The sequence below is a fragment of the Muscardinus avellanarius genome, assembly GCF_963383645.1.
Source record: "Muscardinus avellanarius genome assembly, chromosome: 6".
Taxonomy (NCBI): domain Eukaryota; kingdom Metazoa; phylum Chordata; class Mammalia; order Rodentia; family Gliridae; genus Muscardinus; species Muscardinus avellanarius.
The window spans coordinates 104,010,659-104,082,747 of NC_137791.1; the positions used below are offsets into that span (position 1 = coordinate 104,010,659).

General features: G+C 43.6%; 1 protein-coding gene across 1 annotated transcript; it reads left to right on the top strand.

The window, feature by feature from the left end:
- Positions 1–11,811: 11,811 nt before the first annotated feature.
- BEND4 (BEN domain containing 4) lies at positions 11,812–42,297 on the top strand (the record flags this gene model as incomplete). The annotated part of the gene is made up of 5 exons (XM_080697777.1): positions 11,812–12,280; positions 20,409–20,975; positions 34,306–34,397; positions 39,017–39,257; positions 42,080–42,297. 5 exons carry the CDS (start codon positions 11,812–11,814, stop codon positions 42,295–42,297), a joined length of 1,587 nt encoding a protein of 528 aa, XP_080553903.1.
- Between the last annotated feature and the right edge of the window lie 29,792 nt (positions 42,298–72,089).

The window sequence follows — 72,089 nt, forward strand, 5'->3', positions numbered from 1 at the left end:
AAAAAAATATATATATATAGGAATACTACTCAGCAATAAAAAGGAACAGGAAATTGATACATACTATAAACGTGGCTGGATCTTGAGAACACTAAATGAAAAATCTCAAAAGATCACATAGTGTATCATCCCACTTACATCTAACTATAGTTCCATAAGGCATATCTGTTACGGTTTGAGAATATGTTATAGTTCGGGGAAACTGTCCCTGGGAACCCCTATTAGGGTTGCGGACACAATTTTCCTCAAACCACAAAAAGATAAAAAGACTGCGGGCTCTTGTCCTGAGCTCAGGATAAATACACATTAGTCCGGACTCTTGCTGAAGATTTAAAGAGGTTTATTAAAAAGATAGAAATACAGGAGCCGGGCGTGGTGGCGCATGCTTGTAATCCCCGCGCTTGGGAGGCGGAGACAGGAGGATCGCGCAGGTTCGAAGCTAGCCACGCTGGCTTAAGAGACCCTGTTTCAAAATATAAAATAGGTCTGGGAGTGTAGCCTGGAGGTAGAAGGGCTTCCAGGAACCCCAGTACCACCAAAAAAAAAGGGAAAAAAAAAGATAGAAATACAGAAGACAGTTACAGCCCCATGCCATTCAAGAGTGGTATGGGGGTGGGGGTGGGGTTCGAACAAATTCACAGATGCAACATGTGGACCAAACTTTTTATAGACATGACCTCCATCCTGTTCACGTAATTCTGACGTAGTAAAGGTCCCTGTAAGGTACCTCCCCTTACCCTGTAAGGTACCTCCCCTTACTTTCCCACCAAGGTGTACTTTCCTTGCCCAGGTCTCTTTTCACAAAGGTCATGGTCAAAGGTCTACCCTCTCCTCTCATCCTAGCTAGATTATCTAATTAATATGTAGATCTGTCTTTAGAAAGAGGAAGTCCTAGCTCCCCTCTCCTATGGACTTGCTAATTACCTTTAGCTAGGTTAATTTACATTGGAATAGTTGCCTGCTTTTTTTGGGCAGAAATCAAGTCCTTTCACCAATTTTTGAAATATAATAACCAGAGCTTTCTCAAATCTTCCTAGGCCATTCCCAATACTGGTACAATCTCCATAAAGAGATAAAGGGTATTTGGGACCTCTGTACTAACTTTGCAACCTCTTTTGACTCTGTTTCAAATAGCTTTAAAAAAATAAGGAAAAGAAAACATTATGTAGAATACTTTTCCCAGTGATCTGCTTCTACTCTTCCATTGTCTTTGAATTGTTTTGTCATTTTTAACATTTAGGTAACTGAGAGCTAGCTGTTGTGCCATGGACAGGAACAAGGAAAGAATTTTCAAAACAAGAAAGTATAGCTGCAGGTTGGTTTACTGGAGTTGAGGCACATTCAAAGAAGCTACGTGTGCAATAGCCCCAAACTAGAAGCATCTCTTAGGAGAGGGATCAGCTGAGAGAGACAGAGTTTGACACAGAACCTTGGCGAGAGAGAGAGAGAAAGACAGAGAAGATGACAGAGAAAGTGGCTGGCAAGAGAGACCAGGCTTTGAAAAGGGTAAGAAAATGGTGACCATGAAGTAGGGGGCTGCTGGGGGGCGGAGGGCTTCTCAACAGGCAGGCAAGTTGTTCTCAAAGGAAGCAGAGGCTGTTGGCCTTGCCTCTCCCTCGCACTGCAAGCTGTGTGTGGCCTGGGCAGTGCTGCCTCCCCAGGGACCCCAGTCTGAGCCGCTGGCAGGGACCCTCCTAGCAGGGAGGATGGAGCTGAGTTGGACAGGGGCAGGGGATGTGTGGCCCCTGGAGTTTTAGATCTAAGGCTTCTGCCCATTTGTTTCTTTCTTATTTCATCTCTCCCCCGTCCACCACCACGTGTCCCCTTTTCCCACACCTAGGCAAGGTGCCACAGGAGACTGGTAAATTGTGCCATCCTCCTGGCCCCCTGTGCCCTTCCCCCCCCTGGAAAACCCATTTACACATCTACTTCAGCGCACCAAGACATGGCACTGAGTTAGCTCAATAAAACCTTTAACACTTGTTCATTCTTATGTCTATATGAGACTCACAATTTTACCTTTCTAAAAATAATCTCTTAGCCGGGCATGGTGGTGCATGCTTATAATACCAGCATTTGGGAGACTGAGACAGGAGGATCACAGTTCGCAGCCAACCTCAGCTACTTAGTAAGGCCCTTTGCAACTCAGTGACACCCTGTTTCAAAATAAATAATAAAATATAGGGCTGGGGGTGCAGCTCAGAGGTAGAATGCCCCTGGGTTCCATCCTCAATATGGCAAAAATAAAATAAAATAAAAATAATCTCTTAAGAATATTAATTATGTCACTCCCAGAGTCTTCCCACTTCCTTTAGAACAAATCCAGATGTCTCCCTGAGTACCCAAGACCCCGCCCAGCATGGGCCCAGCTGCTCTCAGGAGGGCTCTTCTGAAGGTCCTTCTTCCAGCTCCCTGACAACATGGAGCTGCCCCCACCTTGTGGCTCCAGCACCTGCCACCCATCCCCTTGGACCTCTTCTCATGGATGACTTTTTCTCACAAGCCAACCCTCAGTTCAACTGATCCACCTCAGAGAGGTCTTCTCGGTCATTCTATCAAAAGTAATACTTCCAGCCGGGCGTGGTGGCGCAAGCTTGTAATCTCAGCATTTGGGAGGCTGAGACGGGAGGATCGCAGTTCGCGGACAGCCTCAGCTACTAAGTGAGGCCCTCTGCAACTCAGTGAGACCCGGTTTCAAAATAAAAAAAAATTTAATAGGGCAGGGGTGTAGCTCGGAGGTCAAATGCCCTTGGGTTCCATCCCCAGACCCGCAAAAAAAAAAAAAAAAGTAATACTTCCTGTACCAGTATTGGGAACGGCCTAGGAAGATTTGGGAAAGCTCTGATTATTAATATATTTCAAAAGAAAATAATTGATATATTTCAAAATAGTTGTGTCAAAATGGCGCCAGACATGGGTAAAGAAAGGACTTGATTTCTGCCTAAAACAGGCAGCTATTCCAATGTAAATTAACCTAGCTCAAAGTAATTAACCAGTCAATAGGAGAGGAGAACTAGGCTTGTCTCTATCTAAAGACAGATCTCAAGAGAGGAGAACTAGGCCTTTATCTAAAGACAGATGTACATGATGATCTAGGGAGGATGGAGCAGGGTTTGACCTTGCCCTTCATGAAAGACACCTTGCCACACACCTTGCTGGGGGAGGTACCTTACAGGGTTAAGGGGAGGTACCTTACAGGGACGTTCACTACGTCAGAATCACGAGTAAGCAAGATGGAGGTCATGGGTATAAAAGTCCAGTCCACATGCGATCCCTTTTGTGTATTCATTTTGAGTCACCCCTCCATGCCAGTCTGGTATGGAGCTATTTATATTTTCTGTATTTCTATCTTCTACTACTACTACTACTTCTTCTTCTTCTTCTTCTTCTTCTTCTTCTTCTTCTTCTTCTTCTTCTTCTTCTTCTTTTTGTGGTACTGGGGTTCCTGGAAGCCCTTCTACCTCCGGGCTACACTCCCAGACCCATTTTTACATTTTTATTTGGAAACAGGGTCTCCTAAGCCAGCGCATGCGGCTGGCTTCGAACCTGCGCGATCCTCCTGTCTCTGCCTCCCAAGCGCGGGGATTACAAGCGTGCGACACCACGCCCGGCTATTTCTATCTTCTAATAAACTTTTTAAAATCTTCAGCAACTGTCCAAGCTATGCATATTTATTCTTAGCTTAGGACAAGAAACCATGGTTTTTCTTCTGTTTGGGGTCGTTTTGGGTTTTGTTATGGGTCGGGGGTAAGTGTGTCCGGGACCCTAGCAGGGGTCTCCGGGGAATGGCTTCCCCAAACCATACTCTCCCGATCCTTAACACTTCCCAGCCAGGCATGGTGGTGCACGCTTGTAATCCCCACACTTGGGAGGGGGAGACAGGAGGATTGTGCAAGTTCAACTCCGGGGAATGGCTTCCCCAAACCATACTCTCCCGATCCTTAACACTTCCCAGCCAGGCATGGTGGTGCACGCTTGTAATCCCCACACTTGGGAGGGGGAGACAGGAGGATTGTGCAAGTTCAACTCCGGGGAATGGCTTCCCCAAACCATACTCTCCCGATCCTTAACACTTCCCAGCCAGGCATGGTGGTGCACGCTTGTAATCCCCACACTTGGGAGGGGGAGACAGGAGGATTGTGCAAGTTCAAAGCCAGCCTTGCTGGCTTAAGAGACCCTGTTTCCAAATAAAAACCTAAAAAATAGGTCTGGGTGTGTAGCCCAGAAGTAGAAGGGCTTCCACCCCCAATACCACCAAAAAGTAATACTTCCGCTGTACATATATATATATATATATATATATATATATATATGTATATCTTCATATATATAACTTTATTTATATAACTTTATATATAACTTAAAAATATAACTTCAGAATATATATATTCTGAAGTTATATTTTTAAGTTAGTTACTAGTTTATATGTTTATTGTTGGCTCCCCATCCCTCGATTCCATAACAGTAGGGCCTTGGAATCTGGTTAACCATTATAAAATCCCACAGTGCTTAGAAAGGTACCTAGCACATAGTAGACACTCCATATTTGTTAAATAAAAGTCCGGGTGGATGATCTATCTGGAGATATTAAGATTCCCATCACTGGAATTACTTTGTGTGTGTATGTATATTTGGGGGGCTTGAATTAGGGATTAAAACCAGGGGCATTCTAGCTCTGAGCTACACCTCCAGCCCAATTTTATTTCTTATTTGGAAACATGGTCTCATTAGGCTGCTTTGGAGCCTCACTGAGTGGCTGAGGCTGGCTTTGAACCTGTGATCCTCCTGTGTCAGCCTCCCCAGTACTGGGATTACATGTGTGCCACCATACCCGGCCACTGGGCATATTTAAGAATGGTTTGTACCACCACTTGACAGGGCCATTGAAAAGCTGTGGATTATAGACTCCATAAGAATAAAAGATGCTCCCTCCTGGTCCTATGTGTTTAGGGTTTGATGGCCACCACACCCCTTTTACTATGCAAAGGAAAAGCAAAGGAGTATTCCTTAGTCATTTTGCACCGAATGATAGTATGCACACTCCTGTTCCTGATGCAATATCATCTCAGCATTAAAATGTTGAAGCTAATCAGACATTTAATTTCAAAGTGGAAGGTCATTATCTTGTCACAAAATTTTATTCCAATTACTTTTTTTTCTATTATACGAAATGAATTAAAAGTAGCACAAAACATTGGGAGATCAAACAGTCAATCAGAAGCTCATTAAATATCATTGAAATTGGTGCAATAAAAAGCATTTCCCATGGCTGAGTTATTATTTAAAAGCTATATTCTGGATGGCTCAAGGAGTTGACATGCTGCCAATCAAAGAATCGCCCTGGCCATAAATAGTCCCTTGGCTTTTAAAAGTTCACTATCTTTTTCTTTTCTTTTCTTTTGAGATAAGAATAAATATCTAAAGAGATTTAAAGCATGAATTAATTACCATCCTATCAGGCCCTGGGACCCCCACCCCCCAAGAGAAAGAATCAGCAAAGTCACCATCTGATAATTCAGACAGAGCAAAACATTTACCGAGGGCTACCAGGGATTGTATAAGTGCCTCAATACATTACTCTGATACCAAAGAGTTGTGAAGGAACAACTCTGCTTTAAAGGAAATAAGGAAATAATTTACTCTGGGCCAAATAAGAGGAGCCGGTGGGGAACACAGATTCAAGTAATGATAAGTGCCATGGTGGAACTTGAACTTCCATATCCACAGAACATAAAGGTCCAAACTCAACACGTTCACCAGATGCACTGGCAGGGGCTTTAGGCAGGGGCCACGGCAGAGCGGGAAACCCCTCCATAGGTTTCAGATGTTGTAACTGCCTTGGCTTTAAGGTGGAGGTCAGAGGTCAGCTAAGCTTAGAAATACATACAAGAGTTTTACCTAGTAGTTGTAAGGTGTTAGGTCAAATACAGAAGTTGAAAGTAAATGGCAATTAAGGAAACGAAGGTGGCCCAAGATAGTTTTGGCTTTCACACCCTGCAGCATTCCCTCTCCCCACAATCACCATGTTCTACTCAGATCTTTAATATAGAAGTAGCTTCTTCAGCCGGGCATGGTGGCGCACGCTTGTAATCCCCGCGCTTGGGAGGCAGAGACAGGAGGATCGTGCAGGTTGGAAGCCAGCCTCGCTGGCTTAAGAGACCCTGTTTCTAAATAAAAAAGTATAAAATAGGTCTAGGAGTGTAGTCTGGAGGTAGAAGGTTTCCAGGAACCCCAGTACCACCAAAAAAAAAAAAAAAAGTAGCTTCTTCAGAGAACTTAACTCCATACATTTGTTAGTAATGCTGGGGAAGGAACTCAGAGGCATTCTACCTCTGAACTACACCCTCAGCACCCCCCTACCTTTTTTAAATCTGGAAACAAGGTTCAAGATTTAAAAAAAAAAAAACTAAATTTATGAGGGTCTAAGTTGCTGAGGCTGGCCTTAAATCTGCTATTCTCCTGTTTCAGCCTCCCAAGTACCGGGATTACAGGTGTGTGCCACTGTGCCTGCCCTGTACATGTGTATACAATATGCAGTTAAGTCCCATCCCAGGTGAGGAGGAGTGGCCAATTACATTTTTCAAACTGTGTCCAACTCTACGCTTAGAGAAATGTCCATTTTATTTATTTTATTTTATTTTATTTACTTTTTTTTTTTTTTTTTTTTCCTTTTGACGGTACTAGGTATTGAACCCAGGGGCATTCTACCTCCGAGCTACACTCCCAGCCCTACTTTTATTATTTATTTTGAAACAGGGTCTCACTGAGTTGCAAAGGGTAGTAGCTGAGGCTGTCCACGATCCCTGATCCTCCTGTCTCAGCCTTCCAAATGCTGGGATTACAAGCATGCACCACCACGCCTGGCTTCATTTATTTATTTATTTATTTATTTATTTATTTTATTTTATTTTATTTTACTAGAGATTGAACCCAGGGGTGTTCTACCTCTGAACTATACCCCAGCCCTATTTTTTGCCCTTTTATTTTGTACCAGTGTCTCACTAAGTTGCAGAGGGCCTCACTAAGTAGCTGCGGCTGGCCACAAACCTGCAATCCTCCTGTCTCAGCCTCCCAAGTACTGGGATTACAAGCAGGCGCCACCATGCCCAGCTTGCCCACTTTATTTTCTAAAAAGTGATTATTACATACTTCATTTTTTTCTTTATGGTCCCATATCAAGGTAACTGCCTGCATGAGAATCTGATAATCAATTTTAAATTTCTAATGTTTTTCCTCTGGGAACCCCTCTTTTTATTTATTTTATTTTTTATTTTTGGTGGTACTGGGGTTCCTGGAAGCCCTTCTACCTCCGGGCTACACTCCCAGACCTATTTTATATTTTTGAAACAGGGTCTCTTAGGCCAGCGCCGCTGGCTTCGAACCTGCGCGATCCTCCTGTCTCAGCCTCCCAAGCGTGGGGATTACAAGCGTGCGCCACCACGCCTGGCTTGAACCTCTCTTTTAAAAAATTATTTTAATGTTGTTGCTGTTTTTCGGCTCTAAACCACTATCTTAGTTCAGTTGTGTGTGCCATAACTGAGTGCCTGAAATTAGGTCACTATAAAGAATAGTTTATTGGGCTCCTTGCTGGGGAGGCTCTGGAGGCCGGGAAGTCTGAGGTCGAGGGGCCACATCTGGAGAGGGCCTTCCTCTTTGTCCCAATGTACCAACAACCATCACATAGTGAGAGGAGAAAGACACTGAACTCTCAGCCTTACCCTGTTATAACTGGTGTGAACCTTCCGATGAGAGTGGAGCCTTGATTGTCTAACCACCTCCCATTAAGCTTCCCTTCCCAACACCGGGCATTGAGGATTAGCTTTCCAACAAAAGCCATTTTTTTCCCCTTCTTGTTTGCAGTACTAGAAATGGAACCCAGGGACATTCTACCTCCTAGCTACTCCCCAGCCCTACTTTTTATTATTTATTTGGAACCAAGGTCTCACTAAGTTACAGAGTGCCTAAGTAGCTGAGCTGGCCCTGAACCTGTGATCCTCCTGTCTCAGCCTCCCAAGTAGTGGGATTACAAGCCTGGGCCACCATGCCTGGTTTTCAACACAAGCTTTTTGGGAGACACATTCAAACCACAGCATTCAGCCCCTGGATCCCAAAATATATTTCCTTCTCCTGTGCAAACTGCATTCATTTTATTCCAATAGCTCCCCCAAATCTTCATTCCTCCCTACATCAATTCAAAATTCCAAAGTCCAGCCTGTTGTGGTGGTGTAGCGGGGTGTGGTGGCACATGCTTGTAATCCCAGCATTTGGGAGGCTGAGACAAGAGGATCTGGGTTCAATCCTCTTGTCTCAGCCTCCCAAATGCTGGGATTATAAACGTGTGACACCAACCCTCCCGTGTTAGCCTCCCAAATACTGGGATTACAAGCGTGCATCACCATGCCCGGCTTTCCAAGTTCTTTTACAATTGGCCTTAATCCAGCCATGACTTTGGAGCCCTCATGACCTAAACTCCTCCCCTTAGGCCACACCCCCAACATTGTTGCAGTGGGGATTAAGTTTCCAACTCTTGCTTTGGGGGAAGATTACCATAGTAACCACTAATTTGAGCATCTGATTTTACAGAAACTACCACTTTTTGATGTAAAGAATGGCAGGTCCCTTTCGTCGTTAAAATGTAACAACAGAAGCATTCCCCTTAAGTGTTTTCTTTCAAGGTGTTTAAGTGTAAAGATGACATAAATTAAAAACCCCCCAAAACAGAAGCGGAAGGCCCGAGGTATAAAACATAATTTCTTCAATAAAGGGGCTGAAGAATCTCTCCCCTTTAAACTCCAATTTCTTTTCAAAAGGCAGGACTTGCTGGCAAATTATCTGGGAGCATAGTGGGAGGGAAACATTTCAATGCAAAATTCAGCACTGCTCTATGGAAGGGAAAGTGTGGGGAGGCTTGTTATCATTTATTCCTCCAGTATATCATTCAATTTCAGCTGTCTCACATCTTAGAAGCAGCTCCCCCATTTCTCACTTATGTGCCTAAGAAACATCTCTCTGGCATCTCATTCTCCCTTTCTGTCTTTCACCAGCATTTCATTATTTCTTAACTGTCCCTCTCATGCTCATCTCCCTTTTTCCTATGATCCACGTGTCCTCATTTAGCAGTTTTCAGAAGCTAGGGAGAAACGTTGCAAATAATGTTAAATATGATTAATATCTTGAATTCCTTGAAATATGACATGCATGAGTTACAATGAAACCTCTTTTATTTCCCATGAAATGCTTTTGCATAATGAGAAAGAAAATGTCCTCTGTGCCCTAATCAGCCCTGACAGTTCCTGGACTCCCAAATACTTTTATTTATGGCATTATTTATTTCATCTCTAATAAATGGGGGGGGGCAGCACCATCTGAGGAACCAGCAGCAGAGAGGGAGACGATCTAGGGAGGAGGAATACGGAAGCTGAACCAGCAGAGACAGGGATGCTGCTAAGGGCAGTGAGTTCTGGAAAATGAGATGCCAAAGACCTGGACCCCGGAAGCAGGAAACGGTCTCTTCCCCAGGACTAAAAGGAAACTAACTTCAGAGGGCAAAGATAATAAGGGTCATCCCCAAGGAGCACCAGGGAGCACCAAGAACTCTGACCTGGAAGGCTGGGAACTGTTACGGACCGGGAGAATATGGTTTTGGGGAAACTGTTTCTGGGGACCCCTGTTAGGGTCCCGGACACAATTTCCCTCAAACCACAACAAAATCCCCAAAAAACAAAAACCGCGGGTTCTTGTCCTGAGCTAAGGATAAGGATACATAGCTCGGACATTTGCTGAAGATTTAAAGAAGTTTATTAAAAAGATAGAAATACAGAAGATAGTTACAGCCCCATGCCATTCTGGCATGGGGTGGTGGTGGTCCAAACCAATTCACCACCCAAAGAAAGACACGTGGACCAGACTTTTTATATCCATGACCTCCATCTCGTTTGCGTAATTCTGAAGTAGTGAACATCCCTGTAAGGTACCTCCCCCAGCAAGGTGTGTGGCGAGGTGTCTCCTTTCATGAAGGTCTAAGGTCTTTCCTAGCTAGATTGTTATGTAGATCTGTCTTTAGAAAGCTGAAGCCCTAGCTCCCCTCTCCTATTGAGTTGCTAATTACTTTTAGCTAAGTCAATCTAAGTTTCAATAGCTGTTTGCTTCCTGACCAAAGCCAAGCCTTTCTCTCTCCAGGTCTGCCATTTTGACATATTATTTTTGAAATATATCTATTAATAATCAGAGCTTTCTCAAATCTTCCTAAGCCATTCCCATTACTGGAACAGAAACCAAACCTGGGAGCAGGGGTGCTGATGTTGACACTGGTCTAATGGAAGGGTGATTTAAGATAGAGAGGGAAAGATTAGGCTCCAAAATGTGGCGGGAGAGAACAGGTCCCTTCTCTATACTTTAAGACATTTGTGCCAATTGGGGGTCCTCCTCCAAACACTGAGATTGCTTGCTCACCCCCCCTCCTTTCAATACTGGCAATGGAAAGTCAGGACATTCTACCCCCAAGTTATATCTCTAACACTATTTTTTTATTCCTTATTTTGAAACAGGGTCTCACTGAGTTGCAAAGGGCCTCACTAAGTAATAACAGAGGCTGACCACAAACTACGATCCTCCTGTCTCAGCCTCCCAAATGCCCGAATTACAAGCGAGCGCCACCACGCCTGAAGAGATCTTCCCTTATTTGAATAAGGTGTGCTATCCAGAAGTCCTGGCCTGGTGGAGCCAGTTGCAGCAAGTAGTCAACTGGGCAATTGAGGGAAATTTGGTCCTGCAAAACACACACACACACACACACACACACACACACACACACACACACACACACACACACACACGAGAGAACTCCTCATCCCAGAAGGAGGTGTCAGATTCTCCCCATTGCACAGACTACTTGCTCAAAGAAGAATTTGAATTCAAATGACCTGTATGCATTCCTGCAACTCAGTCACACACTCCTAGCTTTGAATTCTGCCTTTCAGTTTCGCAGAGCCTCAGTATTCTCATCTGTAAAATGGAGGGGGAGAGGGGGAGAGAATGATAGCCTTCTCGCGTTACCCAAATGAAATAATGTTAAGTTTCAATATCCTGGGTGCTTTTATGATCCACAGGGGCTCAGAGGCCCCTAGCCGGGTGGGAACAGGACCCCTGGAGCTTTGCAAACACAGCGACTTGGGCCAGGACCCTCCAGGTGTTCATCTCGGAGGGCTCGGGGAGCAAGTTCCGCTGGGACGGCACACGCCCTCCGTCGACCCCGCCCTAACCCCTCCGTCCCTCCCCCTCGGCGCAACTCCGAGAGTTCGAGGTCACGCAGGGGGGCGCCAGGAGCTCCTTTCCGAAGCTCGGCCGGCCCGGCGGCAGCAGACCCCTCGGGTCCCCACCTGGATCCAGCACCAAAGTCTCTTCGTGGCCGGTACCCGGGGCCCCCCCCTCGACCACCTGTCATCGGGCGCTCCCCAGGTCTCGGGCCGCCCCCCCCTCTCCCCCGCCCCTCCCCTCCCCCGCCGTCGGCGCCGGCCGCGCGGGCAGCCCCGCGGCGCCAGGCCCCGCCCCGCCCCCTCGATCATTAGCAGATATTACCCTAAACACTTGCTCTTTACCTCCTCTCTCCCTCCAGGCATTGGCGCGGCGGCCTGTCAATCACGCCGGGCGGCAGCCCCCCGCGCGGGGGCTCGGCGATGCCCGGCTCGGCGGCGGGCGGCGGCGGCTCGGGCTCTCGCAGGCGGGCGGCGGCGGCGGCGGCGGCGGCGCCCCGGGAGCCGGGCGCGGGGCGGGCCGGGGGCGCGCGGCGGGGGACCGGCCCCGCGGCGCCGCATGGAGGGGGCGATGCAGCCGGCGGAGGAGGGGCCCAGCGTGCCCAAAATCTACAAGCAGCGCAGCCCGTACAGCGTCCTCAAGACGTTCCCGGGCAAGCGGCCGGCGCTGGCCAAGCGCTACGAGCGGGCCAGCCTGCTGGAGCTGCCGCCGCCCGCGCGGCCCCCGCCGCCCTTCGCCGCCGCCGCCCTGGGCAGCAGCGGCGGCGGCGGCAGCAGCAGCAGCGGCAGCAGCAGCAGCAGCAGCGAGCCGCCGCCGCCGCCCTTCCCGCCGCAGAGTTCCTTCCCGCCCGCGCCCGGCCGGCCCGGCGCCGCCGCCGCCTCGTCGTCGTCGCCATCCTGCGCGCCCGCCGCGCCCCCGGGCCACCTGCGGACTCCGCCCGCCGCCTGCTCGTCGTCCTCGTTCGCCGCCGCCGGCAGGTGCGGCCCCGGCGCGGGTAGCGACGGCGCGGGCCTGGAGCTCAGCGCAGGTACCAACTCCCGCAACTTTCCTCCCCGGGGCCGGGCGCGGAGGGGACCCCGCGCGCTGCAACTTGGCCGGGCCCGGCGCCGCGGCCCGGCTCGGCGGCGCGCGCCTACAGGTGGCTGCGGGCCGGCGGGGGCTCCCCGGCTCCGCCCGACGGGTGGGCGCCCGGGGCCTGGGCGGACGGGACGGGCGCCCCCCGCCGCCCGCACTCGCCCGCCGCTCCGCCGCCGCGCGCCCTCCCCCGCTTTCCACCTCTCTCTCTTCCTCTCTCCCTCACCCTCTCTCTCCTAGTTTTTCTCCCTCCACTCTTTTCCCCGCTCTTCTTTGATGCGCCCCGCTGCCGTCGCGGGCCGCTCCCGCAGGCTTCCAGCTCTGTTTCTTTCCGTCTGTTTTGCTTTTTCTTTCTTTTTTCCCTTGCTTTTCCCGTGCGCTCGCGCTTCCTTGGGCGGTCCTCCTCCATCCACCCCGAAGTCCCGGCCCTGGCTGCGGGACGCCGGGTGTCTCCGCCGCCGCCCGGAGCGATGGACCAGGGCTGGTCCCCGCAGTGGACTTCAGTGTTGGGGGACTCGCCCCTCTGCCAGGTCCCGGGGTCTCCGCCGGCCACGTCGCGTTCCCCGCCCACTCCGTGGACCGTGCCAGGACTCGGGGTCCTGCCCCTCCTGAGCGACTGGGCTCGGGCCCTGCAGAAATGCTGGCTGCGGAGCACCCTCCCCGGGGCGGAGACTCCTCCGCCTTCCCCGGCCGGGCGGCGGCCTCCTGCGGGAAGGCACGCGCGCTGGCGCCCGGCCCTGGCCCAGGCCTGCACCCCAGGGCGCTCCCGCCTCCCTGAGGATGGCAGGCACGGATGAGAGCTCCTGAGAACTTCAAAGTTCCGGATCTGGCTTTTATGATACTTTAGAACCCCCCCCACCACCACCAGTGAATTTGAGAATCTCTTTTTCCAAAGAAAATACAAGAGCCTTGTCTCTAAATGAGTTGTAGATGCCTGAGCTAAATGTTCTGTTGTTTGTCAATATTTTGACACATGAAGGATTGGTTTTGAGAAAGAAGTCTAATTACAGGTTATAGTGAAGACTTGTTCTGTCACGTCCTCACTGAAGCCGAGATGTCTGACGGTTTTGAGGGGGGGTTCTTATGTGGCCTGTTTGTTTGTAGGGTATTGGGGGTTTTAATTAGTTTTCCCCCAGTTCTTGGCTCAGTCCTTCATCGTGTTTCTATATTTTTAGGCTACTCGCCTTCTTCTATTTGCATCATTTTTCTTGTGTTTTCTCCCTTAATGAGCTTCCTGTTCTGAGTTTGGAGTCTTGTCTTCCTTCATTCCCCCCCTTAATATATTTTCCAGCAGTCTGGGTCTTTTCCCTATTTCCTCTACTTTGCTTACTCCCTTGGATAACCTGGGTTCCACCCTACCCAGGGTTTCCTCCTCCTTTGATTTTTTTCCCCCCTCCCTTTCTCCTTTCAGGCCTTGTGGTCTTTGGATCTTTTACATTCGTTTATAACACTATAAATATACCCCCTCTCGTTTCCGTTTTTATCCTAGTTTAAAATTGCTTCCACCCCACACTTCCTGTATTGTTCACCTTTTCATGCCGCACTGGCGTTCCACCCTTTTTGTGGATGTTCCTGCTCTGAAAGTTCTTCTCATGTGGCTCCCTCTCTCCCATCTCACTTTATTCTAAATATTTGCTTTTAGTGTTTTCTAGTGTTCTGTTCAGTTATTTCATGTCTGTCCCCAGGTAGAAGTCAACATCACTGAATCTGAGGATGTAAAGGGAGCTTTTAATATTTTTTTTTAATTTTTAAACTTTTTTTATTGGAAGGGGCTTGCTTTGTTGCCCTTCAGACTTCCCTGTATGACCTTTTATTCTCAAGGCTGATTTTCTTTCCTATTGTGTTTTTAAATATGAGATCTCAGAAGTAAGGTTGATAAGAGAGATGGATACTTAGTGCTTGTTGGAAAGGTGGGAATTCAGTGGTAGATTTCTTCCATTCAGTGAGGAAAGGGGGAGGGAGGGGAGAAGAGAAAAAAAAAGAGTCATAGGACCGGACATTGTGAATTTTGGTCATAATTTTAATCATTGATGGACAAAGCCATCTCTCAGCAGGCTCAGTGATGTTGAGTAGCCATCAGAGGCCCAGGCACCTGAACAGCTGATTGGCTCTTTGAGGAACTTATGGTTCCACTTTGAACCAATGAGCTCAGGTGCCCACCACTGGCCATTTAAACGCACGGAGTGGGGGTGATCTCTGCCTGTTGCACCCTCACAAAAGCCAGTTTGCAGTGTCTTAGGCCATGGAATAAACTGAAACTGTGATGACGGGAGTGCAGGCTAGAAGGGGCAGAACTGATTGTCCAGGGTAAATGTAGTAAAAAGATGAAAAGGTTGAAGTGAATTTAATTGCCAGTAAGGGCCAAACACCATTGAGAAGAGAAATATGTGATTAAAAATAGCCTTTTTTGTATTCTTATAAAATTGCACAAAGAGTATAATTTTCCTTAAAAGGGGTAATACACCATGGCTTTAAAAGCATATTTTTCCTCTGTGGGAGGCTGAGAGTTAAAACCCACGTAGATCTTGATATGCAGCCTAAATTTGGCATCAGGAAATGGGAAATTGCATCTTTAAGCAGAGTACAATCAAAAATGAATTACAATAAATCCTATATAATTGCATAGGTCATTCTCTTTAATGAGATTTTATTAACCTGACTGTCAAGCTTTTGAGTCAGGCAGATATTTTATCTTCTTCAACTGATAAAAGTGTCAGCTATAAACCACCATATAAATATTCATAAATCTACACATCTGTGGCAGCCTATCAGCATCATTCTTTTGGACATTAAAAGCATTCTAATTACTTTCTGTCTAGCAGAGCTGAAATGCTGCCTGTTATAGTATGTGCTTGGCAGGCATGATTGCTTTTGTTTGCCATCACAAATAGCAGCATCCTATTTTATATACCGATGGTCCAGAAAATATTCAGGGATTGACTGAGCAGGATGAATATTAGGAAGCACCATCTGGTTCTGATAGCACCGAGTATATTAACTCATCTGTTAATTTTTGACACATCATTGATTTATTTATTTAGAAAAATTGCATCCTGCCTTGCTGTGTTGATGTTTGCCATTATAAAAAAAAAAAAATTGGATGGCATTTTTTTTTAAAGACATCATTCATTGATTTAAGACAAGGTTGATGCTTCCCAAGGAGCTTTCATTTTCTAACTTCTATTTTCTGTGCCATGATCCTTTCTTAAGAAGTTAAATTAATGTTTTAAGGAAATCGCCTATTTTGAACTAGTTGGAAATCCTTCTGGCAGATATATGGGTACATGGTAGTAGGTCACTAAAAATATTCTGCTTCTCCATTTTTAATATTAATATATTTCACCCTTCACTGGGCTAAAATCAAAAGGTTACCACTAATCTTGAGTCCTGTGATCTCCTTCACAGAAACAGAATCCTCTTGGGACCTGCCATGATGAGCATATCCCATTCAGCGCTTCCCTTACAATGAAGGAGAGTGAAGTAGGGAGGCTGTTTGATTGCCTACTCCCCATCCCTCCTCTTAGTCACTTATCAGATCTAGGGTGGATTAAACCACTCAAATGCAGAAGAATTTCAAGAAATGAATTTTTTAATTAAAAAAATAATCATGGGTTTAGATTTTGGAATCAGACTAGTCACAATTTGCAGCATGATATTATCTCCCAACAGGCTGCGCAATAAAGCAAAATAAATTAGAGAGAAGTGGTCATTTTGGAGTGCTTTGTGATTGTGATTTATCAACATTTTATGCTGCTTTATTTTAGGAAAGTTAGGGGTAAAGTAGATAGTTTTAAAGCTCGTGTGTAAACTATTGGCTTTTGACTTTGCTGGCGCCCCTTTATGTATGGAACACTATGACTAGGAAGAAGACAGTTTAAAACAATCAAAATAGATGCTCACACTTCGCTCAATTAAGAATCCTGGATCAGTAGTCATTCGGTTGTGTTCAAATGAAAACAAAACTTTTCTCCATTTCTTAGTGATAATGGCATTGCACAGTACTCACATTTCTAATTATATTCTGTCTAGAAAGCTAAAGTATTGCTGACTGCAGTGTGTATTAGGTGGAAAAGGTTGCTATTTTCCCCCACCAAGTGTTAGAGTAATATTTTTATCATATTTCATGTATCAATGTTAACATATAAAATACCATTCAGATATTTCAAGGTGTTGAAATGAGGGAAAAAATCACCTTTAAGGATATATAATTGCTATACACACACACACACACACACACACACACACACACACACATTCTGAGAACAAATTCAGAATGAAGCATTTTTTAAAACTGCAGGCAAGAACTCTTTTATGATCGTGTAACTATTCTCTGATATTCTGAGTACACTTTAATAGATTATCTTTGTAATGTAGTATATTACATAATGATTTTTTCTCAGCATGTTATGAGTTTATCCTTCAATTAAGAAAACAAATCACGCTTGTCCCTAAGTCAGATTTTTCCCCCCTTAAAAATCTATGCTGTAATGTGATTCATCAATATGATTAAAACTACTGAGTGTTTTGTAGGACATTGAACAAATATCATCGAGCAGCTCTTTCTAGGCAGTTCTTTTTCTTTCCTTGCATATTTGTCCCTTTCATCAAGGTTGTGTTAAAGGTGTATAGGCTGCAAATCAATTGGGACTCTGCTGATTAAAATGCAAACAGTAAATACAACTTCAAGTCTAGAATGGGATTATAGGATTAAAATGAATGAAAACTGCTCTTGTGCTAGAATTGAACATTCCCAATCAATACCATCCTTTGATTTTACTAATAAAAGGACAAAACCCAGGAAACACACACACACACACACACACACACACACACACACACATGTATAACATCTTAAACCTCTTCACTTGTGGTTCAACTCTTTGCTTTGTTATTTGGTTTACATTATTATAAAGAAATGGTACCAAAGTGTTTCTGTGATTCAGGACAAAAGTACAAAGCAGGCCTGTATTACCATATATCACATAATTAAATAGTATGAACCAAGCTGTTAGATAAAGCAGTTTCTATTAACCTGCCATGACACATACACCTTCATAATACAAATATACTTCCAGGTTTGACTGGGATTTTCAGCCAACCCATCACCTTCTCTTCCCACTGCATCAACTTCCACTAGCAGGGACTTCATACACACAAACCCGGGGCCCACTCTGTACTTGAGTTCCATGGTCCTCCTGATTGAGTGGATGGCTCAGGGAAGAGGCCAGCATAGGTCCTCAGAGTAGTTAGAATAGGGAATTCTTAGATCTTGGGTACATTGCCATGGGGAGAAAATAGACTGGAGGAGGATCAAGGTCGGGGTTCTACCGCTTAGGTCCAATAGAAGTAAGGCTCCCAGCAGTTTGGAAGTACTGACCCAAGAAGTGAAGGATCCTGTGGACTTTCAGTCAGCCAAAGATGGTCTTGCCACACCCACTACTGCCCCACCCAGCTAATCTAAAGCAGCCATAAACTAAGGTCCTCTTAGCATTTGCAAAGTCCTTATTTTTTGAGGCACTGTGCTAGCCTTCCCACCCCGGTCCAGTCTATAATGCTTTCCTAAATGGAAGAGATCTGGCCTCTGGTCAGTCTTTCTTTTCTGTTTTGTTTGTTTGTTTTGTCTTTGTTTTTTAGTACTGAGGGTTGAACCCAGGAGCATTCTACCTCTGAGCTACACCCCCAGTCCAATTTTTTCTTCTTCTTGGAAACAGGGTCTCACTAAGTCGCACAGGGCCTCACTAAGTTGCTGAGGCTGGCTGCTAGCCTGGGCTCCTCCTGTCTCAGCCTCCCAAGTTCCAAGATTACAGGTGTGTGCCCTCACACCCAGCTCTGGCCTCCAGTTTCTGACTTAGAATTTCTTAGGATTCCTAATGGTAGCATTATACAGATTTTGGGGGTGTTCCCTATGTGTCAGGCACTGTGATGTGGGCTTTCTAAATATCTTCTTACTAAATAGATGAAACAGGACAGTTGGTTCCCTTGTCTCCTCAATACCTGAGTCATTTCATGAAAGAATACTAAGGAAAAAAGAATTCAGAGTTGGGTACTCCACAGAGGTCTTTTTTTTTTTTTTTTTTTTTTTTTTTTTTTGGTGGTACTGGGGTACCCGGAAACCCTTCTACCCTCCAGGCTACACTCCTAGACCTATTTTATATTTTTATTTGGAAACAGGGTCTCTTATGCCAGCACGGCTGGCTTCGAACATGCGTTATCCTCCTGTCTCCACCTCCCAAGCGCGGAGATTACAAGTGTGCGCCACCACGTCCAGTCCACAGAGGTCTTTTGAAATATGATTTTATTGGTTATGCATCCTCCATTATTTTTGTTTTTTTGTTTTTTTGTTTGTTTTTTTTTTTTTTTGGTGGTACTGGGGGTGGAACCCAGAGGCTTTCTACCTCTGGGCAATACTCCCAAACCTATTTTATATTTTTTATTTTTTTATTTTATTTTATTTTATTTTTGGTGGTACTGGGGTTCCTGGAAGCCCTTCTATCTCCGGACTACACTCCCAGACCTATTTTTACATTTTTATTTGGAAACAGGGTCTCCTAAGCCAGCGCGCGCGCGGCTGGCTTCGAACCTGCGCGATCCTCCTGTCTCTGCCTCCCAAGCGCGGGGATTACAAGCGTGCGCCACCACGCCCGGCTTATATTTTTTATTTGGAAACAGGGTCTCACTAAGTTGCTGAGCGCCTCACTAAGTAGCTGAGGCTGGCTTCGAACCTGCGCCATCCTCCTGTCTTAGCCTCCTAAGCGCAAGGATTACAAGCGTGCGCCACCACGCCCGGCACATTCTCCATTTTTTTTTTTAGAGGGCTTCTTACTGTAATTCTTTTGGCTTACAGCCTATAGAAGCCCTCAAACATATCACTGTTTCTAATTCTTAAAGTTTTTTTTTCTCTCCCAGGAAAGGAAAAGAAATAGTCAACATTTTCATTTTCAGAGAGAGCAAGTAACTACTTATATTACAAACAGGTGTTACCAGCACCTAAAATCTCCAGTATTTTGTTTGTTGCCATTTTTCTGGGTAGGGGGGAAAGGAAAGAAATTTAAGGCATCCTCTTACCACTGTGTAAATTCTGAGAAGTGTCCCTGCCCTTCTCTGTGCCTATAATATCTCATTCTAGGTGGTAGCAGGAAAGGAGAGAATCTTACCTTGTGACATTTACATTTAAGGTGAATTTTCAAGAACTGTAGACTAATGTTAAGTAACACTTCCGCATATGAAAAGGTTTTCTTTTAGTTTTCGCAGTGAGTTGATTGGTTTGGGCTTGTTTTTTGCATTCACTACTTGACAATTAATATGCTTAAAATTCATGTATGTGGGCTTCCTGGCACACACACCTTAGCCATTTTGGGAGATTAGCAATCTAATTAAGAAGTTCTGAGAAGAGGCACTACTGATTTTTCAGATGATAATAATCTAGGTCATTCTAAACATTGGCCTTGACAAGAAATCCAAATTAGCTTGTAAATGAAAAGAAAGAATAGTGAACACAGATGCTCGGTGACACATACTATTTTGTTTTGTGCTCATCCTTTGCCTATAGACCCACTCTTTGTTTTACCTTAGATTTCTAGTGAGCTCTTCAAAAAGACTTAGCTTTCTTCTCCGGTTCACATCTGGGAGCTACATACTCTCCACAGGGATTGTATCAGCTGATTAATAGCAAGGGCATGAGGGCACTCCAGAAATAGAAGTAATGATTGCTTTAAGCCCTTCTATCAATGAGGAATTGAGTCTGCAGTGGCTGGCTCCATTCATTAGAGTGAGGATATTAATGGAGCCAAAGGTGTGAATGCAGACCTGTGCAGGCCGGCTAATGCCACAGAGAGGGAAGCCTCTCTGTGGTGCCCAGAGTCTCAGTCCAGGGCTGGGGGTGTGACTCATCATGCCTCTGCCAGTCACCACAGGAGGCTCTGAGTCCTGTTCATGCTGGCTTCACTGCATTATCTAGTTTTATGGCAGAAAGAAATAAATGCATATTTTCAGTGTATTTGAATGTGAAAGTTAAAATTGGGGACTTTGCCTATTCATTGTCTTTGGCTGTCGGTTGCTGATGTGTCTCTATTTCATTTCAGAGAGTCGCATGATCTTGGATGCCTTTGCCCAACAATGCAGTCGAGTGCTTAGCCTCTTAAATTGTGGAGGAAAACTTCTGGACTCCAACCATTCTCAATCCATGATTTCTTGTGTAAAGCAGGAAGGCTCTAGTTACAACGAAAGACAGGAACAATGTCACATCGGGAAAGGGGTCCACAGTCAGACCTCAGACAATGTAGACGTGGAGATGCAATATATGCAAAGGAAACAACAAACTTCTGCCTTTTTGAGAGTTTTCACTGACTCCCTCCAAAATTACCTGCTCTCGGGGAGCTTTCCGACTCCGAACACCTCATCGGTCAGTGAGTATAGCCATCTGGCCGATGTGGATCCTCTCTCAACCTCCCCCGTGCATACACTAGGTGGCTGGACCTCCCCAGCAACATCAGAATCCCATGGTCACCCATCTTCTTCTACCCTGCCCGAGGAGGAAGAGGAGGAGGAAGAGGAAGGCTGCTGCCCTAGATGCCAAGAGCTGGAGCAGGAGGTTATTTCACTACAGCAAGAAAATGAAGAACTCAGAAGGAAGTTAGAGAGCATCCCAGGTATGCTGCCCCACGGCTTGCAGGACAGCTGCATGGAAAAGTTAGAAACACGGGCTTGTACAAGGGGTTCTTAGCCTGCTCAGTACCAAACAAATTTCAGGATGGACCCCAGCCTGTCTTGTCTTTGTTTCAGCTAGAGTGTTCTTGGGTGTACTAAAGACCATAGTGTTCATGAAAGGTGTCTTTATCAGTATAGGAATAATTCCTAGATGTGGTGCCTTGACATTGAAATAGAGCAAGTGCTGCAAGCCTGAGTGTCCTTCAAACAAGTGGACCTCTTCCTTGAACGTGGTTTTTGTGTTTTTAAAGGCTTCATCATTTCTTGAAATTAAAAGGAAACAGCCGGGCGTGGTGGCGCACGCTTGTAATCCCCGCGCTTGGGAGGCAGAGACAGGAGGATCGCGCAGGTTCGAAGCTAGCCCCGCGCGCTGGCTTAGGAGACCCTGTTTCCAAATAAAAATGCAAAAATAGGTCTGGGAGTGTAGCCTGGAGGTAGAAGGGCTTCCAGGAACCCCAGTACCACCAAAAAAAAAAAAAAAAAAAGAAATTAAAAGGAAACGATCTTTTCAGAGGCAGGACTTGAACAAATGGTCTCTTCTGTTCCATTAATTTTTCCTTTGCCTTTCTCGTTAAGTTTCTACAGGCATTTTTAGCATGCAGACTCCCCTGTAAAGTTAATGAGATAAAGTTAATAAGAAATTGTAAACTAATAGGTCAGAGATGAACCAGTAATTAAGCTAGCCCTAAACTATTTGCATCCTGGCTAACTTGAGGTATTTCCTCCCTCTTAAAGACTCAAGATTTTCAGAGCAGAGTCGTGTATTCTGGCAAGACTTTCTCTGGGTTGCTAATTTGTATTTTTCACTATATGGAAAAGTACGGATTTTACTTCTGTCTTTGAATTCAGTACTGTATGTCTGGGACTTAGAAAAGACATTAAAGATCATTAGTTAGAATAGTATCTTTGAACGTTCATAATCTAGCCCATGGATGATAAATTTGGCAGCAAATACCTGCCAATCTATACATTTATTGATATGAACTACTATAGTGATGTATTATGTTCAAAATAAAGCATACATGATCAATTTTAAAGTGTTAAGTCTGATACATGCATATGAATAGAAGTTAGGTTCTTAACACAGTATCTCTGCACTTCTCGATTTGGTAGCCGATGGAGAAATAAGGAAATGTTGAAGAAAGTTCCTATTTGTTTATTAGGTCACGTAGGAGGCAAAATCAGAAACAAATGTTAGAATTGTCAATTCGAAAATTAATCTTCTTTCTACTCTTTCATTTAAAAGAATTCCCCCCAAATAGAGCCAAGATGTGGTTCAGGCTGGTTTGGAATTAGAATAGATGCAGCATTCTTGGGGAGGAGAAGCAACAGGTGCGGCAAGTCCATTCTTTTCTCTCTGCATTTGAGCTCTGGGATTAGATGCAGAGCTGTGTTGTTTCCCCAAGTCAGATAGGTACTGGCTGCAGAAAAGCACTGGATAGAACCTGGAAGAGTGCAGCGGAACCAGAGTGTGCCGCTCATTTCTCCAAGTCAGGGGATGCGGTTGCAGCAGACACACTGGATTTTATCACTCTCATAGCCTGTGAATCATGGTCCACTCAACATGGGTTTTCCTTGGAAGTGTCCTTTCAAAACTTACTTCCATTCCTCTTTGGGAAAGAAAATAATATCCTTGGGATCCAGCTGCAAAAACTGACATCATCCATCCAGAAATATAACCAAAGGAGCCCAGCTTCCAAGGAGCTTAGCAGTTCTTCTTGGTCTTATCCTGGGTAGGCATTTCAGAGTGCAAGGAAAGATGATACACACGTCCAGGGAATTGTTGTTTAATTCCTTATCCTAAATATTTTGCAAGCTCTGTGTCCTTGGTATGTCCTAAGCAAATTTGGGGTTCAGTCCAGCCCCCATTTTCTGAACCAGTATTGGGTCAGGTGCCTGTGTCAGAGGTAACTCATCATTGGCCTGCCACTAAACTCTGCATTTCCTAGAAAGTTGGAAATGCTGTAGTGTCTTGAGCCTTCTTTTTTCTTTCCAGGCTACACTCCCAGACCTATTTTATATTTTATTTGGAAACGGGGTCTCACTAAGTTGCTGAGAGCCTCACCAAGTAGCTGAGGCTGGCTTCGAACCTGCGTGATCCTCCTATCTCAGCCTCCCAAGTACTGGGATTACAAGTGTGCGCCACCACGCCCGGCTCAAATCTTGAGCCTTCTTGATGATCAGACATTGAATGATATTGGTTGAAATTAAGCTATGGTCACATTACTATAAACATCCTAGGCTTCTTGACAGTCCCCTCCTTGAATTTGGACCAGTAGCCATCTCACGAGGCAAACTATGATTGCATTAAATAATGCATATGGACACTCCAAAACATGCATGAAAAACAGTCTCACTAGGTTGTTGAGAGCCTTGCTAAGTTGCCAAGGCTGGCTTTGAAGCTGTCCTTCTCCTGCTTCAGCCTCCCATGTGCTAGGGTTACAAGCGTGAGTCGTCATGCCTGGCTCTGTTGTCCATTTTCATGTCTTTGGAGAAATGTGTATTCAGATCTTTTTCCCCTCCCCTTTTTTTTTTTTCAGTATTGGGGATGGAACCCAGGGGCATTCTAGAATACCTTTGAGCTGCACCCCAACCCTCTTTTTTTTTTCAGTACTGAGGATGAAACATTTCTACCTCCCAGCTACACCCCCAGCCCTATTTTTTTTTTTTTTTTTTTTTTATTCTTTAGTTTGAAACAGGGTCTCACTGAGTTGCAAAGGGCCTCACTAAGTAGCTGAGGCTATCCGCGAGCTGCGATCCTCCTGTCTCAGCCTCTGAAATGCTGGGATTACAAGAGTGCACCATTACACCCGGCTTCACCCATATTTTAATTGGCTTGTTTTTCTACTTTTGGGTTATATGAGTTCTTTATAAGTTTTGAGTACTAAAGGTTTGCAAATATTTTTTGTAATCTGTAGGCTGTTTTATTTCATTTATTTATTTATTTATTTATTTATTTTTATTGTTTTGAAGGTAGTGGGGGTCGAACCTAGGGACTTTTCTTTTCTACCTCCAGGCTATACTCCCAGACCTATTTTATACTTTATTTGGAAACAGGGTCTCACTAAGTTGCTGAGAGCCTCACTAAGTAGCTGAGGCTGGCTTCGAACCTGTGAGATCCTCCTGTCTCAGCCTCCCAGGTGTAGGGATTACAAGCGTGCAGCACCACTCCCAGCTGCTTCATTTTATTGATTGGTTGTTGTTGTTGTATGGAAGCCTTTTAGTTTGACATTGTCCCGTTTGTTTATTTTTACTTCTCTGGACTCAGCTTTTGGTGTGCTATCCAAAAAGTCAGCACCAAGCCAGTATCTAGGAGTCTTTCCCTCTGTTCTGTTTTAGGAGTTTTGTAGTTCCTGATGTTGTATGTATTTCTTTTATGTTTGAGTGAATTTTTGTGAATGATATAAGCTATAAATTCAATTTCATTCTTTTGTATGTAGAAATAGTTTTCCCAGAACACTTTATAGAGGAATATTATTGCTATATCTGTATAAGAAATTTTCATTTCATTTTATCCTCAAAACTCCATGGGCCCACAACAGATACTAAGATCCCATTTTATAGTCAAAGAGATTGAGACCTGGACAGGGGAGACGCATTGCAGACCTTCCGACTGTCTAGCTTGTTGTCCCTCTCCACCCTCCACGTAGAGTTCGTTCTCATTGTCGTGTTGTTTTACAGTCTCTGGCTGAATCAGCATTACTCCTAGGGGAAGCACAGGGCTGGCTTCCTGAGAGCCTCTGCTCAGTGTTCATCAGCTAATCAGTACCTAACCTTGTTGATGTGTGTGTTCGTTCAGAGAGACCTTATTCAACATTTATACTTGGTTAATTAACATTGAACTCCCCGCTGCCTATAGAACCCAACGCACCGTAACACATGCCTGAATGAAGCTTATCGAACACACCTGTTTTCTTCATATGACACATCGTGACCTTCTTGTGCTTAGGAACACTGGACAACTCTTCAGCAGTACCATTGAGAGTGAAATCAGTAACAAAAATAGAACATAGCAGTCAAATAGACCATTGCAAGGACGCGCTTTACGGTGCGATAGCTGTAACATGAAGACAAGAGTCTTGCCTTCTTCCACCCCAGCTGGGACATGTGTGATCACATGACTCAGGTTTCCCCATGCCTTGCACATGTCTGCAAATTGATTTGGAAGTTACAAGTACATATTAGCAAGTAAGCAGAGTTGTAAATACAGAATCTATGAGGATCAACCGTAGTAAGTCAAGAGACTCCGTACTATAGGACTAACCTAGTATTACACTGTCTTGATTCTCAGTAGCCCAGTGTTGACATTTCCTAAGTAAGATTTTAAAATGATAAATCAATAATGTCAGTTTTTAGGCCCAGTGTGGTGGCGCACACTTGTAATCCCAGAATTGGGGAGGCCGAGATCAGAGGATCGCAGTTCGCAAACAGCCTCAGCTACTTAGTGAGGCCCTCCACAACTTAGTGAGACCCTGTTTCAAAATAAAGAATAGAAGATAGGGCAGGGGGTGTAGCTTGGAGATTGAATTCCCCAGGGTTCCATTCCCAGACCCGCAAAAAAAATATATATATATATAATGTCAGTTTTTAGGATGACAGAAATTTGCAAGAACCAAGAGCCCTAAGAGTAGCTACAAGTGTAGACACATGCTATTTGCTAGCTCTGATTTTTGGCAAATTTTTCCAACCATTCTCAACTTGAGTTGCTCTTTCCATACAAGGCTAGCAGTATTAGGGGATTGTTGAAAGTATCGAATTCAACAAGTAGAAGTGAGTGCCCACCAGTTCTTCCAGTGAACACTCAAGACGTGAATTTTTAAGAAAAAGAGAAAGGGCAGCCTGGTGGTGCATGCCTATAATCCCAGTTCTTAGGAGGCTGAGACAGGAGGATCGCTGGTTAAGGCCAGCCTTAGCAGTCTAGTGAGGCTCTCAGCAATTTTGTGAGACCCTGTTTAAAAAAAAAAAGAACTGGGGTATAGCTCAGAGGTAGAAGTCCCTGGGTTCAATCCCCACTAACAACTCTTAAGTAAGGAGAGAAGAATTGTTCTCTGCCTAGCAATACAGAGACCTTGAGTGGTCTTCCTAGATTGTAAGCGGTGTTCTCACCTTGAGCCTCCTTCAGTTCCTTACCCAGGTTAGGAATCTCAGACTCACCAGCCCCTCATTCAGTCTGTCCCTCCGGATTCTACCTCTCACGTACTTGTCAGTTTAGACCCTCCTCCTGCTCCCCACTGCCTTGGTCCAGGCCCATCTTATAACCCAGACAGCTTTAAGGGTTGCTCAGCTCTTCCTAGACTCCATTCTCCTCCTTTAACAGCCCCAGGTCACCCACTGCTGAAGTGCCCCTGAGAGTATCACATAGTCTGTGGATTGGATTCCAGTACCATCAGCGTGGCACACAAGGCCCTGCAGTACCTGGCTCTCCGCCGTCTCTGGAGACTGGATCCTCAGTGTCTACCAGACACCACCTGTTCCAACTCCACCTAATAATGTGTGAATACCTGAGGGGCGAGATACTTGGATGCCTCTGGTCTTCCTTTCCCCTCTACTCCAGGATCATGTGGTCCTCTTCCCCCTTGAGAAACTCCTACACACCTTTCAGTCCTCAGTTCAGGTGGCACTGTCCTCTATAGCAGACCCTAGTTCCCGGGAAAAGTTATTGACTTTTCATAGTACATCATGCATACTTAAAAGTCATTATCAAAAAGTGTATACGCTGTGTCTGTGTTTCCTCGTGTCCTGTTAAGAAGAGAGCCAGGCGTGGTGGCGCACACTTGTAATCCCAGTGCTTGGAAGGCTGAGGCAGGAGGATCGCACAGGTTCGAAGCCAGCCTCAGCTACTTAGTGAGGCTCTCAGCAACTTAGTGAGACCCTGTTTCCAAATAAAGTATAAACATAGGTCTGGGAATATAGCACGGAGGTAGAAAGCCCCTGGGTTCCACCCCCCCACCACAAAAAAAAAAAAGAAGAGAGACGGTCATGAATGGTCCTTGAGTGCAGAGACTAAGCCAGGGTCATTATGTGTCCTCAATTCATAATCAGTTCCTAATGTTATAACAGCTACACATGTCAGTTGAATTAAATGTAAACAGGGAATTATCATTAAAAAATATATATATATATATATATGACCACATAAGCTGGGCACAGTGTCACACACCTGTAATCCCAGTAATTTGGAGACTAAGATAGGAAGATCTCAGGTTTGAGTACAGCTTCAGCAACTTAAGAGACTTTGTTTATAAAAATAAAAGCCGGGCGTGGTGGCGCATGCTTGTAATGCCAGCATTCGGGAGGCTGAGACCGGAGGATCACTGTTCGCAGACAGCCTCAGGTACTTAGTGAGGCCCTCTGCAACTTAGTGAGACCCTGTTTCAAAATAAAGAATAAAAAATAGGGCAGGGGGTGTAGCTCGGAGGTTGAATACCCCTGGGTTCCATCCCCAGACTCGCAAAAAAAAAAAAAAAAAAAAAGAATTAATTAAAGAAAATATACTGAGGTAGTGAATTTGGTTTTTTTGTTTGTATTTTTGCTTTTTGTTTGTTTGTTTGTTTTTGGTACTGGGGATTCAACCCAGGAGCCTTCTACCTCCAAGCTATCCCCCCAGTCCTATATTATACTTGTATTTTGAAATGGTCTCACTGGGTTAATGAGTTTCATCACTTGCTGAGGCTGTCCTTGAACCTGAGATCCTTCTGTCTCGACCTCACAAGCACCAGGGTTCTGCTCAGACCCTGGTTCTTCTTTTGATTTTGATTTTTTTTTTTCAGTACTAGGGATTGAGCCCAGGGGCATTCTACCTCCAAGATATACCCCGAGTCCTATATTTTTTTTATTCCTTATTTTTGAAACAAGGTCTCCCTAAGTCACTGAGGCTGGATGCAAACCTGGGATCCTCCTGTCTCAGCCTCCCAAGTACTGGCATTACAAGTATGCACCACCATGCCTGGTTTTCAAAGAGCCTTGCTTAACAACTGCTCAGCCGGTACAGTAGCCAAGACACCATAGTCAACAGGTAAGTGATGCTCATGTCTTTAATCCTAGTAAGACAGGAGGGTTACAGGTACAAAGCCAGCCGCGGCAATTTAACCTGTTTCTGAACAAAAAATAAAGCCTGATGTGGCAGGTGTGTGCTCCCAGTACGTGAGAGGCTGAGTCCGGAGGGTTGAGGTTCACGGTCAACCTCAGCTACTTCAGGAGGCCCTCTGCATCATAGTGAGACCCTGTTTCAAAATAAAGAATAAAAATCCAGCGAGCTCAAAGGTAGAATGCCCCTGGGTTCCATCCCCAGTACCACACACAAAAATGAATGAATGAATGAATGAATGAATGAGCTGGGGTGTTGTTCAGTAGAATGCCCCCAGGTTTAATCCCTGGGACCACCACCATAAAAAAAGCTAAGTGGATTCTATGATGAATTCATTAGACTCCTTTTCTTTTTCTTTTTCTTTTTTTTTTTTTTTCTTCTCTGTGGTACTTGAGGATTGAACCCATGACCATTCTGCCTCTGAGCTACATCCCCAAGCTCTATTAATTTTGAAGTAGGGCCTTGCTAAGTTGCTGAGGCTGGCCTTGAACTGCGATCCTCTGTCTCAACCTCCCAAAAGTACTGGGATTATAGGGTTGTGCCATCATACGCAGCCGATTACTACTCTTAAAATACTAGTAGCTATAGTAGGCAATACTTAATCAGGTATCTTCTGTTTTATAGGTATTATTACAAGTGAGGTACAGAGGATTAGAGCGGTTAAGTAACTCTCCAAGTACATTAAAAAAAAAAAAAGGAACCTGACAATTACTAATTCCCAAACCTTTTTTCCAATAAGCCATTATATTAGAATGCCTCTATGTGAGTCTAGATTTAACAGCCTTCCCCGACTGATGGAACAACAGTACAGACTTTGGTGGGGACGTCTTCCTTTTTGTTGCTGTTGACAAATGATCTTTCTTTTCCTTTTTCCTCTCAGATATTTTACTCTTTCCAGGGTTATATGATACCATTTTAACTGCTGTTACATAGAAGGAAAAAAAACAACAGACCCAGGTGTCAGAAAAGGGACTGGGTACATTGTGGGTGCCTCTGTACACTGCTTTCCTTTTCATTGACATTTCTGGTTTTGGTTCCTTGCTCACTCTATCATTAGACCCAGTAGATTCTACAGAACAAACAAAATTTGCCTAGCAGATTTGAGGCTGTAGTTTCTCCATCAGCCAGTGTGACTTATTAAATTCATAATTTGTGCAATGAGGCAGTTTTGGGGTGCAGGCGTCTCAGGGCAGTCAGCCCCCCGAGTTGGTGGTCTTCTGAAGCTGGAAGCCCTGACCTGGCTGCGTGGCGCCCGGGCTCTTGCTCTCCATCTGAGAGGGCCGCATACTCAAGAAATTCCACTGCTATTCACAGAACAAGGGGCAGGAGCATGGGAGGTTCCCCAGGATTTCCTATCAGTGGCCCATGGTCCTCTTGGCTAGGTGGCATGGTATAGCTGGTGTCAGTGATGTTTCACCTCCACTTTAATAACACAAATTCATTTATGTTTTATATACATCTTATACCTATCTCTGTTTTCCATATTGACTGTTTGGGGGTTTTTCTTTTTTCTTCTTCACAGGAAACATTTCACATGATTTTATAGCTTCCCAATGTAAATCTAGGCAACTATGCAAAGAGCTCCCAGCCAAGAATAATACTTCACATCCTTAACAACAGGGGCGGGCTGTGGCTCTGTGCTGGAGGGATGCCCGGAGGATGCCCTGGTAGGATCAGGGATGGGAAGACCTCAGGAGAGAGCCTGAAAGAAGGGGCTCACTCGGTGCCCAGCATGATGGCTGTTGCCGGCTCTCATCCTCAGTCTTCCTGGCCTCTAGCCTTGTGCCCAGATATCAGCGTACAGGACCCACCTGCCTTAAACAGAGCCCCCTGTCGCCAATAAATGCACATACAGTGCCATTTTCTTCTAACGTTTACACATCAGCTGGCCTTGGTCAAAGCTTACTTAACACTCTCGCTCAAATGTTGTGTGTGTGAAGAATGGGAGAATTGGCCTCCGAACCCTTCCAAGACAATGTCATCAACACTGAAGGTAATAGGTCCAAGGCAGGGGAGATGATAGTTCTCTCGATGTTTTTTTTTGTTGTTGTTGTTTGTTTTGTTTTTTTGTTTTTTGGTGGTACTGGGGATGGAACCCTTCTACCTCCAGGCTACATTCCCAGACCTATTTTAATATTTTTTATTTGGAAAGAGGTTCTCTTAAGCCAGCGAGGCTGGCTTCTAATCTGCGTGATCCTCCTGTCTTTGCCTCCCAAGCACGGGGATTACAAGCATGTGCCACCATGCCTGGCTCATGCCAATGTTTTCCTTTTTTGGTGGTACTGGGGTTCTTGGAAACCCTTGTATCTCCGGGCTACGCTCCCAGACCTATTTTATACTTTTTTTTGGAAACAGGGTCTCCTAAGCCTGCATGGCTGGCTTTGAACCTGCGCGATCCTCCTGTCTCCGCCTCCCAAGCGCGGGGATTACAAGCATACAAGAGTGCACCACCACGCCCGGCTCCCATGTCGATGTTTTTCAAACAACTCATAAATTATTATGCCTCCTGTTGAAATTTTTACAATATAGGTTAAATATCTCATACCTGAAATGCTGTACAAAAACGGCTTCAGATTGTGGTTTTTTTTTTTTTTTTCAGATTTGAGGATATTTGCATGTATGTAATGAGGTAGATATATATTAGGCATGGGGGACCCAAGTCAAATGGGAAACCCATATATATATATATTTTGTGGGGGCTGGTACTGGGAATTGAACTCAAGGGCATTCTTCCTCTGGTCTGCACCATCAGACCTATTTTATTTTTTATTTTGAGCCCAGGGTCTTGCTAAGTTCCTGATGTTGGTCTCAAACCTATGATCCTCCTGTCTTATCTCCTAAGTACTGAGATTACAAACATGTGCCATCATGCCTGGCCCATTTATATTTCATATGAACCTTATACACATAGCCTGAAAGTAGCATCATACAAGGCTTTTAGTGTGTCTTTTCACTGTGACCCATCATATTGACCCTCAAAAAGTTTCAGGTTTTAGAGCATTTTGATTTTCAAATTAGGGATGTTCAGCCTGTACTGGTTTTATAAGCTTGAAAAATGGTAAAAGAATAATAGATACCATAAACCCATGACCAAAATGTAAGTCATTATTTATTACGAGTACTTTGGCTTATTTCTTTCCTCTTTTCTTTATACATCATTTTTAACACAGTTGAAGTCATACTGAATATTCAGTTTTTAAGTTCCCTTTTAAGCATCTTTGTGCTTCATCAAAAGGATTCTCCTAATACAAATTATTGGAAATTGTGGTTAAGGGGTAAAAGGAAATTCAATCAAATCCTATTTGGTCAGTGAGTATTTATCTATTGAGGGGATACTTGGAATTGAACCCAGGATCATTCTACCTCTTAAGCTATACTCCTAGCCCTATTTTTATTGTTTTTCATTTCAAAATAGGATCTCACTACGTTGCTGAAGCTGGCCTCAAAACTCTAATCTTCCTGTCTCAGCCTCCCAAGTACTGGGATTATAGCTGTGTGCCACCATGGCCCAACTGAGTACTTAGAAATTTTACAGGGTCATACCTCATGCACATCACTTGGCAAGGCAGTGACAAACATCTCATTGCATTTTACCCTGACGTAAACTTTGGAGAAAAAAGTGCTTCTTTGGATCCTCAGGCTCAGCCCTGTGTGGAAGAGATTCAGACGTGGATGTGGAATGACCGTCTACACAGTGAGCGGGAGACTCAGACTCAGGCCCAGCCCTGTCTCCTGCCTCCGTTCATTTCTCATCTCTTTGGCTTTTTGTTTGGTATTTATTTATTTATTTATTTATTTATTTATTTATTTATTTATGGCAGTAATTAATGCCCCAAACCAGGGGATGTATTCTTGCTCAGCATGGCATCTGTAAAGTAGGCTGAGCTTTTAATAAGCTAGTGAATTAGGGGCGCTTGACAGGTTTTGTTAAATTTTGGCTTAATAACGGGCATATTCAAATGATAAAAGCATGGCTTCTTGGGGTTGATTTCTCTGGATGTTCAGCATATGTTTCATCAATCTGAGGAATATATTCAAATGACTGTTGATGGATAGTCCTGACACAGCTCTGTAAGAATGATTACTAAAAGAAAATGCCTTTTTTGGTAGGAAGGAAAGTTTCCCAACCTACTTCTACTTCCTGTTATTTAAATTCTTCAAAAGGATGTTGAGATAGTTTTATATTTGTTAAGTTGCAATGCAGTGTTGCCTCAAAAATCCAGAGCCATTAGCCGTGGATCGAGATGATAACTTCTGTTTGCCATCTGAAGAAAGAAGTGAGAAAATCAAAGTGAAAAACGGCCTTAGGTTAAATATTTATTATTTAATGTAAGAAACACATTTTAAGAAAGAGAGCAGCAACAATTCATGTAAATGATATTTGTAACTAAGCTGCCAAGACTTGTAAACGCAAATAGCCAGGCATGGTGCTACATACCTGTAATCCCAGTACTTGGGAGGCTGAGATGGGAGGATTGCAGATTATAGGATAACCTCAACAACATAGTGAGACTCATCAACTGAGAGACCCTTTATTTCAAAAATAAATTAAAAAATAGGAGTCGGGTGAGGTGGCAAACGCTTGTAATTCCAGCATTTGGGAGGCTGAGATAGGAGAATCGCAGTTCGAGGACAGCCTCAGCTACTACTTAGTGAGGCCCTGTTTCAAAATAAGGAATAAAAAATAGGGCTGGGGGGGTGTAGCTCGGAGGTAGAATGCCCCTGGTTTCCATCTGCAGTACCCCAAAAAAATAAAAAGAAAGAAATGAGTGTAGTAGTCCATTTTTTTTGTTACTTTAATGAAATATCCAAGGTTTGATAGCTCACAGAGAAAAAGTTCATTGGGTTTACAGCGTGGGAGGCTGTGAAAGGCCAGGCAGCATGGTGCTGGCTCTGGCAAGGGTCTGGATTTGTCGCTTCGTGGCGATGCCATCTCGGTGGGAGCAGGTGGGAGGGAGAGGTCAAGGGGCAGAGGCAGAAGCTTGGGGACAGGGAGGGGCTGGACTTGCTCTTTTATGAACAACGCTTCCCAGAAACTAACTCAAGCAGCACAGTAGTTCTCCCAAAGCCTCTGCCATTGACTCAGTCACCTTGCGCTAGGTCCTACCTTTTCTCTCCTTCGATACCATGGAGACCAAGCTTCTAGCACATGAAGTTGGGGGGGGGGGCAAACCATAAAAATAAAAAAAAAGCCAAATCTGAGCATAGTGGTGCACCCCTGTAATCCTGCTACTTGGGAGGCTGAGACAGGAGGACCACAGGTTTGAGACCAGCTGCAGCAACTTATCAAGACTTTGGTTCAAAGTTTAAAAAAAGGCTGCCGGGTGTGGTGCCACATGCTTGTAATCCCAGCATTTGGGAAGCTGAGACGGGAGGATTGTGGTTCAAAGACAGCCTCAGCTACTACTTAGGCTCTTTGCAACTCAGTAAGACCCTGTTTCAAAATAAAGAATGGAAAATAGGGCTGGGGGTGTAGCTCATAGGGAGAATTGCCCCTAGGTTCCATGCGCAGTATCGCAAAAAAAAAAAAAAAAAAAATTAAAAAGGGGCTAAAGGAGCTGGGCGTGTGGCTTACACTTGTAATTCCAGCATTCGGGAGACTGAGACCGGAGGATCGCGGTTCGTGGACAGCCTCAGCTACTTAGGCCCTTTGCAACTCAGTGAGACCCGGTTTCAAAATAAAGAATAAAAATTAGGGCTGGGCATGCAGCTTGGAGGTAGAATGCCCCTGGGTTCCATCCCCAGTACCACAAATTTTAAAAAAAAGGGCTAAAGGTTTTAGCTCAGAGATTGGGATGCCCCAGGTTCATTTCCCAATACCAATTTAAAAAAAAATAAGCAAAACACTAGTTCTTACTACTTTAATATTAAAAAGTGCCCTTGGGTGATTACGATACAACTGAAGTCAAAAGGGACATGCCTCTTCCGTGAGTTGTTCATGATCGTATTGTTGACCCAGATCCAGCCATATTGGAGAAAGTTGGACTCAAAAGCTCTCAAATTGTGCTGATCCTAAAAATTGTCCCCAAACCATAGCATCTGTTCTGTATTTACCAACTGAAATAACTGCGGATGTCAAATGAAAGAAGATTTTTTTTTTTAGAAGTTTGCATCAACAGATCTCAGAGTTTCTTCTTTTGGTTGAGGGAAGCTCACGTGTAACCACTGTCATTCCTTCCGCCCAGTGCCCTGCCAGACGGTGTTAGATTACCTGAAGACCGTGCTGCAGCACCACAACCAGCTCCTGATGCCGCCGCCTGTCGACCAGCCGGCCGAGGTGGGTCTCACAGGAAAGGTAAACCTTTCTGCAGAATTTCCTTAAGACAAAGCCTCTTAGTGGCTTAACAGTGTATACCAGCGTGGATGGTTTTGACTGAAGCTTATGCGCCAGTTGTCTGTAGGTATATATTCTATGGAGAAAGGCTACACGTGTATTTGACTCTCAAAAATTCAGCTCTTCACTCTGCAGGGCAAAAGAAGAAATAGCAGTGTAAACAGCGTGGGCAGTTCTTCCATCAGTCCCATGGCACAGCCAAGGCAGAGCCCGTGTTCCAGAATGGCCCTCGCCCTGGGGCACCTTCCACACCGACACGCCACAGGCTTTACATAGGATAGTTTCTAGATGGTCAGAGGCCCTGAACATGAGCCATTTCTTTCTGAGGAACTCAGGTGAAGAAACCAGTCTCCCATTGTGTTGGAAAAAGGGTTGATTTTGACGATAATGGTATGTCAGTTTAAACATGTTACATTTTTATAAGACAGTCAAGGCTCAGTGCTAAATGTATGTTATTTTCATTTTATGGCCTTCAGAGCATTGGCCATTCCCATTAGTATCTTTATTTTTTATTTTTTATTTTGGTGGTACTGGGGGTGGAACCCAGAGGCTCTCTACCTCCGGGCTATACTCCCAGACCTTTTTTATATTTTATTTGGAAACAGGGTCTCACTGAGTTGCTGAGAGCCTCACTAAGTAGCTGAGGCTGGCTTCGAACCTGCGCGATCCTCCTGTCTCAGCCTCCCAAGTGTGGGGATTACAAGCGTGCGCCACCACGCCCCGCTTCTTCAGTTGTTCTTCCTGTCTCCTCCTTTCATAGTTTGCTCGCCTGCATCCTCCGCCGGCGCTTCAGCGTAACAGTAACACCAAGACACACCTAGCTCATCCCTCTTAGCATCCTAATCCCTATTTTAGGTACTCAACTAGTTTTTTTTTTTTTTTTTCCTTCAAAAGAGCAGTAAATCAAAGTTGAAGAAGCTGTTGGTGACTAATTGAAAAGGATATAGAAAAGCTGGGCGTAGTGGCACACGCTTCTCATCCCAGCATCTGGGAGGCTGAGACCAGAGAATCATGGCTCGTGGACAGCCTCAGCTACTTATTGAGGCCCTCTGCAATTTAGTGAGGCCCTGTTTCAAAATAAGGAATAGAAAATAGGGTAGGGGGTGTATCTCAGAGGTCAAATGCACCTGGGTTTCATCCCCAGACCTGCAAAAAAAAAAAAAAAAAAAAAAAAAGGATATAGAATCCAAATTTTATATAAAAATAGTGGAAGTACCTGTATTTTTGTTAGAGGACTATTTAAACTTTTATTACCGTTCAACATCGTTACTATTTTTATTGTCGTTTCAGGCACATGAGCATTTTCTCAATTTTATTATTTATCACATTTTATTCCTATTAACTATGCTACAACAGGATTATAACTCTCATTCATAACCTACAGGGCACTCTTTGTTGTGTTTTGGGCCGTAAATTACCTTTCTCTTTCTTTTCCTGTCTCTTGATGAAAATTGCCTCCAAATGGTATTTCTACATTTTATGAGACCAGTATTTTATGTAGCGCTTCTGTGTTTTGGAAGAGTACGGAGCTCTTCTCTGAGTGGGCTTTCTCTACAGATTTGAGAAAGCACCATCTTGAGTCATCAGCTCCTTAATCCCAAGTACCTCCCCTCTTTTTTTTTTTTTTTTTTTGTGGTACCAGGGATGTAACCCGAGGGCATTCTACCTCCAAGCTCACCCCCAGCCCTATTTTTAGTCTTTTTTTTTTTTTTTTTTTTTTTTTTTGGTGGTACTGGGGTTCCTGGAAACCCTTCTACCTCCGGCCACACTCCCATGGGCTACACTCCCAGACCTATTTTTATACTTTTTTATTTGGAAACAGGGTCTCTTAAGCCAGCACGCTGGCTTCGAACCTGCACGATCCTCCTGTCTCCACCTCCGATGCATGGGGATTACAAGCGTGCGCCACCACGCCCGGCTTCTTTTTATTTTTGAAATAGGGTCTCACTGGGTTGCGAAGGGCCTCGCTAAGTAGCTGAGGCTTTCCAAGAACCACAGTCCTCCTATCTCAGCCTCCCAAATACTGGGATCACAAGTGTGTGTCACCATGCCTGATAAGCAATTTTAAAAGTAGCTGTATAATCTCATTTTCTAAGGCTGACAAATATATTTACAAGGGTCATGATTTAAGAGGATTTTAAATTCAGGATGGTGGGAGCTCTTTTTTAAATAGCCCTTGTCTGTAGTGGCTAAAACAGTAGAAGTTCTTCACTAGCTGCCATTACTGAGTGCCGGCCACAGTAGTGTTATGGTGCATTAGTCATTTGGCAGGCATTTATTGGACCTACTGTGTGTGGGGCCCAGGGTGTGCTCCACCCTAGAAGTAGGACATTATATAAACAGATGAAAACTCTAGCCCTTGAGAGCGCTTTGGTGGAGAGCGGTAGAGGCCTCACCACAAAACAAGCTGGATTGGTATCCCTATTTTGATGGAAAGGAGCTGACTTCTAGAGAAGTAAGTCAGCTGCGGGAGGCGGAAACCAGAGTTCGGCTTTGTCATTGGACTGGCTCGGCTGCCCCATAGGAGAAAGGCCCCAGTGTGGGGATAGTTGGCTCAGGCCAGCCATGAACAGTGACCGTCACTTAAGTTCTTCCACAAAACTGCCAAGCCCGCCTGCCTGGCTTCCGCCCACCTCAGCCTCACCCGCTTGCCACTGCTGCCCTCAGGGGCTGAGGTCAGCCAGTCAAATCCTGGTGAGCGCTTCCCTGGGGTTCCTGAAAAGCAATGGAATTGTTTTTTGTTTGCGGTCTCCTCCCAGCAGTATCCTCTGTCCTCATCTTGTAGGATACCACCATTTCACTTGGGAACCACCTCGCCTCAGCCTCCCATAACCTGGTTACGCAGTTGGTTGTCTGGCCCCTTTGTTCTACTTCTCTGTCCAGACTTCACCCACACCTCACCTCTCCCCTTCTGCCATGAAACAGCCCCTGGGCTGAAGGAACCTGTGGATCCTGGCTCCTGCCCATCTCCTGACCACCTTGTGAACTCGGGGCCCCCCACTGCACACGGAGCCAAGAGCTGGAGTGTGCTCCTAAATGTTCACTTCGTAAGCACGTTATAAGATAGTTCCTTCTGTTTTACAAGTGGGGAAACTTTGATCCAACAAGCTCAAGACATTTACTCACGTTAATAAAGCGTAGAACCAAGAATCATTTTAAAACCTAGCCTATCTCTAAATCCAAAGCATAAACTACAGCCTCAAGTGCCTCCCTTAAAAAGGAGAGAACTCAACTTGGGAGACTGAGACAGGAAGATAGCAAGTTCAAGACCAGCCTCAGTAACTGGGACAAGAGTCCCAGCAACCGAGTGAGACTGTTTCAAAACAAAAAATAAAAAAGGGGCTGGGGATGCAGGTCAGAGGTAGAATGCCCCTGGGTTCAGTCCCCAGTATCATTCACGTGCGCGCGTACACACGTACACACACACACACACACACACACACACACACACACACAGGAAACTCAGCAGTAGCCTGATTTTTCTGCAAAGTAAAAGTGCTGAGGTGCTGAGTGTCCATAGGCCACTGATGTCTCCTAGCCAGGTCAGGTTCCCGTCGGCTTCTATGCCATTCACCTTTCTCGATGCTTAACTAAGCAGAATACTTTTTGAAACAAAACCCTGTGAGATCCAAACAGTGCCAGATTTATAACCTGTAGTAAATTTGCAGTGTTGTAAAGCTGAATGAGTTTTCCCTTCTTTATTTTGTACACCTTAATTACTAGGAAGGAGTACATTAAAACTGAGATCATGGGTTAATTAATTTGTCCTGGACTGTAGAATTTTATGGACAGCCAGAACTAAAGTAATGGCTGTGTAGGTGCAATTGACTAAACATGGCTTATAAATGTTACAGAAATCCCCGTAATTAGTCCCGCTGCAGCTATTTAGCCTGGGAATTTTATAGCAGACATAAATTATGAAGGTGGAAAGTAAGAAAAATTTGGAGTTGACAATGGCATTTGTAGAAGCTATAATTTGGAGAAACCTGTTTTGCATTATTGTAATGATTTCCCCTCCAGTTTCTGCAATTTCTCCTTTTAAAAATTCACTTTTCACTTTTGTTTCCACTGTAACAGAATGGCTATCAGGTATTAGGTGCTTTAAACACAAGTAATATCACACTACAACAGACCACCAGCATCATTTCTAAAATTATTTCACTGCCAACCGGAGGATGAAGGGACCTGTTTGATCACACTCTTCAAAGTCATTTTTGCATATTTTAATAGATTGAAAAGGAAAGTTACAGGTTATATTTAAATGGTGTTCGCTGTCATTGGATCTTGACACATTTTAACCTACCTGTTAAAATGCGAGTTATAAATAGCTCCTCTTTCAAAGGTGTTCATTATACCTCATTGGCTCTTGTTATAGAAAATGCAAATGTAATTTGAAAAGTGCCCGTTCTGAGCGGCGAGCAATTACTCGTGCTCTTCAGTACCTGGGTCATTGTCAGCACCGCCACTTGGTTAAAAAAGCATGTTTGCCTTTGAAATGGAGATCGCTTTGGCTCCTGGCTGGCTGGCTCAGTAGGTAATGAGAAAATATTTTGCTATTCCAGGGAAGCAAGCAGCTGTTGAACAACTACCCTGTCTACATAACGAGCAAACAGTGGGACGAGGCTGTGAATTCTTCAAAGAAAGACGGAAGGCGGCTTCTTCGATACCTCATCAGATTTGTTTTCACGACCGATGAGCTTAAGTACTCATGCGGCCTTGGGAAAAGGAAAAGGTCAGTGCAGTCAGGAGAGACAGGTCCCGAAAGACGCCCTCTGGATCCAGTTAAAGTCACGTGCCTCCGAGGTACCGCACCCTTCCGCTCAGTGTCCGCCATCTGTGATCCCATTTCACTGCATTGGCTGTGGCTGCCTGTACCAGTGTCCAGCCTCACCGCATTTTGATTTCCGCAGAGACCGTGTAGGCTTCATGTGGCCCATCTCCCTGGTGTTGAGAAGCGCCTTCAGAAACTTTCGTTTGCTTTAGCCTGGTTGTTCTCACTTAGTGGTACACACGCATTGCACTTCATGTTTCATGCTTTAAATTCAGATTTTCTTTGCTGCCAGAGAAGGCCACTTCTGACAAAACTGGAGCATGGGGAAATGTACACAGGAAGGGAAGAGGTGGAGTTTTTTTTTTTTTTAATACTTGGTAAAATGATATTTTGTTTTTACTTTTAGCCCACCCCCAACCCCCACAGCTTCATTCTCAGGAATACTTGGCCCAACTTGTTCAAGTTGTTTAAAACAGTCCTCAGGGCCTCAAGTAGACCTTACCCAGTAAGACTTTCCTCTTTTGGATTTATTTATTTATTTGTTTGTTTGTTTATTTATTTTTGTGGTACTGGGGATTGAACCTAGGGCCGTTCTACCTCTGAGCTATACTCCCCGGCCCTGTTTTATTTTTATTTTGAGCAGGTTCTCAATAAGTTGAGAGGACCTTGCTAAGTTGCTGAGGTTGTCCTCAAACCTACAATCCTTCTGTCTTGGCCTCCCAAGTACTGGAATTACAAGCCTGCACCACCATGCCTGGCTTGTCTTTTGGTCTTAAAAAGATTTCTGTAACAAAAATACTAAAATACTGCTCAGAGCCAGGAGGAGTGGTGCACACCTATAATCCCAGCTACCCAGAAAAGCTGAGGCAGTATTACAAGTTCAGGATCACCGTGGACAACTTGAATGAGACCCTGTCACAAAGGACGCTGGGGAGGCGCTGGGGATAGAGCACCCTTGGCTTCAGTTTCTGATACTGCAGGGGAGAAAGCAAAAAATGCACACACAGATAAATACACATACTTAATTGCTTATATTACATACCATTTCATCAGTATTAGCAGGTGGCTACTTTGCAGCTGACCTGCACCATGAAAGCCAGGCAGAGGGTGGGAAAGAAGAATCAGTAGGTACAGAGTTGATTGAGTAGATGTATATAAACTTAGACAAATAGAAACAATACAGTGCCAACCAAAAGTCACACCTGAAAAATCCGTATCAGCCTCTATAGTTCAATAGCAATTTTATTAGCTAGAAAGATTGAATATTGACTTAATCTATGGATGGGGTTCAAAATTTTTTCTACAGTTTAAACAATAATTTTTCTTCGGCTGCTATGGGGGCTATTGCTATACTCCCTGCTGGAGTGTGCAGCCTTACCTTAAGCATCCTTAGGTGCTCACGGTATATATGTAGTATTTGTTGGCAGCCAAGATTCCCTGTCCACCAGAGACTGATTGAGCAGGGATGGGAAGGCATGTGTGGCTCCTGGTCACAGTCACCGTAGGTGATGCTCATGCAGGACGCCCAGGCCTGAGGAAGCGACCTGACATGGAAAAGCCAGTATTAACTGGGGTCAAGTACCCTGGAGTACCTCCTGAAGGCCATTTGGAAAATTCCACTTAGAGTGAATAGGTCCATCTTAGCAAATTAGCCAAGTTTCCCTTGTTCCCCAGTGTCATCCAAGAAGCAGTGTGGAGCTTGAGGGACCTACTGGGTGCACTGTCTGTGTGCACGGAAGGAAGTTGCTGTGAGGCCTACAAAGGAGTCAAAATAAGAGGCGTCACTGCTATTTCCCTTCCCAGAAACGTCATTCATATTTTACATATTAATAGCAAGTCAGTTGAAACTGAAGGATTGAAACAAATCCCCAGTGCCGCTGCCCTGAGAGTACCGCGGCCCACTGTCCGCCGATGCGCTCCAGGCCGCCTGACTAGAGCTGCCGTTTCCAGCATATTTCTATCCCACGGCTTCCAGACACCCGGTGGCTGGAAAATACATCAACAAGAAATGGCGGCTGTTAGTATTGGAACTAGCTGTAGACTGTTGCATCTTCCAGGCATGCTAATTACTTTCTGGTAAAATTTTTAAAAGTATTTGCCAGTTCATGTGTGGTAGAGATTACAATTAAGAGAAAGAAGTGTAGCCCATCTTGCAACATTTTGAGACTGAAGAAACCTTTTCTGAACTAAAACTATAGGCACCTTCTCGCTCATTTCAACCCTGCTATTTTATTGTGCTCAGTCTTTAAACTACTAGCTGGTTAAAGAACACCATGCTAATGATACCTGCTGTACTTCTTTTGTGTGTGTGTGGGGGGGGGGTACTGGGAGTAGAATCTAGGGGCTTTCTACCTCTGGGCTATACTCCCAGACCTATTTTCTATTTTATTTGGAAACAGGGTCTCACTAAGTTGCTGAGAGCCTCACCAAGTACCTGAGGCTGGCTTCGAACCTGTGCGATCCTCCTGTCTCAGCCTCCCAAGTGCGGGGATTGCAAGCGCGTGCCACCACACCCGGCTTACCTGCTGTACTTCTGAAGATAGTTAACTTTCTCAGAATGTGAGCAGTTAACAACAGGGGTTTTGAAATATGCTTCTTACACCAGACAAGGTGTACACGTCTCTTTTTTAAAAAAAAACAAACATGTATTTACCTTTTTTTTATTTTCAGATGTTCCCTAGAGAGATTACCTCTCCTTTAGGTGATTTTTACTTTGGCACATGAGAAGAAAATCGGTACAGAGTAAACTCATTGTGGCATAGCATTGGGTTTCGCATACAGCTTTTCTGATAGAACTTATCATCATCTGTCAACTAGCTGTGTCTCTCTTTTTGACTTGTGTATATTCCCACAGAATTCATTAGGATGCACTGTACCTCCAACCCCGACTGGTGGATGCCCTCGGAGGAGCAGATAAACAAAGTGTTCAGCGACGCTGTGGGTCACGCCCGGCAAGGGCGGGCAGTGGGGACGTTCCTGCACAACGGTGGCTCGTTTTACGAAGGGATCGATCACCAGGCTTCACAGGATGAAGTCTTCAATAAGAGTGCACAGGATGGATCTGGGGATTAGTGGACAGAATCTTCCTGCTGTAGCATCCCGTCCTTTCAAGAGCTCCAATTGTGAATGTCATTTCCTGTCACCTGAGAGTCCAAAGCATGTTGTAGTCATACTTTATACATTCTCAACCTTAAAACTCTTGACCTGTGGCCACAGTTCCCAAATAGAAATCCATTTTAGGGTTGTTTGGGAAGTATTTGGCACCCACAGCAGATTTTCGGGATGTTATAAACCTAAAAGAATAACAGTTGATTTGAAATGATTACTGGCTAGACAGGGTGGGAAATATACGTGAGCTTCTAGTCAAATGTCCTACACCTTCAAGTAAGTTCTGCTTCCTGAGCAGAGCTGCTTGCCATGGGAAGTTGGGTTAGTGTTCCTGCCCAGGTGAGAAAGGAAGACATAGGGACATTTTAAAGGACAAACAAACAAGCATTTTCTTATTTTAAGTAAATGGTGTATGTTTTCCAAAGACACGAATGCAGAGTTCTCAGCAAAGACATCATATACTATTTATGTGTTACAAAGTCTATTAACAAGAAGCTGGAGAATAGGGGCCATCTGTATAGGCAGTGTTTAACTGGCAGTCAGCTACTTTTCTGTTATTTTACAGAGGAAACTTACACTGTGTTGATCAAAAAGGCATCACTATGTGATCTCTGGAGTTTATAAACAGTAGTAGTTTTTCAATATGTCAGTCAAGAAACGTCCAAAGATCTAAAACCATTTTCACATGTTTGATTTTATGGGTTCATAAATCTGTAGTCTCCATAGCCTTAAATCAGGCTTGGTCAACACAATGCCAAAGTGATGGGTTAAACAATGAGAATTTCTGTCCATTAGTTGTTTGGTGCCCTGAAGAACAAACATGTGGTATGAATGATGGTGTTTGCTGCATTGACCCAGATGTGCTGGCATTAGAGACACTTAGCGTCAAGGCCATCTGACAACTATGCAATTGGCTCGTCAGTAATTCTGCTAAGATTTGAGGGTTTGGGATTGTTTTGTTTTGCGGTGTGTGCACATGCATGCATGCTGAGTTGATCCTCAGAATTTGTGTGAAACTTTCATTTCCTGTCGTCAATGATGAAACTGTTTTGTTTCCGTGGTGTGTGCCTCCTTCCCTCCTCTCTCTTCCTCTCAACTCCCGGCTCTGTCTAGTTAACTCTCTTCTACTCCACTCATCCTGTTTGTTGTTGAGGTCTGTAGGATTCGTGTTGTCCTTGGAACCTTTCCTTCTCTATAAATGAGGTGCTAGAGTCCTTATTTCTGAGGGTTTAATGGTTTAGGTTTGGATGTGAGGAGACTTCTTTTAAAACCAAACAAGTCCAAAGTACTATATTCTTTGTCAGCAAAGAGCTAAATGGGAAGTGTGTATTAAAGGCTTTTGATGTCATCTGCAGATACAACTAAGAGGTTTAAAAATCGAATGCAAATTCAAGTTTTTGAGTACCTAGTGTTTCTGAAGTCCTGGAAGTGGGTCCCCCTGTAGCATTTCTTAGGATTATCAGCTTTTATCCATTGAAAAGTTGAATTTTGGCTGAGAGTGGTGGTGTACACTTGTAATCCCAGTAGTTGAAAGCCTGAGACAGGAAGATTGCAGGTTCAAGGACATCCTCAGAGGCAAATAGTGAGACTCAATCAACCTAGTGAGACCCTATTTCAAAATAAAGGGCTGGGAGTGTAGTGCAGAGGTAGAATGACCCTGGGTCCAAACCCTAGTAGCAAAAAGAAAAAAGCTTAATGTTGGTGGAGATGGTCATTGGCCATATTTGTTAAAAGGTGTAGGGAGACTCTGCTTTGGGCAAATTATCTCAAGTTTAAAAATAAAGGAAATTATATGGGCAGCCGTGTTGTTGCTTATGGCAACCACGAGACCAGCATCTTTGACAGTTTAAGAACAAGAGGATACCTCTTTACCTGCTTTGAGAGGTCTGGAAGTCAGTCTTAAGAGATTCTTTGATGTCATGAACTCTTGGGTAGAAAACAAATGCCACCATAGCCTTATCTGTATTTATTTTTTATTTGTTCATTTATTTGTGTGTGTGTGTGTGTGTGTGTGTGTGTGTGGTTCTGGGGATGAAACCCAAGGGCCTTCTACCTCCGAGCCACACGCCCTAGCCCTATTTTATTTTTATTTGAAAACGGGGTCTCACCGAGTTTCTGATGCTGGCTTCAAACCTGTGATCCTCCTATCTCTGCCTCCCAAGTACTGGGATTAGAGGTGTGCCCACCATGCCTGGTTCTACCACTTCTTTTTTGCACCTGACTTCGCTTACCCTTATCGCCAAGTACATTGTCGTCTGTTACAAAGCAGCGATATTTGACCACTGCTTTTAAGAAAACTTTCAGCCCTCATCATTTTCCTAGGTGTGAGAGTTCTGCACATTTCTTCTCATCTGAGCATCATCCAAGTGCCCTGTGTCCTGCTGGCGTTGGCCAGGGGTGAGCAGAGCATCCGTGTTTCACTCTCCTTGGTCTTGCATGTGACACCTGCGCCACAGCCGTCAGTGGCAATGGGAACCCACAGGGCAGCTCATCTCTTGAGAAGGCTGCTGTGCTAGGTTTGTACACCACATCACCGATGCTCTGGAGACATGCCTGGTCTCTCCTCTGCCCCTCCCTCCCTCCTTCTTCCTCTCTCTCTCTTTCTTTCTCCCTCCCTCCCTCCCTCCCTCCTTCCCTCCCCTCTTCCTTTCCTCTTCCAAGTGAATTATTAGGTGTTTTTCAGTATGTTGCAAGTTTTAGAGTATAACATGGAACTACATGTTGGCCATCTCTTGCATGTGAGGAAGTAGGCCCTGCAAAGATGGCTTACTCAGCACCTCATGGCCAAATCTAATGCCTCTCCCGTGTGTGGTGCCTGACCCAGCCACTAGCAGCCACTCGGGCTGTGCTGCGCGTCACCCAGCTGTTGGGCAGGCCCCTCTCTAGCACACACCTGTGCCGCTGCTTGCTCTTCACCACTAAGGCTGGTGTGTTCCCCGGGTTCGCTGTGGTTTCTTGCATAGTCACCCCCTTCTTAAGTCAGGTTTTGCAGGGGGTGTTCATTTACTCTTTGCTGAGGCCCAAAGACCAAGATGAAGCTCACCACCGAAGATCGGTGCCCTTGGCTCTGTCTGCTTTTCATTTGCTGTCTTTAAGAGATCTGAAAATGTTGCATTCTCTTGATTTGGTTTTCCACATCTGCGTCTGGCAGTTGGGCACATCGCTCTCACAACAAGAAACTTAGTCTTGGCTCAACTTCTGGAACTCGTGAGTCACTTTACGTAGTGGTGTAAAGTGGATTGAATTAAACAGCTCGAGGTGCAGCTGTGCTCCGCTTCAGTGGTGGGGGAGGAGGTCGCAGGCTGGTCTCACCAGACACAAAATGTGGTGAGATCTGCCCAAAGTGACAGTGTGTTGGCACATCCTATGCTTTACAGATGGAAATGTCACAGAGGCACGGCGCTTCTCGCCATGAACTGAAGCCCTCACAGCTTCACGGTTCCAGCAGAGCTCAGGAGAACCCGCGGCTGATCTGTTTCAGTGCACTCAGGCCAGGAACCTGTGGAGGGAGCAGTTGGTGAAGTCACTGTCTCCTTCCATGGTGCATTGTTCAGACTCCTGTGATTTAACCTCAGCTTTAAGTGCTTTTGAGAAAAACTGTAAACAGTTTGCTTGAAAATGTTTTTTCTAGCCCTTAAGCGAGGGCCTCACTCCCTGGGTGTCCCCCATTCACCACCGTTAGGCAGGTATTGCCATTTGTTTCTTCCAGCTTCTCTAGGAATGTAAGGGACATGAAGAGTGCACAAAATTATCTGTTGTCTCCATTGGGAGCGGAATCAAGAGATACACAGAGCTACTTAACAGCTATCGAGTAAGTGGTGATTTTATATTCTGGACCTGTCCTTATACCTTCTTCAGTGATAAGCACATTGATAGAAGAGTTTCCTTCACCAGGATTTTAAGGCGATACAGATATAAATTGTCATTTTAATCTTTGGTTCAGATACTTCAAGTGGCATGAAACTAGTTAGGTAACAGCTGTCAGTAGAATGTTTAAGTCCCTTCTTGTACTGTCAGCTGTTTATGCTGTCTACATAATAATCCAAACTTGGGAATCTGCAGGTTCGTGATCTCCACCTTTTCCTGCCACTTCTAGTGACTCGTGTTCCCCTTCCATGGCTCTCAGAACATGGATGGAGCTTGTATAAGATGGAACAGGCCCTGTCTTCAGAAACCCAAACGCACATTGAGCTCTGGTATTCAATATGTGGTCTAAACCTAAAACTTAATACCCACTGACTACCTCCTGAGTTTCTTCTTAGGTTTCAATTTTTAAAATTTTATTCTTAGATAACTTATTTAAGTATATAGTTTTTCTTACTCGGTGCTGTGTCATTTCACAGAACAGAGCTGTGTTAATTTTTGACAGCTCTTATATATGGATTTGTAGTCACCCAAAGTGATTTTGCACATACGGTGCAGATCTTGCTGGTGTAAGTTTAATGTGGTGACACTTGCCAAAACCGCTTGGCAAAACATGTCACACGGAATGCTCGAGTCAGAACGCTAATGTAAATGTGTCTAAACAGCAGGACGCATCATCTTGTATTTTTGTAAACATAGTGATGGCTTCTTTCAGTCATTTAAGTACTGAATTAAAAATAGCCACTTTACTTGAATTAATGGAGGGAACTGTCACCCAGTGGACGGCAGAGTTTGCTTTGGCAGCTAGTGGCATTGGTGGTTTTGTGTCTGGTAGGGTTGAACCCAGGGCATTCTATTTCCCATCTATACTCCCAGCCCTTTTTTTATTATATATATATATATATATATATATATATATATATATATATATTTTTTTTTTTTTTTTTTGGTGGTACTGGGGTTCCTGGAAGCCCTTCTACCTCCGGGCTACACTCCCAGACCTATTTTATATTTTTATTTGGAAACAGGGTCTCCTAAGCCAGGGCGTGAGGCTGGCTTCAAGCCAGTGTGATCCTCCTGTCTCTGCCTCTCAAGCGCAGGGATTACAAGCATGCGCCACCACGCCCCGCTATTTTAGTTATATTTTAAATAGGGGCTTGCTAGGTTGCTGAGAGTCTTGGCTATGTGGCTGAGGCTGTTCTTAAATCCTCCTGTCTCAGCTTCCCAAGTACTAGGATTGCTGGCTTTATACTTTAGCTGGTACAGTTAACCCATTAAAAACTACATTTCGCTTTTGCAGTATACTGAACTGCAGGAAACATTGCAAGGACTGGACTTCTCTCATCCAGTGACCAGCTTGGTCAGTTTGATTTTTTTGAAGGCATTAAGTTGCCAGGCCTTTGCAGTAGTGGTGATCAGGTGAATTTTTCTCAAAACCTCCTTAGCTAGTACAAGCCTGTGTTTTCATTGAATCACAGTTCCCTAAATTGCAATGAAAATGCATATACTAGTGAGACCCAGTTGCAAACCTTTTCGTTCTCTTGAGTAATTGCACCAATGCAGGTGGCCAGATATGTCTTGGCTATGTTGGGAAATGATTGGGGTCCAAGCAAAACCAGCCACTATGACAACAGTAGTTAACTACAGCTCACTGACAGATTTAACTGTTGAATTCTGATGTGCCGGTTGCTTTGATAAGCACTTTTAATGTACCCTCTCATTTTAATACAGCTACCCTATGAGACTGTCCTGTTTTCTCCATTGTAAAGAAAAGAAATTGGTCAGAGTACTCAACTAAGATTGTTTCGGGCTTACTAAGCAAAAAGACTAGTTTTTTCATGTAGTCAAAGCACAGTTCTCAGAGCCTACCAACACTTGGAAATCAGTTTTTCTTTTTACTTACACCATTGAACGAGGGTTGATATTTGTGTTATTTAAAACGATTTCTGAAGTATATTGATACTTAAATAGAAACATACAAAGTGCATATCCTCTTGAGAACTTCCCAGATCCCCACTGCCCAAGTCTTGACCCTATGTAAGATCTGTGATGAGGACCAGAAAACTTTCTAGACAAGAGCGTAAATTAAAAACACTAATTCAGCCCGGCATGATGGTTCACGCTTGTAATCCCCGCACTTGGGAGGCGGAGACAGGAGGATCACGCAGGTTCGAAACCAGGTGCACTGGCTTAAGAGGCTCTGTTTCCAAGTAAAAGTATAAAATAAGTCTGGGAGTGTAGCCCGGAGGTAGAAGGGTTTCCAGAAACTCCAGCACCACTAAAAATTAAAAAAAAAAAAAACACTAGTCATTTGCATTTATTTTGTAGGTTCCCAGCATAAAAACAGAGCTCTAGCTGGGTGTGGTAGTATACACTTCTAATCCTGCTACTTGGGAGGCTGAGACGGAAGACACAGGTTCCTGGTCAGGCTCAGCAACTTAGACCCTGTTTCAAAATAAGTTTGAGAGTGTAGCTCTGCAGTGATATTCCCCTGATTTCAATCCCCAGTACCAAGAGAACAAAACAAAATGCCAAACTCTAAAGGGGTCTAGGTTGAACTTAGCCAGGCCAGGGGCTAGGGGAGTCTTTGGGGTGTCACTGGTGCCAGCTAGCGGCATTTCCTTCTCTTCCCCTTTGCAGGTTTTGTAGCCTTTAGAGTTGCTGAGCTGGGTTTGGAAGAGAGGGTTTTTACTTACAAGGTCACTGTGAGAACAGTTGTGAAGATTTTGTAGGAAAATACAGTAATCTGTTGATACTATTCTGTAGTTTTGGCTTTGCCATCCCTTTATGTTGACATTCAAGAGCAGGCTAAGGTCATAAGAGGCTTGCCTGTGATCCTTGGGAATGGGGCATGCCAGAGGTCATGAAGCTTTCAAGGTCACCGTCCGTCTGCCCGATTTAAGCATTGCCTTTATTTCTCTCCTCCAGAACGGTCATGTAGCAGTCTAACACTGGGGCCAACTTGCCTTTACTCGATTTTATATGATGAATACTTGTGGAGAAACTGTGACAAATCCATTGATCCTAATATTTTTATTGTTGGAGTCTTGTGAATTCTTTATGAATAATTTCTATTTGATTGTACTGTGTAGAGTTAATACCCACTAGGGATAATGTTAATAAAACAACAAATGCATAGTGTAATATAGAATAGCAAAAAAGATTTTTTGGTGAACAATTTATATAGAAGAGTAAGTTGTTTTTTAAGTGTTAGGCACATTTCTTTTAGGAACTTAAGATGTTATAAGAGTTTTTTAAACATTCAATATTTTTAATTATAAGAGACATTTGTTACTAGAGCCAATTATTTCAGGTGTTCTAATTGGAGTATTGATTTTATTACCTCATATACCTCTAGAATGCCACATGTTCTGTTGGGGATAAAATTGCACAATAAATGTCAAGTCTCTGTTAAGTGTTTTAACTTGTATTTTGCATCTTTTCCCAATTTATTATAAAAGCTTTTCTGTTTTTCTTTTCTTATTTTATTTATCTTTTGATACAGAATTTTTTCATCCTGAAACTAAGGCCTTTTGGCTTGTCTCTGAATGCAAAGAATATGTTATATGCTTAATACCCAAATAAAATATATACTCAATTTATGTCAGGAAAGTGATCAACAATTCATTTAATCTAGTGAATGAAAGGGGGTCAGCCCGTGGTGCTCTGGAGGTGATGTGTAGTTTAAGAGGATTTCCATCCAGTATTTGTACTTTCACGCATTAAGCATATGTGCTTCCTACTCAATGCCATTGTGTCAAGAAGAAAAGAGCCCTGCAGCTGCTTCCCGTGACCTTTAAAAAATGGACAGATATTGATTATTTATGCCATATGAACAGAGCCCTAGACGTACAAAAGCAAAATGGCTGTGGCTTCACACTCTTAGTTTTTGCATAAAATGTAAATCTGACCCCACAATTATGGAACAGCAGAATTGGAAAAAAAAAAAAAAAGTTATACAGCAGACCCCAGCAGAAAACTTAAGACCAAATAGAATTTCGTGTTAGGGAAAATGTATGGTTGGTTCTTTTTGTAGTAGAGATGGAAGATTTTAGATGGAAAGCAATACTTTAGTCCAAATAATTTGGGTTAGAATTGAAATAGTTAAAAATTAAACTTATTTATCTTTTTAAAGCACGAAAAGACTAAGTAACTTGAGCTACTGAATATTTTACAGCAAGACACACATGGTCAAGCTGCTGATCAAAAAAAGTTCAGCTAGCTGGGCGTGGTGGCACATGCTTGTAATCCCCGCGCTTGGGAGGTGGAGATAGGGAGATCACGCAGGTTCGAAGCCAGAAGAGACCCTGTTTCCAAATTTAAAAAGTATAAAAATGGGTCTGGGAGTATAGCCTGGACGTAGAAGGGTTTCCAGGAACCCCAGTACCACCACCACCCCCAAAAAATGAGCTAAGTGGTAGGACACAAGGCCAATTTTTTTTTAATGGTATTTCTATGCATTAGCAATAAAGAATCTGGAAATTAAGTTAGGAAAGCAGTTTCATTTACAATAATAATAGGAAGAATAAAACACTTGGAAAAAAATTTTTAAATGAGTGCCAAATAACTGAAAACTAAACATCATTGGAAGAAAATATAAAAGACAGCCGTGCATGCTTGTAATCCCAGTACTTGGGAGACTGAGACAGGAGGATTTAGGTTTGCAGCCAGCCTCAGCTACTTAGGTCCCCTGCGACTTAGAACCTGTTTTAAAATACAGAATTAAAAAAAATTGGGGCTGGGGGTGTAGCTCAGAGGTAGAATGGCCCCGGGTTCAACCTTCAACACCACAAAAAATAAAAACAGTTAAAAAATTTTAAAAGACCTAAATAATTGAAATACCTTGTGATAGCAAAGTGGAAGACAATATTGCTAAGATGGTAATATTTCCTAAGTTGATTCAGTGGAATTCTATCAGATTCTCAGCTGTCTGCATGACAGAAATTGCCCAAAATCACCCTAAAGTTCATATGGAAATCTAAGGGAGCCAGATAGCCAACAGAAGTATGCCCTGACATTAGCGGTCAGTTGGTTTTAAACAAGGGTGCCAAAACAATCCACCAGAGAAGTCTTCAACAGATGGCTTTGAGATAACAGGATGCCCACATCCTGAGGAATGAAATTGAGCCCCCACATCCACACCGCACACACAGTAACGCAACAAGAGCCCTAGATTCAACTGAATACGACTTGAAAGCAGCAGTTAATTGTGATCTTAGTTTGGCAGTAATTTCATGACTATGATACCAAGAGCTTAAGGAACAATGCGATAGAAGTGAATTAGCCTTCAACATAATAAAACAACCTGGGCTGTGAAACTACTTGCAAATCATATACCTTGATGGGAGTCTGATAACCAGAATATATAGAACTCATAACGTCACAGTAAAAGCAAATCGTCTGACTGAAACTGGTCGAGGAAGCCAGCAATGGTGACACACCCACACTTGGGAGGCGAGACAGGAGGGTTGCAGGTTCTAGGCCAGCTGCAGCAACTACCTAAGATCATGTTTGAAGATAAAACGGAGCCCGGCCCACCAAAAGGAGCCTGGCCCGGTGGGCTAAGTCAGTCACGGGTGCACACGTGTAATCCCAGTTACTTGAGAAGGAGGATCATAAGTTTGCAGCCAACCTGGGCAACTTAGCGAGACCGTATCTAACAAAATTTAAAAAAAAAAAAAACTAGCTAGGGGTATGGCTCAGTGAGAGATCACTTGTCTAACATGCACAAAGCTCTTGGTGCAATCCATAGTACACAGCAGCTCCACTCATGAGTATATACCAAAGAGAGCTGAAAACACTTGTTAACATAGCACACGTGTTTATGTGTTGTTTAGAATGGCCAAAAAGTAGAAATTACCCAAATGCCCACCAGCTGATGAATGAATAAACAGAATGTGGTGTAGCCACACAGTGGAATACTGTTTAGCCGTTAAAAAGGCATCAAATACTGACAACACACTACACAACAGATGAACCTTGAAAACATTACGATCAGTGAATGAAGCCAAACACAGAAGGCCACTTACTGTGTGACTCCGCTTACATGGAAGGTTCAGAATACGCAAAACGCTAGATCAGCAGGTTTTAGAGAATCCTGCTCAAAACATTTACATAATTAACCAGTGTTCTCCGCTGTTGGTAGGATTTCAAATTAGTACAGCTGCTAGGGAGATCAGAGTGGAGATTCCTCAGAAGATGGGGAGTGGATTTACTATATGATCTAGTTATACTATTGAATATCTGATTTCCAAAGGGATTGAAGTCAGAATATTAAGTAATATATGCATATCCAAGCAGTACAATTTGCAATATCTAAATTAATGGAACCAACCTAGATGTCCATCAACAGATGAATGGATTATAAAATGGAATACATACATAATGGAATTCTCAGCAATAAAAAAAAAGGACAAAATTGTGTCATTTTCAGGAAAATGATGGACCTGCGGAACATTACATTGAGATTAGCCAGGCACAGAAACTGAAGGTCCATGCTTTCTCTCATATGCAGAAGCCTGGGAGAGTAATTAGGATACCAGAGGGGCTTCAGATAATGAAGAAACTCCAGTGGAGCCAGAGAGGTGGTCGAGGGGAAGAAGGGTAGGGGAGATCAATGAGGGAGTCACTTTCATCGATATTACATACACTTGTGAGAATACCAGTGTTCGCCTCAATGTCCTGTATGGGGAAGCGGGTGGGGAGGGAGCCGGGGGAATCCCGCCAAGTACTGTGTGTGTCACTATCACTAAGATCTACATATGATGTGAGACTATAATGCACCAATAAAAGTATAAAAAAATTAAAAATTAAAATGGAGCTGGGAGGTAGAGCTCAGAGGTAGAATGCCCCTAGGTTCAATCCCCAGGATGAAAAAAACAAATTTACCCTAAGAGGGCTTTCTTATTATATAGCTGCTTATTTCCACTTGGAAATAGGTAGAGATTGTAAACAGATTACAATGTCAGATTCCTAAGTGAACCTCAGAAATAAGATACCTCCTCTGCCCCTCTCTCCAGTTACCCTACCAAGACAGTAACAAAAACATTTCAAACTGTTTGTTCCAACATATCCATTCAAGTCCTATGGGTGGTGGCGCATGCTTGTAATCCCCGTGCTTGGGAGGCAGAGACAGGAGGATCACGCAGGTTTGAAGCTAGTCTTGCTGGTTTAAGAGACCCTGTTTCAAAAAAAAAAAAAAAAAAAAAAAAATATATATATATATATATATATATATATATATATATATAATAAGTCTGGGTAGCCCTAAGGTAGAAGGGCTTCCAGGAACCCCAGTACCACCAAAACACACACACACACACACGCACACACACACGTGCTATCGGTTTCCCACCAAGGCTCTGCTTTTTTTTTTTTTTTTTTTTTTTTGCGGCACTGGGGATGGGCATCCTACCTCCGAGCTCCACCCCCAGCCCTATTTTTTATTTATTTTGAAACAGGGTCTCACTAAGTTGCAGAGGGCCTCAGTTGTTGAGGCTGGCTGCGAACCTGCTATCCCACCCCTCCCTCAGCCTCCCGAGTACTGGGATTAAAGTACTGCCACACCCGGCTGATCTTGTCTCTTCTTTGCAGTGAGATTGAGAGTCTGACAGACAAGGAAAGTGAGGGACTTGCTGGAGGTGAGGATGTGGGGAGTCCCGGGACATGAGCACCCTCTGTGGAGTCCAGGGAGTCTCTGAGCAGAGCCTGCTCCGGGCAAATGTCCTCCGATAAAAGTTACACAGGGAAGTAGTTTAAGGAGTATGAAATAGCTGTGGTTTTGTGTACTGAGATCTCTCTGGCTGACTTGTTACTAAAGCACAGCTTAGTCTATCTGGACAAATAATACAAGATACAAATAATACAATAATAATAATAATAATATTAATAATAATAATAATAATAATAATAATAATACAGAGCCAAAACTAGGGACCTTTCCCCACATGAAAACATTTTCGGTATTTTCTAAGAATTCTTATGCTTTCTTGGACCCCTAAAGCTTACAAAGATGCTCATGGTAAGAGCTCTCACTGGAACCTTCTCTGTACCGAATCACTTTTTCTCTGGTAGTTTATCTTACAGTTTTGTTTTGTTTTGTTTTTGGTGGTACTGGGGTTCCTGGAAGCCCTTCTACCTCCGGGCTATACTCCCAGACCTATTTTTACATTTTTATTTGGAAACAGGGTCTCCTAAGCCAGCGCGGGCAGCTGGCTTTGAAACCTGCGCGATCCTCCTGTCTCCGCCTCCCAAGTCCCAAGCGCGGGGATTACAAGCATGCGCGACCTCGCCCGGCTATCTTACAGTTTTTTTTAATTTTTTCTTACAGCACTTGTCTATGTAGAAAGGTCAGTGCAGCAAAATTCGCTGTTCAGAGCCGGGCGTGGTGGTGCATGCCTGTCATCCCAGTACTTGGGAGGCTGAGATAGGATTGCAGGTTCACAACCAGCTTCAGTTTAGCAAGGCCCTCAGCAACTTAGTGAGACCCTGTTTTGAAATAATAATTAAAATACAGCTGGGGAAGAAGCTCAGGGGTAGACTCCCCCTAGGTTCAATCCTTAGTGCCACAAAATAATAATAGTACACTATTCAGAAATTTTAAAATGAAACACCCACACAATTAGTCTAGAAAGAGGTATCAGGAAGACAAACGGATGAGCCTGTTCCAAAAGTGAAAATTCCACTATTAGGAAAGCATTGTGTTGACCGGCATTGTGGTGCGCACTTGTAATCCCTGCGCTTAGAAGGCGGAGACAGGAGGATCGCGCAGGTTCAAAGCCAGCCTCTCTGGTTTAAGAGACCCTGTTTTCAAATAAAAATATAAAATAGGTGTGGGAGTGTAGCCCGGAAGTAGAAGGGCTTCCAGAAACCCCAGTACTACAAAAAGGAAAAGAAAAAAGAAAACCATTGTGCTACAATCCTTATTGAAATGAAGCAGTTTGCTCCCCACATATTCTAAAAAAAAATGTATGCTTCCTTAAAATTTTACCAAATCTTACTGGTAGATATTTAATATAAAAACAGGTATCTGCCGGGCGTGGTAGCACGTACCTGTAGGTAATCCCAGCATTTAGGAGGCTGAGACTGGAGGATTGCAGTTGGCGGACAGCGTCAGCTACTTAGTGAGGCCCTCCACAACTTAGTGAGACCCTGTTTCAAAATCAAAATAAACCGGGTGTGGTGGTGCACACCTGTAATCCCGCGCTTGGGAGGCGGAGACGGGAGGATCGCGCAGGTTCGAAGCCAGCCGCACTGGCTTAAGAAACCCTGTTCTCAAATAAAAATATAAAAATAGGTCTGGGAGTGTAGCCCAGGGGTAGAAGGGTTTCCAGGAACCCCTGTACCACCAAAAAAATAATAAATAAAAAAACAAAATCAAAATAAAGAATAAAAAATAGGGCAGGGGGTGTAGCTCGGAGGTCAAATGCCCCTGGGTTCCATCCCCAGACCTGCAAAAATAAATAATAAATAAATAAATGAATAAATAAATAAATAAATAAATAAATACAGGTATATTAAAATATTTATATTTATAAGGAAACTTTTTTTTTTTTTTTGGTGGTACTGGGGTTCCTGGAAGACCTTCTACCTCCGGGCTACACTCCCAGACCTATTTTTACATTTTTTTATTTGGAAACAGGGTCTCCTAAACCAGCGCGCGCGGCTGGCTTCGAACCTGCGCGATCCTCCTGTCTCTGCGTCCCAAGCGCGGGGATTACAAGCGTGCGCCACCACGCCCAGCTATAAGGAAACATTTTTAAGGACAGTTATTCTGCGCTAGAAGCAGGCCTTCCCATTTTGTGAGCCAGATGAGCCTGCCCAATTACATTGCAAGCAGGCACACGCTGCAGGCCCAGCCGCGACGTCATTCCCTGGTGAGCCTGCCCTCTGCCCCTCCCCTTGCTGAATCAGGAAAGCAAATGGAGCCCTTGGAGCGCCCTTACCCTGTGCAGCCAGAGCTGGGCAGTGAGCAGATGTTTCTGTTGCCTAGGTACTAAGTGCCCAAGCATGGAAAGACAAGGAGAATATTTTAAATCTGGCCACTTAAATTTGTTCCTAAAAATAAAGCTATTTTGCTTTTTGTTGTTGTTTTGGTGTTTTTGTGGTACTGGGGGTAGAACCTAGGGGCTTTCTACCTCAGGGCTATACTCCCAGCCCTGTATTTTACTTGGAAACAGGGTCTCACTCAGTTGCTGAGAACCTCCCTAAGTAGCTGAGGCTGGCTTTGAACCTGTGCGATCCTCCTGTCTCAGCCTCCCAAGCGGGGGGATTACAAGCGTGTGCCACCACCCCCAGCTACTCCCTTGCTTCTTTATCTTTCTTTCTTTCTTTCTTTCTTTCTTTCTTTCTTTCTTTCTTTCTTTCTTTTTCTTTCTCCTTCCTTTCCCTTTCTTTCTCCTTTCTTTCTTTCTTTTTCTTTCTCCTTCCTCTTTCTTTCTTTCTTTCTTTCTTTCTTTCTTTCTTTCTTTCTTTCTTTCTTTCTTTCTTTCTTTCTTTCTTTCGTAGTATTGTAGCTCAGAGGTCAAATGCCCCTGAGTTCCATCCCCAGACCCACCAAAAACAAAAACCTGTAAGTCAGGTCCTGATGAGATGGGCCAGTGAATATTGGCAGCAGCCTGGCTCCGTTTCTCCCTTGAACAGCTCCTGGTGAGTGCCAGGCAGCCCAGAGTGCCCCTTACAAAGGGTACTTTATGTACATCACAGCTTATTTTGTACTCTTTTTATTTTTTATTTTTTTGTGTGCACTAGGAGTGGAACCCAGGGTCATTCTACCTCCAAGTTACACCCCCTGCCCTATTTTTTAGTCTTTATTTTGAAACAGGGTCTCAATGAGTTGCAGAGGGCCTCACTAAGTAGCCGAGGCTGTCTAAAACTCACAACTCTCCTGTCTTGGCCTCCCAGATGCTGGGATTACAAGTGTGTGCCAACGCGCCTGGTTTAGTGCTCTTTTGTTTTTTCTTTTTGTATTACTGGGGATTGAACCCAGGGATAGTCTGCCTCTGAGTGACACCCTCCACTCTTTTTATTTTTTATTTTGAAACAGAGTCTCACCAAGTTGCTGAGGCTGACTTCCAATCTGCGATCCTCCTGTCTCAGCCACCTACATACTAGAATTACAGGCGTGGGCCGCCATCCCTGGCTACGAGTAGGAATGGCCAAGATCTAGGCCATGCACACCTGTAATCCCAGCACTTGGGAGGCGGAGACAGGAGAATCACAGCCTTGAAGCCAGTCTCAACTTAGACTGTTTCAAATAAAAAATAAATGAAAACACAAAAAAAGCTTTGGGTATAGTTAAGAGTTAAAATGCTTCTGGATTCAATCCCCAATACCAAAAAATTAAAACAATAACATTAATAAAAATAAATAGAAAGTTGGGCATGGTGGTACATGCTTGTAATCCCAGCATTTGGGAGGCTGAGACAAGAGGATCGCAGTTCACAGTCTCTGCTACTTAGTGAGGTCCTTTGCAACTCATGAGACCCTGTTTCAAAAATAAAGAATAAAAAATAGGCCTGAGGGTGTAGCTCGGAGGTAGAATGCCCCTGGGTTTTATCGCCAGTACCGCAAAAAGAGAGGAAGGCAGGCAGGCTGAAGGTTCAGCTTGAAGGTAGAATGCCCCATGATTGGGGGCTGTAACTCAGAGGGAAGGAAAATGTATGTGTGTGTGTGTGTGTGTGTGTGTGTGTGTGTGTTGTGTATGTGGTATGAGTGTATGTGTGTGATGTATGTGTGTGTGTGATATGTGTGTGTGATGTGTGGTGTGTATGTGGTATGAGTGTATGTGTGTGTTGTGTGTGATATGTGTGTGTGTATGTGTGTGTGTGTGTGTGTGTGTGTGTGTCTCAGAGGTAGAATGCTTCTGGGTTTGATCCTCAGCACCCCCCCCCCACACACACTTAAAATGATCATCTCTTGAATTTGTTATCTTTTGTCTCTGTTGTTTTTGTTACCTATTGACTTGGTTTGGGTTGACAGTACTCATGTTGCGCCCTTGGCTTATTTGCTGTGCGGAGTGTGTTTTGGTGGCAGCGTGTGTGTCTCTCGTGATGGGCCTCCGTTTCCTCCTCCTATTTTTCCAGCTACCATCATATATTTAAATTTTCCATGTTTAGGACTTTAATTCAATTTCATTGTGGTCAAAGAACATATTGTATGTGATTTATATCCTACTAGCTTTATTAAGCTTTGTCTAATGGCCAAGCAGATGGTCATTATTGGTAAATATTCAAAGTGCCCTTCAAAATATTGTTCATTCTTCTGGTTTGGATGGAAGGTACCATAAATGTCAGCTGATTGTGTTGTTCTTATCTTCTCTATACTTCTTGATGTGTGTGTGTGTGTGTGTGTGTGTGTGTGTGTGTGTGTGTGTGTGTGACTGGGGTTTGAACTCAGGGGTGCTCTACCTCTGAGCTATACCCCCAGCCCCATTTTATTTTGAAACAGGTTCTTACTTAATTGCTATGTCTGGCCCGAAACCTGCGATTCTCCAATCTCAGCCTCCCAAGTACTGGGATTATCCACCGTGCCAGGTTCTGCCTGCTATTATATTGATTATTGTGAAAGGGGTGTAGTGTGGGTTTATCTATTTCTCTTTCCTCTCTCTTTGGTGATACTGGGGATCGAACTCGATCCCCTCAAGCCTTATTTTATTTTATTTTTTGTGCTACTGGGGATTCAACCCTATCCCCCAAGCCTTATTTTATATTTTTGTGGTACCGGGAATTGAATCCAGGGTCATTCTACCTCCAAGATATACCCCCAGCCCTATTTTTTATTCTCTATTTTGAAACAGGGTCTCACTGAGTTGCAGAGGGCCTCGCTAAGTAGCAGAGGCTGGCCGTGAACCATGATCCTCCTATCCCAGCCTCCCAAGTACTGGGATTATCTGCTTGAACCAGTACAGTTGATTTTTCTTTTTTATTCTATCACTTGTTTCGTGTATTTTAAAATTCAGTATATAGATAAATAGGTAGGATTATTATGACTTCTTGAAAATTAACCCATTTATCATGAAACAAACTTCTTTATCCCTGGTAATCTTTTAAAATATATCTTGAGCTGGGCGTGGGAGGCTGAGACAGGAGGATTGCACAGGTTCGAAGCCAGCCTCAGCTACTTGGACTCTCAGCAACTTAGTGAGACCCTGTTTCCAAATGAAGTATAAAATAGGTCTGGGAGTATAGCCCGGAGGTAGAAAAGCCCCTGGGTTCCACCCCCAGTACCACAAAAATAAATAAATAAATAAATAAATAAATAAATAAATAAATATATCTCTTGAGCTGGATGGTGGCGCGCACACATACTCCCAGCATTTGGGAGGCTGAGACAGAAGGATCTGGGTTCTTGGCCAACCTCAGCTACTTAGTAGGAGGCCCTTGCAACTCAGTAAGACCCTGTTTCAAAATAAGGAATAAAAAATGGGCCTGGGGGTGTAGCTCAGAGGTAGTATGCCCCTGGGTTCAATCCCCAGTACTGAAAAAATATACTATATATCTATATCTATCTATCTATCTATCTATATATATATATATATATATATATATATATATATGTAGTCTTGATATTAACATATTCATTCAAGCTTTCTTATGATTTCTATTGTAAAGGTGTAAGTTATCATACCCTACTTCTTTTTGTTTTTGTACTGACAGTGGAACCCAGGGGCTTTCTGCTTCTGAGCTATATCCACAATCCTTTCTATTTCTTATAAAATTGAAACAAGTTCTCGCTAGGTTGCTTAGATTCTCACTACATTGTTGAGGCTGTCCTGAAACCTGCAGCCTTCCTGCCTCAGCCTCCCAAGCACTGGGCTCACAAGCATGCACCACTACTCCTAGTTTACCCTAGTCATCTTAACCTAAGTGACCTGTATAATTCCAGTGGATGTGTGTGTGTGTGTATGTGTGTGTGTGTGTAGCACTAGAGATTGAACCCAGGGACATTCTACCTCTGAACTACATTCCTAGCCCTATTTTACTTTTATTTTTGAAACAGGGTCTTGCTAGGTTGATAAAAGTCTCACTCTTTGCTGGGGCTGTCCTCGAACCTATGATTCTCCTGTTTCAGCCTCCCAAATACTGGGATTACAAGCATGAGCCCAGATTTTTCTTTATTTTGGATTGTATTTTTTATGATTCTGTTTTATGTCCTCTGTGGGTTTAATAGATATACCTATTTTTTTTTTTTTTTTTTTTTTTTTTTTTTTTTTAGTGGTTGCTGTATAGAGCTTATAGAGCTATAGTATGTCTCTTCAACTTATCCCAATCTGTAGTAATGGTACACTGTTTGGCACTTTGGTATACTGTCTTCTCTGCTAGTTTACGTGCTAGTATTGTCATACATTTTATTTTTATATTTGATATATCCAAACAATATACCATTATTAGTTTTGCTAATACAGTCATTTTTCAATGAAAAATACATACTTTATCACATTTCAGTGCTGCTCATTCCTTTGTGTAGCTCCAGATTTCCACCTGGTTTCATTCTTTCTTCTTCCTGAAGGACTTGCTTGTCTTGAAGTACATGTTTCTCTTGTGCTCTAACATTTCTTGTAGCTTGTGTATACTGGTGATGTTTTTCTAGCTTTCTCTCTTTCTGTGTCTGAAAAATTCTTTATTTTGTCATCATTTCTGAGTAAAACTCTAGGTTAAGATTTTTTTTCTTCTGGCATTTTAGTGATACCGTTTCATTTTCTTCTAGCTCACCTAGTTTCAAATGTGAAGTGTGATGGATAATTGTTGGTGTCAGCTTAGATTTTCTCTCTACACTTGTCTGTAAGGGTTTTTCTAGAGGAAGCTGACTTGGGATTCAATGCAATAAGAAGAGAAAATCTAGCCAAGTGTGGTGGCACATACTTGTAATCCCAGCATTCAGGAAGCTGAGACTGGAGGATTGTGGTTTGAGGACAGCCTCAGCTACTTAGCGAGGCCCTTGACAACTCAGTGAAACCCTGTTTCAAAAATGAAAATACTAGATCTGGGCGTGGTGGCGCACGCTTGTAATCCCAGTATTTGGGAGGCTGAGACAGGAGGATCGCGGTTCGCGGACAGCCTCAGCTATTTAGTGAAGCCCTCTTTGACCCAGTGAGAACCTATTTCAAAATAAAGAATAAAATATAGGGCAGGGGGTGTAGCTCAGAGGTCAAATGCCCCTGGGTTCCATCCCCAGACCTGCAAAAAAAAAAAAAAAAAAAAGAGAGAAAGAAAGAAAGAAAGAAAGAAAGAAAGAAAGAAAAAAGATTTAAAAATAGGACTGAGGGTGTAGCTCGGAGGTACAATACCCTGGGCTCCATCTCCAGTACTGGGGGAAAAAAAGAGAGAAAGAGAAGATCTGCCTTCGGTATGGGGCCACCAGCTAGGGGCCCAGAAAAAACAAGAGGCAGAGAAAAGGCACACTCCTATCCCCCTCCTGGTGCCTGGACACCCTTCTCCTGCCCTGGGACATTAGAATTCCAAGCTCTTCAGACTTTGGACTCTGCGATCTATACCAGCAGCCACCTCCACTGTATCAGTATTGGGAAGAGCCGTCAAAATTTATTAATGTACCAGTATTGAGAAATAGTTGCAATTTTCAAAACATATCTTTGGGAGTAAAAGAAAAAAAGCCAGGAGCTTCAAGGAAAGGGCTGCAGATCTCCAGGCACCAAGGGCGATAAGTGAGAGAATAGAAGCCTAGGACCTTTTAACATTTCTAAGGAGAGGAAAACCTCCTCAAGGATGTGGGGAAATCCCAGACTCCAGATAAGCAACTTAACACATTTTGGAGTGTACCAAAAGGCGTGGGGGTCTGGGCTGGAAACAGAACAGGTTATCTACATATCAAACGACCTACCCCGGAGATCTAGTCAGGTCAGAAGACTGGCTATAAAGATACTGTGTGTCCAGGAATCTTTGGTGACTTGGTTCAAGTCATCCCACTATGTCACTCTGTGGCATAGTGCTTTGTTCTAAGCTCTTTCTTTCCCTCTTTCTAATGATGCTATAACAGTCACAACCTGTATTTTTATCTTTGTACTAATAAACTCATTTAAATCTTCAGCAAGAGTCCGGACTAGTGCATATCTATCCTAAGCCCAGGACAAGGACCCATGGTTACGGAAATAATCTCCAGGAGCCTAACAGAGGTCCACGGGGATAGTTTACCCCAGATCATAACAGGTCAAACTGTAACATCCACCACCTGCCGTGTGTTCCTGGGCCTTTAGCCCCACACCGACCATTACGCCACTGGCTTCTCTGGTTTAAAGGCCTCAGACTTGGAATGAGCCATTTCACAAGGTCCCAGGGTCTCCAGCTTGCAAACAGAATGCGGGACTTCCCAGCCTCTATAACCATGAGAGTTAAATGCCTAAAATATTAAATCTCTAAAATGTCACCTCTTAACTATCTATCCCTCATCTATGTCTGTTCTCTTATCTTTCATCCAGCTCCTGTTGGTTCTACCTCTTAGAAAACACCAATGCATAAAGCTCCTATTTTTCTTTTTTCTCTTTTCTTCCTCCTTTCCCTTCTCCTTTTATTAGGGTAGGGGGGACTAGGGGTTTGAGTCCAAGGACATTATACTTCCAAGCTGTACTCCCAGCACTATTTATTTTATATTTTGAAACAGGGTCTCAACTAAGTACTATATACTGACCTCAAACCTGTGATTTTCCTCTCTTGGCCTCCCAAAGTTTCCTGTATTTTTTTTTTTTTTTAGTACCAGCAATGGAACCCAGGGACATTATACCTCCGAGCTACACCCCCAGCCCTATTTTTTATTCTTTATCTTGAAACAGGGTCTCACTGAGTTGCGAAGGGCCTCACTAAGTAGCTGAGGCTGTCCTCAAACTGCGATCCTTTGGGATTACAAGTGTGCACAACCACGCCTGCCTCTCCTGTATTTCTTAACCAAGTATCTTTTATTTAAGTGTCTCTGTACATGTGTCCTTTATGTTACAGTTTGACCTGTAATGGTTTGGGGGAACTGTCCCCGGGGACCTTGGTTAGGCTCCCGGAGATTATTCCCATAACCGCGGGTTCTTGTCCAGACTTAGGATGCATGTATACTAGTCTGTACTCTTGCTGAAGATTTAAATGAGTTTATTAGTACAAAGATAGAAATAAAGAATACAGATACAGCCCTATACTATTACAGAATAATATAGGAGGATGACCCGAAACAAAGTCACAGAAATACAAAATATAAAACAGCTTTTATAGAAACCAAGTCCTCCATCTTGCTCTACTACATAATCCTATAACATAGGTCTAAGTCTGCCCCTTAATTTCCCACCTAACTGTTGGTCTACACCCAGGTTTCTTTGTTTAAGCCAGAATGAGTCATAAAGTCAAGAGCCATGTGGTATCTGCTCTTCTTTCATGAAGGTCAATCCCCTCCTCCCATCCTCTAGGGAATCCTTAGCTAGATATCATTTATTATGCAAACCTGTCTTTAGAATGTGAAAAGTCCGAAGTCCCACTCTCCTATCCACTTGCTAATTACTTTCAGCCAGGGTACTTTTGCATTATAACAGCTACCCGACTGCCCATTAGTAACCTGGCCCTTCCCTCTTACAACTCTCTGCTTCATTTTCTGTAACCTGATTTTTGAAATATATATATTAATAACCAACACTTCTTTTTAAAATCTTTTTAGGCAATTTCCTAATACTGGTATACTTCCTTTTTTTCTGAGTGTTTTTAAGATTCTTTTTTTTTTTTTTTTGGCCCCCATTTTTCAAGTTTGATTATGATGTATCGTAGTGTGGTTTTATATATATTTCTTTTGGTTGGAATTTGAACACTTGGATATGTAGGTCAATATTTTTCATTATATTTGGAAAATATTTTACTCACTAGTTTTTCAAATATATTTTCTGTCAGCCAGGTGTGGTGGCACACGCTTGTAACCCCAGCATTTGGAATGCTGAGACAAAAGGATTGTGATTTGTGGACAGCCTCAGATACTTAGTGAGGCCCGTTACAACTCAGTGAGACTCTGTTTCAAAATGAATTAAAAAATAGGGCTGGGGGGGGGGTCGCTTGGAGGTAGAATCCCCCTGGGTTTCATCCCCAGTACCACAAAAGTGGGAACTCTACTACATTGTTGGTAGGATTTCAAATTAGTGCAACCACTTTGGAAAACAGTATGGAGGATCCTCAGAAGAATGAGAGTAAACTTACCATTTGATCCAGCAATACCATTTCTGGGTATCTACCCAAAAGAAAGGAAACCAAACTACCAAACTAATGCATGTGTATCAATGTTATGTTCATAGCTGCACAATTCACCATTGCCAAACTATGGAACCAGCCAAGATGTCCATCAACAGATGAATGGATTACAAAACTATGGAATATGTACACATGGAATTTTACTCAGCCATAAAGAAACACATAATTACATCATTTACAGGGAAATGGAAGACATGCTAAGTGAGATTAGTCAGTCACAAAAAATAAGAAATCGGAAACTTTCCCTAATATGCGAAAGCTAGGGAGAAATGGGTAACGGGAGGAACTCTAGATGAAGAAGGAGATCCTATAGAGGAACAAATAAGGCGACCTAACTGAGGGGATGGGAAGGGGGAAGAGGAAACTCTCTAAAGCACAGGATGTACTTAAACAAACATAGCAGTCACTAAGCCAAGCATGGGAAGGAGGGATGGGAGGAAATAGGGCGGGAATTGGGTAGGGGCTAATTAGGTGATGTGTTCATGCATGTCTATAGAAGTCTTTTATCCCATTAAGATATATGACTACAATGCACCAATAAAAAATTAAAGTATATATATTTATAATATATATATTTATATAAATATATATATATATATTTTTTTTTTTCTGTCATCTCTTCTTTCTTCTCTTCTTCTGGCAGTCCACTTACAGAATTAGGAGGCAGAATAATGGCTCCCCATGCGGTCCACTTCCAGATCTCTAGACCCTGTGGATATGGTAGGATACAAGGCAAAGGATGTCACGGTTTTGAGAATATGTTATGGTTTTGGGGAAACTGTCCTCAGGGAACCCTATTAGGGTTCTGGACACAATTTCCCTCAAAACACAATAAAACGCAAAAACAGAAAAACCACGGGTTCTTGTCCTGAGCTAAGGATAAGTATACAATAGCCTGGACTCTTGCTCAAGATTTTAAAGAGTTTATTAAAAAGATAGAAATACAGAAGATAGTTACAGCCCCATGCCATGCCATCAAGAATGGCATGGGGGGGGGGGCGGATTTGAGTGAATGCCTCATCAAAGATACAACATGTGGCCCAGACCTTTTATATCCATGCCCTCTATCTTGTTTACATAATTCTGAGTAGTAAACATCCCTGTAAGGTCCCTCTCCCGCCAAGGTGTCACCTTTCAGGAAGGTCAATCCCCTCCTCCCACCCTACCTGGATTATTATGTAGATCTGTCTTTAGAAAGAGGAAGTCCTAGCTCCCCTCTCCTGTGGACTTGCTAATTACTTTTAGCTGTCAATCTAAGTTTCAGTAGCTGTTTGCTTCCTGACCTAAACCAAGACCAAGTCTTTCACAGATTTGCCCCTCACCCAATTTTTGAAATATCTTAATAATTAGAGCTTTCTCAAATCTTCCCAGGCCATTCCCAATACTGGTACAAGGGAGATCTTGAAGCAGGAAAATCGTGGTGCTGATGGTAGATCTGTGGTGGATTTGGTAGTAGGGCACCCTACCCCTGAGCTCCACCCCAGCCCTGTAACTGGCGGAGGGCCTCACCAAGTTGCTGGGGCTGGCTTCAAACCAGTGATCCTCCTGCCTCAGCCTCCCAAGTACTGGGATTACAGGCATGTGCCACCATGCCTGGCTGCAGATGTTTTTAAAAGCAGCAGATAAGAGCTTCTCCCTAGCAGAAGAGAGTGAATTGTCAGGAAGACTACAGGTTCTTTTTTTTTTTTTTTTTTTTTTTTTCCCAGTATGGGGATGGAACCCAGGGGCTTCTACCTCTGAGCCACACCCCCAGCCCTATTATTTTTTTTTTAATTTTGAAACAGGGTCTCACTGAGTTGCAAAGGGCCTCACTAAGTAGCCGAGGCTGGCCACAAACCTCAATCCTCCTGTCTCAGCCTCCCGAATGCTGGGATTACAAGCGTGCGCCACCACGCCTGGCTCTTTTCATTATTTTAAATCAGGGTCTTGCTGGGCGTGGTGGCGCACACTTGTAATTCCAGCGCTTGGGAGGCTGAGACAGGAGGATCGCACAGGTTCGAAGCCAGCCTCAGCTACTGAGTGAGGCCCTCCGCAACTTAGTGAGACCGGGTTTCAAAATAAAGAATAAAAAATAGGACAGGGGATGTAGCTCGGAGGTTGAATGCCCCTGGGTTCCATCCCCAGACCTGCAAAATGAATGAATGAATGAATGAATGAATGAATGAATGAATGAATTGTGGTAATGCTACCAAGAACAAAAAATAAGATTTTTTTTTTTTTTTGCAGGTCCGGCGATGGAACCCAGGAGCACTTGACCTCTGAGCTATGCCCTCTGCCCTATTTTTTTTTTAATTCTTTATTTTGAAGCAGGGTCTCACTAAGTTGCATAGGGCCTCACTAAGTAGCCGAGGCTGTCCATGAACCTCTATCCTCTGGTCTCAGCCTCCCAAATGCTGGGATTACAAGCCTGTACCACCACGCCCGGATCAAAAAATAAGAATTTTTAACTAAAACAAAACAAACACCAGGAAAGCTGCCTTGGATTACCTGAGTGGGCCCAGTTTAAACACAGGGTCCTTAAAAGCAGAAGGAAGCAAAAGAGAAGGTCCAGTGATACAACCTGAGGCTCCTCATGGCTGCTTCTGAGGATGGAGGAAGGAGGTCACAAGCCACAGGACACAGGTGGCCTCTTGAAGCTGGAAAAGGGAAATAGGTTCTTCCGTAGAAACTCAAGAAATAAATGCAGCCAGCCAGGCCAGTGGTGGATGCACTCTCCTCTCACCAACACACAGACCTCAACTCTTGCTAGGGCTGGACCCCGGCAGGTGGATGCCTGTCATCCCCGTACTTGGGAGGCTAAGAGGGGATCTCAGGTTGGGACCAGCCTCAGCAAGTTCACAAGATACGGTTCAAAAATAAAGAATAAAAAGGCCTGGGGGGATGGAGAGTGCTGCTGGGATCCATTCCCAGTGCCACATGGACGCAAAGGAAGAAAGAAGCCAGGCGTGGTGGCGCACACTTGTAATCCCTGTGCTTGGGAGGCAGAGACAGGAGGATCGCGCAGGTTCAAAGCCAGCCGTGCTGGCTTAAGAGACCCTGTTTCCGAATTTTTAAAAAAAAGTATAAAATAGGTCTGGGAGTGTAGCCCGGAGATAGAAGGGCTTCCAGGAACCCCAGTACCACCAAAAAAAAAAAAAAAACAAAACAAAAAAAAAGAAGAAGCTCAACTCCACTGATACCATGAGACCTAAGTTGGACTTGTCACTCATAGAACTGTCAGAAAACAAATTGGAGCTGGGTGTGGAGGTGCGCACCTGTAATCCCAGTACTCGGGAGGCTGAGACAGGAACAGGATCGATAATTAATTAATTAATTTATTTATTTATTTATTTTTGCAGGTTTGGGGGTGGAACCCAGAGGCATTTGACCTCCGAGCTACACCTCTGCCCATTTTTTTTTTTTTTTTTTTTTTTTTTTTTTGCGGGTCTGGGAATGGAACCCAGGGGCATTCAACCTCCGAGCTACACCCCCTGCCCTATTTTTATTCTTTATCTTGAAACTGGGTCTCTCTGAGTTGCAGAGGGCCTCACTAAGTAGCTGAGGCTGTCTGTAAACTGCCATCCTCCAGTCTCAGCCTCCCGAATGCTGGGATTACAAGTGTGCGCCACCATGCCTGGCTCCAATTTTTCTATTCTTTATTTTGAAACAGGGTCTCACTGCGTTGCATAGGCTCTCACTAAGTAGTAGCTGAGGCTGTCCTCGAACTGCGATCCTCCTGTCTCAGCCTCCCGAGTGCTGGGATTACAAGTGTGCACCACCTTGCCTGGCTTGACAAATTCTTTCTTTAGTTTCATCTCAACTCAGCAAAAACTCCAGGCTTTGTTTAGGTTGGCTACTCTAAGTGTCTTCTGTTTTGTTTTGAGGGATGTTCTACCTCTGCTTTATTTTATTTTTTATTTTGAAACGGGGTCTCATTAAGTTGCTGAGGGCCTTGCTAAGTTGCTAAGGCTGGCCTTGAACTCACAATCCTCCTGTCTCAGCCTCTCAAGTCCTGGGATTGCTGGGTAGTTTTATCTGTGCTGCAGTCAGGAAAATGCTTTCTGTATCAAACTGGGGTGGTTGTCACAGCCCTCGCCCCTTTTTCCCTTCTTCTCTAAGGGATCTTGTACTGCCTTCTGTACAGTGTCCAAAAACAGTGTTTTACATATTTTGTCTGTTTTTTAAGTTGCTTATGGTAGAATACGTTTCCCTTAGAAGTTAATTTTTCATAGAAGTAGAAGTGTGAGAATTAAGACAGTATGTTAAAATACCCAGCATGAGAAGCTATACAATAAGTGATTACATGAACCAATGAATTATTTGGAATACCTTTAATATGATAACAATAAAATCAGCTAGGGCTTATTAGGCTCTTACTAGGAATGAAACCATATACTATTTTACATATAATATCATATTTAATCCACACGAGACAGGGTAGTGTTATTATCTCCATTTAAAAAAAATTGGGGGAGCTGGGCATGGTGGCACACATTTGTAATCCCAGTACTTGAGAGGCTGACACGGGAGGATTGCAGGTTTGTGGACAGCCTCGGCTACTTAGTAAGGCCCGTTTCAAAATAAAGAAAATAAAGAGAGCCCGTTTCAAAATAAAGAAAAAGATAATAGAGTTGGGGGTGTAGCTCAGAGGTAGAATGCCCCCGGGGTTCCATCCCCAATTAAAAAAAAAAAGAAAAGATTGGTACCAGGGATTGAACATAGGGGCATACTAATTTGGAGCTGCACTCCCAGCCCTTTTGAATCAGGGTCTCACTAACTTACTGCACACTTGCCTCGAACCTGTGATCCTCCTGTCTCATTGTCTGTTATCTCTCGTTTATTTATTTGTTTGTTTGTTTGGCACTGGGGGCTTAACCCAGGGGCTTTTTTTTTTTTTTTACCTCTATGCCCAGAGCCCTATTTTATTTTTTACTTCAAAGCAGGGTCTCACTAAGCTGCTGAGGGTGTTGCTAAATTGCTCAGGCTGCCTGGAACCTGCAATTCTCTTGTCTCAGCCTCCCAAGTACTGGGATTACAAGTGTGCACCATCATACTTGTCTTTATTATCTCCATTTAACAGATAAAAACTACAGCAGTTGATGTAAACCAAATTGCCTAAGGTCACACATCTAGTAAGCGGCAGAACAGATTTTGAAACCAAATATGCTTTGAAAGCTCTAAATATATGACCTTATTAGATAGGGTGCTTCTTTTGTTGTGTAAAAATACTTCTTAAGGCCAGGCGTGGTGGTGCACACTTGTAATCCCCGCACTTGGGAGGCGAAGACAAGAGCATGGCGCAGGTTCGAAGCCAGCCTCACTGGCTTAAGAGACCCTGTTTCCAAATAAAATATAAAATAGGTCTGGGAGTGTAGCCTGGAGGTAGGAGGGTTCCATCCCCAGAACCACACAAAAAAATACTTCTTAAGTTGAGCCAATGATAAAATGTCAAAATTAATTTATTTAACCAATACACCACAACTTATATCTTCAGGTGAATATTATTTTAAAAATTAGTAATTATATCTCAGTACTTGGGAGGCTGAGACAGGAGGATCACAGGTATATGGCCAGCCTCAGCAACTTAGTAGTGAGACCCACTTCAAAATAAAAAATAAAATAGGACTGTGGTATAGCTCAGAGGTAGAACACCCCTGGGTTCAATCCCCAGCACCACACACACACAAACACACATATCATATAACATATATATATATATATATATATATTATCTTGGAAGAAAATGAACTTATTTTAATAATGTTTGTAAGATGATTAGGGATCCTCCTACAAATTGAACAGATGAGATACAAACATAAATTTTGTTATGGTATCCCTTATTTTTAGCCCCAAATAATAACTTGCTTACTCATTGGCTATATTAATCAGTCTTGGATCCAACTAGTTTTGACAGCTTCTAAAAAATCAAGTTTATCTTCAAACGATAAATCAAGCCATCGTTCCATCAAGCCTCCAGAAAAAAAAAAAAACAAAGGATTCCACACACTGCAGGTGGCTCTCACGCAAGGAGCAAGTGTTCCAAGCATGTCCTAAAGATGGCAGCATTGTTAGAATAAGAATTTTTAATGTTTATTAAAAATACTATTGATATGCCGGGTGTGTTGGCGCACGCTTGTAATACCAGCATTCGGGAGGCCGAGACCAAAGGATCGCAGTTCGTGGACAGCCTCAGCTACTTAGTGAGGCCCTCCATAACTTAGTGAGACCCTGTTTCAAAATAAAGAATAAAAAATAGGGCAGGGGGTGTAACTCGGAGATCTAATGCCCCTGGGTTCCGTCCCCAGACCCGCAAAAAGAAAGAAAAAAAAAACAACTATCAATACTATTTCAAGTCAGGCGTGGTGGCGCACACTTTTCCCAGCATCTGGGAGGCTGAGACAGGAGGATCTGTTTGCAGACAGCCTCAGCTACTTAGTGAGGCACTTTGCAACTCAGTGAGACCCTGTTTAAAAATAAAGAATAAAAAATAGGGGTTTAGGATTGTAGCTCAGAGGGAGAATACCCCTGGGTTCGATCCTCAGTACTTAAAAAAAAAAAAAAAAAAAACTATCTATACTGTTTTGTGTGGTCATACTTTCGATACAATTCCAGATTTACTGCAAAGGACAGTTGGTAAGAATGCATTCCTTTACAAGAGAATTCTTTTTAAAGGCATTGTGAGCCGGGCCCGGTGGTGCACACTTGTAATCCCAATACTTGGACGCTGAGATAGGAGGATCGCAGGTTTGAGGACAGCCTCAGCAAGTAGTCAGACTCATCAACCTAATGAAACCCTGTTTCAAAAATAAAAATAAGCCATGTGAGGTGGCACACGCTTGTAATCCAAGCATTTGGGTGGCTGAGACAGGAGGATCACAATTCTCAGCCAGCCTCAGCTACTTAGTGAGGCCCTTTGCAACTTTGTGAGACCCTGTTTCAAAATACAGAATAAAGCCGGGCATGGAGGCGCACGCTTGTAATCCCTGTGCTTGGGAGGCTGAGACAGGAGGATCGCACAGGTTTGAAGCCAGTCTCAGCTACTTAGTGAGGCTCTCAGCAACTTAGAGCCTGTTTCCAAATAAAGTATAAAATAGAGCTGGGAGTATAGCCCAGAGGTAGAAAGCCCCTGGGTTCCACCCCAGTACCACAAAAAAAAAAAAAAAAAAAAAAAAAAAAGGAAGGAAGAAAGAAAGAAAGAAAGAAAGAAAGAATTAAAAATAGATAGGTCTGGGGGTATAGCTCAGAGGTAGAATGCCTGGGTTTAGTCCCCAGTACCACATTAAATAAAGAAATAAATAAGTTTTAAAAATGAGGCTGGGGGTATAGCTCAGAGGTAGAATGCCTCCAAGTTCAACCCTCAGTACCACAGAAAGAAAGAAAGAAAGAAAGAAGAAAGAAAGAAAGAAAGAAAGAAAGAAAGAAAGAAAGAAAGAAAGAAAGAAAGAAAGGTGGTAAAAGGGACTTTGGAGCCAGGCCTGGTGGTGTACAACTATAATTCCAGTACCTGTGAAGCTGAGACAAGAGGACCACAGGTTCAAGGCCAGCATCAGCAACTTAGCAAGACACTGTTTCAAAATAAAAAATAAAAAGGGCTGGGGTGTAGCTCAGAGGTAAAATGCCTCAGGGTTTGATCCCTCGTAGCACGTGCATGCGTGCACACACGCGCACACACATGTCTTTACCACCAATAAG